Here is a 72,089-nt window from a genome sequence, read left to right on the forward strand (position 1 = left end):
GGCAAGTCGGTTAGGACATCTACTTTGTGCATGATACAAGTCATTTTTCCAACAACTATTTACAGACAGATTATTTCACTTATAATTCACTGTATTACAATTCCAGTGGGTCAGAAGTTTAAATACACTAAGTTGATTGTGCCATTAAACAGCTTGGAAAATTCCAGAAAATTATGTCATGGCTTTAGAAGCTTCCAATAGGCTAGTTGACATCATTTGGGTCAATTGGAGGTGTACCTGTGGATGTATTTCAAGGCCTACCTTCAAACTCAGTTCCTCTTTGCTTGACATCATGGGAAAATCAAAAGAAATCAGCCAAGACCTCAGAAAAAAAATTGTAGACCTCCACAAGTCTGGTTCTTTCTTGGGAGCAATTTCCAAATGCCTGAAGGTATCATGTTCATCTGTACAAACAATAGTATGCAAGTCTAAACACCATGGAACCACGCAGCGGTAATTCTGCTCAGGAAGAAGACGCGTTCTGTCTCCTAGAGATCAACGTACTTTGCTGTGGAAAGTGAAAATCAATCCCAGAACAACAGCAAAAGACCTTGTGAAGATGCTGGAGGAAACAGGTACAAAAGTATCTATATCCACAGTAAAATGAGTCGTATATCGACATAACCTGAACGGCCGCTCAGCAAGGAAGAAGCCACTGCTCCAAAACCGCCATAAAAAAGCCAGACTACGGTTTGCAACTGCACATGGGGACAAAGATCGTACTTTTTGGAGAAATGTCCTCTAGTCTGATGAAACAAAAATAGAACTGTTTGGCCATAACGATCATCGTTATGTTTGGAGGAAAAAGGGGTTTCTCTTGCAAACCGAAGAACACCATCCCAACTGTGAAGCACAGGGGTGGCAGCATCATGTTGTGGGGGTGCTTTGCTGCAGGAGGGACTGGTGCACTTCACAAAATAGATGGCATCATGAGGCGGGAAAATTATGTGGATATATTGAAGCAACATCTTAAGACATCAGTCAGGAAGTTAAAGCAAGCTTGGTCGCAAATGGGTCTTCCAAATGGACAATGACCCCAAGTATACTTCCAAAGTTGTGGCAAAATGGCTTAAAGACAACAAAGACCAGGTATTGGTGTGGCCTTCACAAAGCCCTGACCTCAATCCTATAGAACATTTGTGGGCAGAACTGAAAAAGCACTTGTGAGCAAGGAGGCCTACAAACCTGACTCAGTTACACTAGCTCTGTCAGGAGGAATGGGCCAAAATTCACCCAATGTATTGTGGGAAGCTTGTGGAAGGCTACCCGAAACGTTTGACCCAAGTTAAACAATTTAAAGGCAATGCTACCAAATACTAATTGATTGTATGTAAACTTCTGACCCACTGGGAACGTGATGAAAGAAATAAAAGCTGAAATAAATAATTCTCTCTACTATTATTCTGACATTTCACATTCTTAAAATAAAGTGGTGATCCTAACTGACCTAAGACAGGGAACTTTTACTAGAATGAAATGTCAGGAATTGAGAAAAAAATGAGTTTAAATGTATTTGGCTAAGTGTATGCAAACTTCCGACTTCAACTGTATCTAAATGTCGTCATTTTCGCGATGTTAAAAGTGAATGGAATACATTGCAAATGGACAAGGCTGTTTCTCGACCTGAGAACCTTTTAGAGCCACATAACTCACCGTGCACTACCGACTTAAACTCTAGAACAGGTTTATAAACTTTCAGAGCCTGGGACTGATGGTTTTTTGATTGTGCGAATGCCAGTAACTATTGCAGGCCCTGCTGTCTGTAAGCCCCACACTGTGTCACTCCTTCTTGGCTGTGTGTGTGTGTGTGTGTGTGAGTACAGAAAATCGCAGAAATCACATAGCCTCAACGGATTCGCTTTAACCCGCCTCAACTGGATCTATAACTTTAAAAAAACAAAAAAACATTTGCTTTAGCATCATGAAATGGATGTTGTACGATTTCTCGTAAACTACAATAGAGAAATGGCTGGTTCTATTTTTCCTTACAATGTAGATTTATGTACTTTGATGTGAAGAGGTCAAATTAGTACTGTATTACAGTTTTCTACCTTTAATCCCACAAAAAGTGTATTAATTCAAAGAGTGCTGTGGCCTAGACGCCATCTTGTTTCTGGACTAAAAGCACATTTGACCATCCCTGTGCTCACAGAGTTTCGTCTTTGAAGTCTGTTCCATTTACGAGAAACGGCCATGTCCATTTGGTTATGAAATGTCTATTTGCCATATACCGTCGGTCATCATCTGGAGTAATTTTCCGGTACAGCAGAAAAATGTAAATAAATATATATATATTATATCTCGGAAACCAAGTGTTCCATGTCCGTTGGTCTTGTGAGTACCTGTGCTCTGTTGAATCGACTTGCGTTTTAGTGTGCTCTTGTTATTATGGGTCTCGTCCCGTGTATTTATTAGAGGTTACACCTTGCTCTTTATTTGGGTTACAGCCCTGTGTTATATATATATTAAGTGTTTGTTTTGGGCTTTGCAAATCAATTTATAACATTTTTGACATGCGTTTTTCTGGATTTTTTTGTAGTTATTCTGTCTCTCACTGTTCAAATAAACCTACATTTTAAAATTATAGACGGATCATTTCTTTGTCAGTGGGCAAACGTACAAAATCAGCAGGGGATCAAATACTTTTTTGCCTCACTGTATATGTCACTCCCTTTGGTTCCTTCCCCAGACGTCATTGTTTCTGTTTCGTGTCTGTGTTCTGTTAGTGTTTTGTGTCTGTGTGCTGTTAGTGTTTAGTGTCTGTGTGCTGTTAGTATTTCTTGTCTGTGTGCTGTTAGTGTTTCGTGTCTGTGTGCTGTTAGTGTTTCTTGTCTGTGTGCTGTTAGTGTTTCGTGTCTATGTGCTGTTAGTGTTTCTTGTCTGTGTGCTGTTAATGTTTCTTGTCTGTGTGCTGTTAGTGTTTCTTGTTTTGTATTATGTTCTGTTTATTTTAGTAAAACACTCAATCCCTGAACTTGCTTCCCGACTCTCAGCGTTACAGAATGACGCCTCCCCTAAGGGAAGCATCGGGTAGTGTTTTTTGTTTGTTGTTTTTTTGGTGGGAATGATGTCGGGTCCGGGAGCCGCTATAGGCTCTCATGCCTGAGACAGATCGCCAGGCTCACCTGCCTCCGCCGGTTCGTCAAGCTCTCATGCCTCAGCCTGATCGCCAGGCTCCCCTGCTACAGCTAGCTTGACGGGTCTTTCATGCTTTCACCGGATCGCCATGCTCCCCTCCTTCCTCCAGCTCATCGGGCTCTCATGCCTCAGCCGGATTGCCAGGCTCTCCTGCCTCAGCTGGTCTGTGGGGTTCCCGTGCATCAGCAGGTTTGACCGGTACGCTCCTGATCCCCGGGATCGTCCCTTTGGTTGGCGTCCTGCGGCTGGAGCAGAACGCGCTGGAGAGGGGGTACCCTCACGTATCCTCTCTCCGGCGCTCTAGGTCGCCATGCTCCCGCATCTCAGCCAGACTGACACGTTTCCCGCACCTCAGCAGAGGTGACTGGTCCAATCCTGATCCCCGGGATCTTCATTTTGGTCGGAGTCGTGCAGCTGGAACACTGTCACGTGTGTTCCTTCTCCGGCCTCTAGGTCACCAGGCTGCTCGTTTTAGCGCACACCTGTCACCATCGTTACGCTCACCTGGACTCTATCACTTCCCTGATTACCTTCCCATATATGTCACTCCCTTTGGTTCCTTCCCCAGGCGTCATTGTTTCTGATTCTTGTTTGTGTGCTGTTAGTGTTTATTGTTTTGTTTTATGTTCTGTTTATTTTATTAGAACACTCACTCCCAACTCTCAGCGCACAGCGTTGCAGAAGTTCCATGTAATAAAGGCTCTATATAATACTGTACACTTTCTTGAATTTGTGGGGACTGTGAAAAGACCACTGGTGGCATGTCTGGTTGGATAAGTGTGTGTCTCAGAGCTGTGTGTAAATTTATTATGCAAACAATTTGGGCTTTTCAACACATTAATGTTTCTTATAAAATGAAGTGATGCAGTCAGTCCCTCCTCAACTCTTAGCCAAGAGAGACTGGCAAGCATAGTATTTATGTCAGCCCTCTGATTACAATGAAGAGCAGAAGTGCCGCTCTGTTCTGGGCCAGCTGCAGCTTAACTAGGTCTTTCTTTGCAGCACTGGACCACACGACTGGAGAATAATCAAGATTAGACAAAACTAGACCCTGCAGAACTTGCTTTTTGGAGTGTGGTGCATCTCTTTATTATGGCCAGACCTCTCCCCATCTTTACAACCATTGAATCTATACCATTGAATCTATATGTTTTGACCATGACAGTTTACAATCTAAGGTAACGCCAAGTACAGCCACACCATTCATTACCAGATTCAGCTGAGGTCTAGAACTTAAGGAATCATTTGTACCAAATACAATGCTCTTAGTTTTAGAGATGTTTTAGAGATGTTCAGGGCCAGTTTATTACTGGCCACCCATTCCAAAACAGACTGCAACTCTTTGTTAAGGGTTTCAGTGACCTCATTAGCTGTGGTTGCTGATGCACACGTGTATATGGTGGAATCATCAGCATACATGGACACACGTGCTGTGTTTAATGCCAGTGGCAGTGTAACGGTCGTCGTATGAAGAAGGTGTGGACCAAAGCGCAGCATGGTAAGTGTTCATGTTATTTTTATTTAAACTGAACACAAAACAAAACAACAAGAGAATGAGCGAAAACGAAACAGTCCTGTCAGGTGCAGAAACACAAAACAGAAAACAACTACCCACAACCCATAGTGGGAAAACAGACTGCCTAAGTATGGTTAGCTGCAAAATCTGGACCCCTACAAATCAGCCGTGCTAGACAATCTGGACCCTCTCTTTCTAAAATTATCTGCTGAAATTGTTGCAACCCCTATTACTAGCCTGTTCAACCTCTCTTTCGTATCGTCTGAGATTCCCAAAGATTGGAAAGCTGTCGCGGTCATCCCCCTCTTCAAAGGGGGTGACACTCTAGACCCAAACTGCTACAGACCTATATCTATCCTACCCTGTCTTTCTAAGGTCTTCGAAAGCCAAGTTAACAAACAGATTTAGAATCCCACCATACCTTCTCCGCTATGCAATCTGGTTTCAGAGCTGGTCATGGGTGCACCTCAGCCACGCTCAAGGTTCTAAACGACATCATAACCGCCATCGATAAGAGACATTACTGTGCAGCCGTATTCATCGACCTGGCCAAGGCTTTCAACTCTGTCAATCACAACATTCTTACTGACAGACTCGACAGCCTTGGTTTCTCAAATGATTGCCTCTCCTGGTTTACCAACTACTTCTCTGATAGAATTCAGTGTGTCAAATCGGAGGGCCTGTTGTCCGGACCTCTGACAGTCTCTATGGGTTCAATTCTCGGGCCGACTCTCTTTTCTGTATACATCAATTATGTTGCTCTTGCTGCTGATGATTCTCTGATCCACCTCTACGCAGACAACACCATTCTGTATACTTCTGGCCTCTCCTTGGACACTGTGTTAACTAACCTCCAGACGAACTTCAATGCCATACAACTCTCCTTCCGTGGCCTCCAACTGCTCTTAAACGCAAGTAAAACTAAATGCATGCTATTCAATCGATCACTGCCCGCACCTGCTCGCCCTTCCAGCATCACTACTCTAGACGGCTCTGACTTAGAATACGTGGACAACTACAAATACCTGGGTGTCTGGTTAGACTGTAAACTCTCCTTCCAGACTCACATTAAGCATCTCCAATCCAAAATTAAATCTAGAATTGGCTTCCTATATCGCAACAAAGCATCCTTCACTCATGCTGCCAAACATACCCTCGTAAAACTGACCACTCTACCGATCCTCGACTTCGGTGATGTCATCTATAAAATAGCCTCCAACACTCTACTCAACAAACTGGATGCAGCCTTCTTTCGGCGGCGGCTCGGGTGCGGGACGTGGACCCCGCTCCACCTCAGTCTTGGCCCACTTCGGTGGCGCCTTTGGAGCGGAGACCCTCGCCGCCGACCCCGGACTGGGGACCCTTTCAGCGGACCAAAAATCAGTTAACCACCTAACCAAGGATCTAAACTTAACCTTGTGTAATAACCTAGATGCAGTCTCACATCTAATAACAAAAAACAACTGTCACAAGAAATTAGATATTTTAAACTCTATCAAAACATAAATGCTATCTCTAGGTCCCATGAAAGAAAGATCTGCTGTTTGATCTGACAATTAATCTTGAATAAAAATGTGAAGGACCTCTGTGTTACTCTGGACCCTGATCTCTCTTTTTACAAGCACATAAAAAATATTTTCCATTTTCGTAATCACAAAGTCTTTGTCCAGAAATTCTGCAGAAAAGCTCATCCATGCTTTTGCCACTTCTAGATTAGAGTACAGCAATGCTCTACTCTTTGGCTACCCGGATAAAGCACTAAATACATTTCAGTTAATGCTAAATACGGCTTCTAGAATCTTGACTAGAACCCAAACCTTTGATCATATTACTCATATTCCAGTGCTTGCCTCTCTACAATGGTTTCCTGTCAAGGCTAGGACTGATTTGAAGATTTTACTGCTAACCTAAAAAGCATCACAAATCTCTCCGATTTGATTCTGCCGTACATACCTACATGTACACTATGGTTGCAAGACGCAAGCCTCCTTATTGTTCCTAGAATTTCAAAGCAAACAGCTGGAGGCAGGGCTTTCTCCTATAGAGCTACATTTTTATGGAATGGTCTGCCTATCCATGTGAGAGACACAGACTAGGTCTCGACCTTTAAGTCTTTACTGAAGACTCATCTCTTCAGTAGGTCCTATGTTTGAGTGTAGTCTGGCCCAGGGGTGTGAAGGTTAAAGGCAAGGCACTGGAGTATCAACCCGCCCTTGATGTCTCTGTCTGGCTGGCTCCCCTCTCTCCACTGAGATTCTTTGCATCTTACCCTATTACGGGTGTCACTGGCTTACTAGTCTGGCTGGCTCTCCCATGCCCTCCCTAGGAGCGGTGTTTCCCTTCCTGACAGGCTTTTTTCGCTACTCAATTTGAGTGAGTTTAGTCACTGACATGATCCTCCTGTCCGATTTTGCACCCCCTTGGGCTCTTGCTGTGGGGGAGATCTTCCTGGGCTATACTCAACCTTGTCATGGGGTAGTAGGTTAGTTGATATCCCTTCGATGGTGTGGGAGCGTTGCTTTGGGAAAGTGAGTGGGGTTATATCCTGCCTAGTTGGCCCTGTCCGGGGATATCGTCGTCGGACAGGGCCATAGTTACTATGTCTGTGATATGTGGTTGTCCCACCTAGCTATCTTAATTAAGATGAATGCACTAACTGTGCATTGCTCTGGATAAGATCATCTGCTAAATGACTAAAATGTCAATGTAAAATGGGTGTGTGAATACTTATGTAAATTAGATATTTATTTAATTTGCAAAAATTTTGCAAAAATGTCTATAAACATGCTTTCACTTTGTTATTATGCTGTATTTTGTGTAGATGGTGATTTAAAAAAAATGTTTTATTCCTTTTGAATTCACGCTGTAGGACAACAAAATGTGCAATAAGTCTAGGGGTATGAATACTTTTTGAAGGTACTGTAGGCCTAACCATACATAATAAACATCATTGCGTTACATTCCAGTCAAAAAGCTTGGCTGAGGCAGCAGCATCACGTGGTGGCTTCTCAATCTCTTCTGGCTCCCCCATTCCAATCTCATTCTCGTCTTCACTAAGTAGCACGTAAAACAAGGAACCATGACTAGAAGGGAATTGTGTAGCTATTGTGTAGTTATCAATCGGCTTTTCAATCTACATTTTGAGAAAACATGTAAAATTATTTCATATTTAATAAATAATTATCTCTACTTTGCTCAAATGTGTTTGTGTCTGCCTATTCGACACACGATGGCGGCATTTAGCAACTGCCCTGTGCCATTATGAAATTAGGGGAAAGAAGAAGCGAGGAAGGGAAAAGAAGGAAAGGGGGGAGTAAATTAGAAACTAAACGAGGCAGGGGTGTATGTGAAGGCTACATTTATATTGTCCCGAAATAAAGTGATTAATGTCAGCGCAGTGCCATGTTTGGTTGCCACCAGATCAACCCACCCCCTCTTCCATGCCCTACCTCCACATAGTGTCCCGAGTATCGAACGATCTTCCCAAATTTAACCCCTCCTTGGCGTAGGACGGAGTCACTGCCAAAGTTTTTTTTACGGAGAAAGGGAACTGTTAAGGAACGCGAATCCAGGCTGTCCCTCAAGAGATGGTACTTATGACCGAACAACCGGACAGAGATCTAACTCCGTTATCTACGCCAGAACAAGTTGTAAAGTCTGTCAAACCGGTCAGAAAAGATCCGAGGGGGATCCAATCGACGTAAGTTTGTATGTTTTCAGTTCTGCACAGCGCAGGGCCGGGGGCCTAGTAAGCTTGCAAGTTAGCTAGCTATGTAACCACTTTTGTTGTTGATGCATAGCTAGCTAACGTTAGCTAGTTAAGTCCTTGCTTTCCCAAGCTCTCTCGATAAAGTTTGCGTTTAATTTGGAAGCAACCTCACACGAAGTTATGATATGTTGTGCATTTTTTTATGCAGTTATTTCTATAACGCCAACGTTAGCAAGCGAATAGTGTTTTCAACTTTAAAGACATGGAATTGGAGAATTAAAGTTGACCTCGTCCCAATGGATTTTCCTTCATTGTTTGTCTACCTAGTTAGATAAGTTTTGCAAATGCACAATCAAGGTTATTTGTCGTCATTCTGATGGGATAACGTTATTTGACGCGTGGCACTGTTTGATCTTAAAAAACGTATAACACTCAGCCAGTTAAGTATGTCCAATCAGTTCATTGCGCCAATTCTGTTGCAAAACGTTTTTTAAACAAAAATAGTTCTACTCCAAATAGAAAACGTTTTGCAATGATAACGAGAGTTTCTATTGGACAAATTCAGGTAGTTCCCTCGCTGTTTTGTACTGTTTTCTCTGGGGTGTATTCATAACGGTTAAGAACTAAACCGAAGCGAACAGCGCAAACGAAACGGGGAGGGACCTACCTGAATTTGTCCAACAGAAACGCTTGTTTGTGTTTTCCATTTGCAATAAACGGTTTATGTTGCAAAACGTATTTGCAACCGAATCAACATAATGATTACACATCTGTTTGCTTCTATTTGATTCTTGAACAGTAAATGTTTCCATTGCAAGACGTGAGCGGGTTGCTGATGTCAACGTTGTGAACAGAGTGCCCCGTGGTGGTGTGGTTATGGTATGGGCAGGCGTAAGCTACTGACAACACAAACAATTGCATTTTATCGATGGCAATTTGAATGCACAGAGATACCATGAAGAGATCCTGAGGCCCAGCATGATAATGCACAGCCTTATGTCGCAAGGATCTGTACACAATTCCTGGAAGCTGAAAATGTCCCAGTTCTTCTATGGCCTGCATACTCATCAGACATGTCACCAATTGAGCATGTTTGGGATGCTCTGGATCGTCGTATATGACAGCGTGTTCCAGTTCCCGCCAATATCCAGCAACTTCGCACAGCCATTGAAGAGGAGTGGGGCTACAGTCCACAATCAACAGCCGGATCAACTCTATGAACTGTAAATCAGTACAGTCTTTGTAATTGATGCATGTTGCACTTTATATTTTTGTTCAGTGTAGCTTGCTAGCTAAGGTTGACCGCAGTGATAATGGTTGATTGCATTTTAATGTATGGTTTTCAAAGGTTAATAAAGATTGTATGACTTTAGTAACTAAAGTTGACTGCGATTTCCAAAAACTACAGGCTAAATTGGTAAATGTGCAATATCAATGCTCAGCCAGATTTGATCTTCTTTTTGAAAGAGTTTGAATGGGGATTTTGTTAAATGATTTCCCAATGATAGGTAGCTAGATGAATCAATGTCCATAAAGAAGGAAAACCTCTTGTACTGACTGTTGTCCCACATCAAAAGGTGCCGGATCTTTGTATTACTTCTGCCCTGCTGTTTTCAACCCCATCATTTGAGGCTAAACGTTTTAATAATATATCTCTACAGGTCTGAATGGAGAAACAACACGAGTTTAGCTAGCTACAACATATCATGTTTGACTGTCACACTACTGTGTCCAGGTCGGAGGCAGCGAATGGAGGAGAGGACAAGCCCAGGAGGAGTGCCAGTGGGAGGTCTGCTGGGGACACTCAGGTGCCAATGGACACTGAGTCAGACCTCTCAGAGAGCAGGAAGAAACCACCCCTCATGAAGTGAGACTTACAGATACCATAAATCATGTATTATGTGAATATGTGGTAAAATGGTCAACTGTCTGCTCTAGCACACAGGGTGCACATGTTTTGTTTTAGCCCAGCACTGACATATTTGATTAAACTAATCTCCAAGCCTCTTCTTAGTTTAGTGTCCGTAGATCAAGTGAGTTTGTGCTGGTCTAGAACAAAATGTGCACCACCTGTGGATCCCCTAGGGATGGAGAAACCATGCTTTAGCCATTGTTGTCATACCAATTTGTTGTGATACCATCCATGTGAGGTTTTGGAACATGGATATATCTACTTCTGTTTAAAAGTTTGGGGTGACTTAAGAAATTTCCTTGTTTTTGAAAGAAAAGCTATTTCTTTTTGTCCATTAAAATAACATCAAATTGATCAGAAATATAGACATTTAAATGGGAAATCTACGTAGGCGTACAGAGGCCCATTATCAGCAACCATCACTCCTGTGTTCCAATGGCACGTTGTGTTAGCTAATCCAAGTTTATAATTTTAAAAGGCTAATTGATCATTAGACAATGGGCGTCTGTACGCCTATATAGATATTCCATTAAATATCAGCCGTTTCCAGCTACAATAGTAATTTACAACATTAACAATGTCTATGCTGTATTTCTGATCAATTTGATGTTATTTTAATTGAAAAATGTGCTTTTCTTTCAAAAACAAGGGACATTTCTAAGTCACCCCAAACTTTTGAAAGGTAGTGTAGATTACCAACTAACTCTCTAATGCTTGACCACATTCGATAGCGCTAGAACACAGTTTTATGTTATTGATTAATACATCAGACTGCACTGTCTGGGGCTGTTATGTGATCCACACCTGGGTCGAGTTCATTAGGCGCAAATCAGGAGAAACTATTTTGAAACAGGAGGTTCTTCTTTTGCTTGACTAATAAGAAAAGCCCATTTGTTTTTCATTTCAAAACATTTTGGCCTATTTTGTGACCTACAAAGCTTGGCTGAGTATTGTGTTGACGAACCTTGATGTTGCTGTATAAACAACACACTTTACATAACCATGCTGCAAGGGATGTGGCTGGCTGTCCTCATGGGAGTTGCTCGTCTTTTTGACTGCTGTAGATCTAGGGAAAACAATATTTAATTTCAATAGGAGTCAAAGTGGATGTGTCATTGACAGTAAGAACTTAGCCAAGTCAACTTGTTTTGGACTATTCTATTGAAGTTGTCTGTCTACATTATTGTTTTTGTACCAATCACTTGCAATATTGGTTGCTACTGTGCTTGTGTGTTAATCTTGTCCCCTTTTTCAGATTTAAGGCTGTGGAGCTACCTTCCCCGATGCAAACTCCAAGTGACGGTGAAACTAAGTTTGAAGGAAGAAAGAAATCCCAGTCCAGTCAGGTGTGTTTATACTGTATATCAGGCTACCCACACAATCACATTTTCCATTGGTCTCCACAATGTGTGTATGTTTGTTTGGAATTAGCATAATGGCTGAGCAGTTGACTTGCAAAACTAGAGTTTTGTGAGTAAAGTATCTTGACAAAGTTAAAGGTGCAATATGCAGAACTCACTCTGCCATTTCCTGGTTGAAAACATTCTAATAGTTCGCCAAATTTCAGTTTGTGACAAAACAAGCAGTCATTGTGTAGAGAATCATTGTACCATCTAAACCGCTGTGAAATATATTTTCCAAAAGTAAAAGATCCAAAAAACTAAACTTAAAAAATGGGAAGCATAGAAATAGTGCACACAGCCTTGCTTTCAATAAGAATGACAGATCTCTAACTTAAATTTCTATGTGAATTTGGTCGAGTTGCCCAAAAAGTTAAATTGTAGCTTTAAGTCTACACAACCCTAATGATCTTTAAATGGATGCTTGTATTTGACATTACCTAGTTGCACATGCACCTCAATATCAATACGTTTGGTCATTTGGAAAGGGAGGTAAAGAAAGTAATACATTTCAAAAGGTCACATTTATCAACATTTGGATGTATTGTCTTCTCTTGCAGATATCCAAGACAAATGCCCAGTACCATAAAATATTCAAAGAAATCAGCAAGGATGAGTTACTGAAACAAAGTAAGTGGCGTAGTCTTCAATTTAAATGAAAGTTAAAAAAGGTGACTTTCTCCATTTTCCTCTTGTTTATAAAAATACACAAGATTTGCATTATTCTTTCACTTGAAAATAAGCCACAGAGTCTTGTCATTTGTGCAGAATAGATTTTGCCTGACATCCTCTGCTATTTCTCTTCTCAGGTTACACCTGTGCACTGCAGAAAGACATGCTGTATCAGGGCAAAATGTTTGTGTCTGATAACTGGATATGTTTCCACTCCAAAGTCTTCGGCAGAGATACTAAGGTACAGTATAACAATGGAATACTATAGTCATTAGATTTAGATTTAATTACATTGTTGTTCCTGATAACTGCAAGCCCCAGTTTAGTACACACACACTATCATTACAATTCTGAGTTGTTACATTTATCAGGAGTTGACTTTCCTACTAATGAACTGAAGGTTGTAGACCAGGAGTTGTTTCACTGACTTAATGTCAACAGATTTGCTATAAATGTTTTTAATAATACTTTTTATTGACTTTTTCTCCTTGGTAGTACTTTGCCTGGTCTCTCTAGGAAAAGAGGTTCAAACAAGACAATCACTGAAATATAGTTGAAGTGAAATAATGTTTGCTTTCCCTTTCCCAGATTGCTATTCCTGTACTCTCTGTGACTCTTATCAAGAAGACAAAAACTGCCATTTTGGTTCCAAATGCACTCGTTATCACATCCACAAACAAGCGGGTATGACCAGTTTTATTTGTAGATATTCAATTGTCAAGTTTGGTCTTAATTAAAAACACATATTTTTTATTATTGTCATTATAATTCATTATTTAAAATATGTTTTCCAGCACGTATTTGCATCATTCCTATCCCGAGATACAACCTATAAACTTCTGAAATCCGTCTGCGTTCATCTGGATGTAAGTTCTTCCTCCTTGTCCTCTTTTCTTTAATGCATTGTTGTGACATTTGACATAGTCTTATTTTGTGTTGTATTACAGATAACATTAGCACTGAGGTTAAACATGTTCTTTCTGTTGTCATAATACTGTGTTATACTGCAACAGGGACTTTTCCATAGGGCTGTGACGATACCAGTATCAAACTTTATTTTTGCCACGGAAAAAAATAAACACGAAGCAGACCAAACTCTTTGGTCCTTTAAAAACGTCCTCTATGTAAAATATTGTGTGCTATAGCTTGGGAAATAAATACATGTGACTGGATGATGTTTGTTTACAACATTAGGGCTGTTTTCCTAAAGAAATTGAATACGCTTTTTGTTTCCTTGCCACCGTACTACTGAGTATTGCGATACTGGTATCGTCCCGGCCTTACTTTTCAAGTCTTAACTCATTGAACACCATTGTAGGGGGACAATACAGGGAGCAGCCTCATTACTTCCTCTGCTGAGAATAGCTTCATAGCCGATTGTCCCTCCTCACTTCCTCTGGTCAGTATTAAGACAGTTGCCTTTTTCCCAATTCTTCTTCTTATATGACCATACAGTAAAGGGTGTGTGTGTAATGTAATGGTTCTACTGTACCCTCTGTGTCTGGACAAAGTTTCATTTATATTCAATAATGTTTTTATTTCAATGGGATCATCTGTATGGACAAAATTAACGTAAATATTATGTGTGTAGGATTTCTCTGGAGACTTCTCAGACCTGGATGGGGTTGTGTGCCAGAGGAGGCAAGACATGCTGGAGACCAGCAGCTCAGGCTCCCAGACCCCAGACTATGAGAAAATGACGGGTGGGTTCTCCCTTTATGATGGCAGGGGAGTCCAACCCCCCCTTGTGAAAAACAAGACAATCATCATACACAATATACAGACAGATGCAACATCATAGAGACAGAAATAAACTCTGAGAGATGGTGATTAGACGCTTTATACCCTTCCATGAGTGGAGAGAAAGGAATTGCCCCTGAGTATGGAGTCTTATCTATACAGCTTAGAAAAGAGCAGTACTCTCACAGCTTCTAATAACCTAATAGATTAGTTATTACTGAGTCATGAGTTGGACTGGGAGGTGCAATCAGAGGCTTTCAGTTAGTTCAGCTTCTCTGCCCAGACACAGCAGTCGCCAAACTTGTACTGTACAGGCTCACTTTTTATTGTAGTCCGTAGGCTTGAGTTCAGTTGTATTTGAACAGACATGGTTTACTTTTTACATGTTGATACAGTCATGATTTTATGGTTTGTTTAAGAAAATATTTTTTTTTTAAATAATTGGGATTAATTGGCTGTAGACATCGGTCTTAGTACATACATCAATGAGAGAGCTGTATATCCTTTCACCTGTTGACTGCATATGCTTATTGGAAGGCTGAGTATAACACAGATGGTTCGCTGAACCACGCGCACATGAAGAGTAATCTTGCCTGAGACCTGAAGACTCATCTTAGCTCCCCGAGCGAATGCCTTGGCTTTAGCTCAGTGGGCTAACATGGTTTAGTTTGCGCACAGGCGACCCGGCCTTGATACCAATTAACAAGACCACATCTGATAATGTTGGTAGTTAGGCATGTTGAATTGAAAGGAAATTAGTTCAAATATTTAACGACCAGTGGTGTTCAGAGAGCAATCTGTGTTTGTTTCTGCAGAGTTCCCCAGCATCCCAGACACGTTCCTGAGCGCGGTGAAGAACGTAGAGGTGGCGGTGCACGCAGACATCCACCTCCAGACCCCCAACCAAAAACACGGAGCCGCTCACCAGAACGGTGAGGCCTCCTTATGCATGAGCGTGGTGCAATGGAAACAGCAAGACTCTGTTAAATACTTCTGCATTCTCTCTCCCTGGTATCCTAAGGGTTGGCTTCTATCATTTTCCAGAGGGAATGGAATCTGAAAAGTAGAACAGATTGTAATATAAACATTAAGAGAAGGATAAGATCTTAAAGATGTAGTTCTGTAAGTGTTAATTAATATTTGTTTAGCTTCGTCTTTTTGGATTTAAGTCCGGCCCTCTGTGTTGCTGACCTGTGCACTAATCCTGTCTTATCTGTAGGGCCGACCAAGCCTGCCCAGGGTGTTGTACACAAAGTGAAATCGCTACAGCCAGTTTCGTTGAACACCCTTCTACTCGTCTATTTGTTCCTGTGAGTATCCTCTCATTATGAGTCATAAGGGGGTGTCGAGGCCATCTAACAAGTTTTGTAGCTAATCTAATAATTTCACTTGTCGCCAGGCATGTCAAAACAAGTTAAGTGAACTGGGTGTTTTGTCCTGCCTTGGGTGTTAACTTGGTTGTGGAATTGTGACTGTTTGTGTCATGTAGGAGATGATTCAACAATGGGAGTTTAATTGGAAATACTTGTTTCTTATTGAAAACCAATGGGTTCCTGTAGATTCCAGCCCTCATCGGGGTGCGTGACGTGTTTGTGTTGTCTTTGCAGAGTTAGTGTCCTTGTCTTGTCTTCGTGTTACATGGCCTTCAAGATTGTGGCTCTTGAGAAGCGGCTGAACTCGTTGAGTTCCGTGGGGGAGTATGCACACAACGAGTAAGAGCTGCCACTAAACACTCACAACAGCTTTGTCTGAGATAACCGCATCAATGGGAATTAGTTAACAGATTAACAATTGCAATGCAATGAGAATCCAGTCCTAGTATCTGTGGTATACAGTAGATAGTGTTATAATGAATGATAAACCTCAAACTGTTGGAAAACCCGAAGAATGACTGGGTCAGTCAAGAAACTGTAATTCTTTATCATGTTATAAATATGTGTAATATGCATGTTTTGATGTAATTTTTCAACATTTCCTGACATTTCCATAGAAAATTGTAAACCCACTTGTTAAAATCCATACAATTTAAATGTTAATTTCTTTAGGTGTTCAATTCAAAGGCTATTTTACAATACGTACATGTATTCTAACGATGGGATACAGTAAAATGGACCTTTTGCATTTGTGGTCTTTCATTTGCATCTTGCTATAGGAATGAGCTGAAACTGAATATACCTGAATTCTTACAACGGCTAATTCAGAGCATATTTTGTTTCAGAAACGTTGTGCATCACAGATCGCAGGTCGACTTCAATGCCGAAATCTATGGGGAGCTGTCTACAAACCTGTTCAAGCTAGAAAAGGTTTGTCGCCTTGCCAGCGAAGACAGTGTCAACATCTGCTCACTGTTTGCTACTCCCCAAAGTTGTTTAATCCGCTTCATTAAAGTTCACTTTTTGGGAGTAGCTACTAGTTACTAGTCTAGCTTGTCCGTCCGTGTGTGTGTGTGTGTGTGTGATACTCTTTCATTGTCACCTCGCCACTCTCCATGAAACAGCTCAAACATGCCATGCAGTCAGCTCTGTCACTGAGCTAACAACTACTCATTAAGTGGGACAATAGCTCTGCTTTCCCAATAACATATTTTGTATGAACCATTCCCCACTTGGTTACATAATGTGAGCTTGTTGGGGATTGTGAATAGGCCAATGTGGGAGTGTTCTCTGCTCATCAGCCTCTCATGCATGCTATTGTTTTGCGGTGTGTTTTTATTAATTCAGTGCATGTTTTAACCTGTCGTCAATCCTACCAAACCAGATTCAGAGAAATCTCCGTAAGCTACTTGAAGAGACCTGACTTAAGGACCCGTTGGTCGCCTCGCTGGACGGAAGTGGCACCTTCATAAAACGCTGGTGAAAACACTGCAGATCTGATCGGCAATCTGTTACCAAATAACAGACTGCCACTTTGGAAAAGAGACCATTTCTTAATTGTGCAATAGCAGTATCTTCCTTCTCTTTCTACTCAGGACAAAACCCATTATTTTGTGTCTGATAGCATGCCAGTGTAATCAAGACATTTCAGCAACTGTAGCTAGTTTGGGCTGAATCCTAACTTGAAACTCGCACGCTTAATAACGCAGAATTCTGCTTTTAGGGGCAATCTGCAGTTGCTACATTCATTTTTGGACTGAATTAATGATATTCCTCAAGAATCAATGGGTACATAACTTATAAGTGCTTCATGAGCTTAGTTCAACTGTCGTACCCCACTAGAACCCAAAATATAACCTGGTTTTACTCCAATATTTGAAAACAAACACTATATAGCCTAAAACATGGTTAATTATGACTGACATCATTGGTGGTCAGTCTTTGCATCCATAGCTTTGTCTATTAATTTGAGTGGTTACATTTCCCCAGCCCCATGTGTTTCTTTACCGAAGCCGGGGTGGGAAAATGCATTGTTTCAACTGCTGATTGCCGCATTAAATCATGCCTCGATGTCAATGGGAGATTTCTGTGGAAATTTGAGTTGTGTTCAGGTTTCAAGGTATAGGATACAAACCTTAGCAAAGAGAAGCCATAAGCTTTAGCCTATGTAGTACTGTACCTGAGAAGCTTTTCAATATTAATGGGATGTTTTCAGGTATGAGTAGGTCCCAAGGACCCACCTATTTCAATGTTTTTCTATTAACATTTCAAAAATGGTCAGTCTTGTAATGCCTACTGTTCATGTGCCCATTTTGTTACAGGTATGAATTGCCAATAAAATATTTATAGTTCTTGCTTCATTTTTTGTCTCAAACTGTCATCCAACATGCCTAAATGCTGTTTTCAACCACCATAGGCTCCATTTTCTCAATTTTCATTAAGCACTGAATGATTCACACAATGTATATCTGAAGTGAATGCCATCTAAAAGATGTGACAAGTCTATGGCTTCTACTGCATCATGGATGTGTATATAGTTAAAGGAACATGACTCTCTCTCACCTTGTCTGACAGTGCGGTCCAACACTGGTCCACTACTTTGAGTAAGATTTGCATTCAGGTAAAACAGAGCATGAATTTGAGTGCCCCATTCAGCCTCGTACCACAGAACAGACTGCTCTTTCGGTGCGTTTTGCCATTGTCAAGTGAATTAATCATTTGCATTCACTTTGAGTGTTCATCATACATAAAGATTACACTGTTGATATATTTGTCATGCTTTTCACATCTGAACATAATATCTGCATTTTATTCTAATGAATGAGAGAGGGAAGTTGTTATTTTGCTAATAGTGGCAGCTACTAGCCTATTATAGAGCCTCAATTGATGTCTTGTCAATCATTATAAACTCACCTATTCGGAGGTATGCTGTAAACATGAAAATTATGATAAAACTAAATGATGCACAACTAACCTATATAATTTGTCCAAGTGCCTATATTTTCATTATTTTAAATGTAGTCATATGAAACCATTAGCAATGGAATATCGTTAGGAGGCACCCCCTTTACATTTGGCCTGTCTGTCAACCCATGTTAAGGCTGCACATGACGTAACACCCACACTGCAAAGTGCAATGGCGAAATTGAACAATAACAGCCATCGCTTCTCGGTACCATATGTATTATGTCGTTAACATTAAAGAAAACAGAATCATTCTCCCGGAGAGTCACAACATGCAACATCTGTAAATTTAACGCGCGCGGGGCTGCGACTAGGGGTATTCTACTGTCTCTGCAAGCGATGACAGTTTAAAACGCGGGTAAGTTTCATGTAATTGCAATACCGTCCATTTTCAACGCCAAACCATTTTCGCAGCAAACTGGTTTGTGCGCCTGCTTTTAAAGGGGCGTGGCGGCTGGAATGCAGGGTACCCCATCTCCAGCTAAAGATGCTGATAGCTTAGCAACTACGATAGGGGAAAGCAGACGAGAGCGACAACAATGGATTTACCATTTGTAAGCATCTTTCGCAATGTCTGACTATGCACGGAGCAATTTTGTGTGATGACCCGACCATCAACTGTTCTGACACGACTGTAGCGCGAGCTACACGGTGCTATGACTGCTGACTCGAAATGTAAACAAAGGGAGACGGGCCTTTTGCTATTTCTCACAATGCCTGGCATTGAAGTTGTCGTTGTTAGTGTCAATAACTGTTTTTATTATGCACGATGCATGTATTAGTACAAGCAGACCGTAGATCCATGTGGTCGATGGTGTCTGCTAAACCATAATGTTTCAAACTATACAAAAAGACGTACCGAACAAAAATATAAACGCAACATGTAAAGTGTTGGTCCCATGTTTCATGAGCTGAAATAAACATTTCCCGAAATTAAGCACAAAAATATTATTTCTCTCAAATGTTGTGCAGACATTTTTTTTACATCCCTGTTCAGTGAGTATTTATCCTTTTCCAAGATAATCCATCCACCTGACAGTGGCATATCAAGAAGCTGATTAAACCGCACACAGGTGCACCTTGTGCTGAGGACAATACAAGGCCACTCTAAAATGTGCAGTTTTGTCACACAACACAATGCCCCAGATGTCTCAAGTTTTGAGGAAATGTGCAATTGGCATGCTGACTGTAGGAATGTCCACCAGAGTTGTTGCCAGATAATTTATGTTAATTTCTCTACCGTAAGTGGCCTCCAACGTTGTTTTAGAGAATTTGACAGTACGTCCAACCATCCTCACAACCGCAGACCATGTGTAACCACGCCAGCCCAGGACCTCCACTTCTGGCTTCTTCATCTGTGGGATTATCTGAGACCAGCCATGACATTGAGGAATATTTCTGTCTGTAATAAAGCCCTTTTGTGGGGAAAACTAATTATGTTTGGCTGGGCCTGGCTCTTCAATTTCAAATCCATTACCTTTACAAAAATATAAAAATTAAACAAACAGAAATAACCATGGTTTTCAAGTGCCCCTGCCCAGTCGTGTGAAATCCATAGATTAGGGCCAAATACATTTATTTCAATTGACTGATTTCCTTATATCAAATCAAATAAAATGTTATTTGTCACATACACATGGTTAGCAGATGTTAATGCGAGTGTAGCGAAATGCTTGTGCTTTTAGTTTCGACAATGCAGTAATAACCAACAAGTAATCTAGCTAACAATTCCAAAACTACTACCTTTACTTATAGACACAAGTGTAACGGGATAAAGAATATGTACATAAAGATATATGAATGAGTGATGGTACAGAACGGCATAGGCAAGATACAGTAGATGGTATTGAGTGCAGTATATACATATGAGATGAGTATGTAAACAAAGTGGCATAGTTAAAGTGGCTAGTGATACATGTATTACATAAAGATGCAGTAGATGATATAGAGTACAGTATATACCTATACATATGAGATGAATAATGTAGGGTATGTAAACATTATATTAGGTAGCATTGTTTAAAGTGGCTAGTGATATATTTTACATCATTTACCATCAATTCCCATTATTAAAGTGGCTAGAGTTGAGTCAGTGTGTTGGCAGCAGCCACTCAATGTTAGTGGTGGCTGTTTAACAGTCTGATGGCCTTGAGATAGAAGCTGTTTTTCAGTCTCTCGGTCCCAGCTTTGATGCACCTGTACTGACCTTGTGAGGTTATTTTCCTGACACCACACTCCGAGGGCCCTCACCTCCTCCCTGTAGGCCGTCTCGTCGTTGTTGGTAATCAAGCCTACCACTGTTGTGTCGTCCGCAAACTTGATGATTGAGTTGGAGGCGTGCGTGGCCACACAGTCGTGGGTGAACAGGGAGTACAGGAGAGGGCTCAGAACGCACCCTTGTGGGGCCCCAGTGTTGAGGATCAGCGGGGTGGAGATGTTGTTGCCTACCCTCACCACCTGGGGGAGGCCCGTCAGGAAGTCCAGTACCCAGTTGCACAGGGCAGGGTCGAGACCCAGGGTCTCGAGCTTGATGACGAGCTTGGAGGGCACTATGGTGTTAAATGCCGAGCTGTAGTCGATGAACAGCATTCTCACATAGGTATTCCTCTTGTCCAGATGGGTTAGGGCAGTGTGCAGTGTGGTTGAGATTGCATCGTCTGTGGACCTATTTGGGCGGTAAGCAAATTGGAGTGGGTCTAGGGTGTCAGGTAGGGTGGAGGTGATATGGTCCTTGACTAGTCTCTCAAAGCACTTCATGATGACGGAAGTGAGTGCTACGGGGCGGTAGTCGTTTAGCTCAGTTACCTTAGCTTTCTTGGGAACAGGAACAATGGTGGCCCTCTTGAAGCATGTGGGAACAACAGACTGGGATAGGGATTGATTGAATATGTCCGTAAACACACCAGCCAGCTGGTCTGCGCATGCTCTGAGGGCGCGGCTGGGGATGCCGTCTGGGTCTGCAGCCTTGCGAGGGTTAACACTTTTAAATGTTTTCCTCACGTCGGCTGCAGTGAAGGAGAGTCCGCATGTTTTGGTTGCGGGCCGTGTCAGTGGCACTGTATTGTCCTCAAAGCGGGCAAAAAAGTTATTTAGTCTGCCTGGGAGCAAGACATCCTGGTCCGTGACGGGGCTGGTTTTCTTTTTGTAATCCGTGATTGACTGTAGACCCTGCCACATACCTCTTGTGTCTGAGCCGTTGAATTGAGATTCTACTATACTATACTGACGCTTAGCTTGTTTGATTGCCTTGCGGAGGGAATAGCTACACTGTTTGTATTCGGTCATGTTTCCAGTCACCTTGCCCTGATTAAAAGCAGTGGTTCGCGCTTTCAGTTTCACGCGAATGCTGCCATCAATCCACGGTTTCTGGTTTGGGAATGTTTTAATCGTTGCTATGGGAACGACATCTTCAACGCACGTTCTAATGAACTCACACACCGAATCAGCGTATTCGTCAATGTTGTTGTTTGTCGCTATACGAAACATATCCCAGTTATATGAACTGCAACTCAGTAAAATCGTTGAAATTGTCAAATGTTGCGTTCTTATTTTTGTTCAGTATAATTGTTTTCTCTTCTAATACAATGACAAGCTTTTTTGAATGCAAAATGATCAGGCTAGATACCATACCATGCCAATTGTTTATTATGGGCATTGGGCTATAATGCCACCACCTAAACAATAAATACATACTGGAAAATACATCAGATCTGCCAAATTGTCTATCTCTCTGACCTGACTGACGTAGTATTGTATTAGTGTCATATCCAGAAAAAGCAGTGGCCTACTGTCTGCAGTACCTTTCTCTCAGTCTTTATTAAATAGTAGTATAGTTTGGTTTCCAAAAGATATTCAGATGGAGACCTGCACTCACTGATAATCTAACTTTACCATGTCATCAACACATCAGAAAAATATGCCTTCATAGTAAACTTTTCAAGTTAATTTGGACTCTGACGTTGTTGTTGCCAGGTCTTAGGCGTACTGAGGGAATCATGGCCACGGAAGAACCATCCCCTCCGTCGTCCATGGAGAGCAACAAACCCGGCTTCCCCAAACAGATCCTGGCCAACAAGCTGGAAGATAAACACCTGTGTAACTGCTGTCAGAAGCTGCTGCGGAGGCCCTTCCAAGCCCAGTGTGGACACCGCTTCTGTTCCTACTGCTTCAATAGGACTGTCAGGTGGGAGTTCAAAGACTGTATCTCAACTGTATACAATCATCTGTATTTTCTCCTTTACCTGTAATGTGTAAGTACTGGTCTGGTAAAACCTAAGGAAGAAACTTTATACTATTGAAATGCACCCCAGGTTATGATGCCTGATGAATATATTACACATTTGACAATATGACACACTGTCCTGTTATTTTGTACTGTTTGTTGACATAATATTCCCATTACAGAGATGGACCTCAGAAATGCAGTGCTTGTATCAAAGAGGACATTTTTGAAGAGCCCACGTCGATTCTAAAACAAGGCTGTGTAAGTTTCTACAAAATGCGTCTTTCATTACAGTGTCACTTTATCCTCTCAAAGAACAAGTAAGATCAAAATGTACCCTTCAAATAATATGTGTCCATGTTATTTGGAGCGTGCGCACACACACACACACACACACACACACACACACACACACACACACACACACACACCTCTCAATCATAAATGGAGCATTCGGAAACAGTACAGACTCTGTAAAGGAAAAAGCCTTGGCAAAATGTTTGTTTGCTCTCACTTCTGCAGGCTTTTCCTGACAACGCAGCTCGACGAGAGGTCGAAAACCTCTCTGTTGTCTGCATCAACGAAGGCTGTACCTGGAAAGGCAATATTAAAGAATATGAGGTTAGTTGCGCGTGGTTTTAGACTGATTATAAACCTTTTCATCATTCAAACGAAGCATTTAGACGGACATTTTTGTTGAAAAAATAAATGGTGCCACAGATGGTTATAAGCAATGCACCTCAATACTGTATTTGCTTTGCTGTGTTCTTGCTTCATGATCAGTTTGACCGAAGATCCTTGTTTAGGCTGTTCTGAACATATACTAAAGCCAAATGAATCCTAACTTTATTTTCTGTCACTTACAGTTGAGCCACGAGGGGAAGTGTGACTACATGATCATCCCCTGCCCCTCCTGTAAAGAGCAGATCCGCTTCAACGAACAGGAACGCCACAATGAGCGAGAGTGCCCTGAGAGAACTCTCAACTGCAAGTTCTGCAAGGAACCATTCCATTTCAAAAACATCAAGGTGAGAAATAATGCATGCTCCGAGAGAGAACGTCCATCCATCTGTTTATTTGTGAAATCTTTCAAATGGCTGGCTTACGATCGTATCAATTTTGCAAGGAACATTAGGGTCAATATTTGTAAGAAGCTATACAAGAACACGTCCTTTATTTAGGCCCACGACGAGATCTGCCCCAAGTACCCCATGATCTGTGAAGGCTGTGCCAAGAAGAAAATACCCAGGGAGAAGGTGAGTTCTTAAAGTTTCAACATACACAATATAGCCAATTATAGCCAAACGTGACTGAATGCGTTTGGAAAATGCATAACGGAAAAGGAAGCTCAATATTGAGAGAAAATAATCCACTCTCTTTTAAGAAGGTTGTTGTTCGAAATAGCTGTAGAACTTGTCAAATCATTGTGTATTGTTTCGTCTTTGGCTCTTTCCCTAGTACGTGGACCACATTAAGTTCTGCAGCAAATTCAGAACTCCATGCAGATTCCATGTTGTTGGGTGTGATATGTCAGTAAGTAGCTTTCTTATCTCTTCAGAGCTATGGTTTTAATGAATCCTAATTAAACAAACGAGGTTGTTACTGTGTAATTACTATTTACCATGTTATTTCTTAAATAATACCTGGTAATAACTCAGTGCTACTGTTAGAACAGCTCTCCTCTCCCCCTCTCTCTGTACAGGTGGAGAAGGAGAGGATCCATGACCACGAGAGGGCCTGCGCCTATGAGCACCTCAACTTGCTGCTGCACTACATTATGGGGATGAAGGTGAGGATGAGTATGGATGTAGTGGAGCGTAAGTGCCCATTACACACACTAAAGCAGTGGTATTCAAAGTCGGGGTTGCAGGGGAACTGCAATGGGGTCGCCCAAAAAAGTATAAAAGTACAAGATATTATATGGGACTATATAAAAAAGTAGTTGAGAAAGATAATGAAATACAATTGTATTTTGTAGATGTATTTATTGGTTTCCTTTTGTTTTGTTAAGAGATGAAAACATAATGAATTGAAGGTTATGTGCTGATGTAAAAATCGAAACGTACCTATTTTATGGTTGGTTTGGGATGAGTTGGATTTGGGGTGGGGTCGTGAGAAATGAATGCTAAAAAAATGGGGTCCCCAGAAATTCTGGTGGAAAAAATGGGGTCCCTGCTGAAAAAGTTTGAATAAAAGATGGTTGTTTGCATTAGCATTTACTTACTCTGTGTTTACTTTACTTACCTTATTTTCTTCCTCTCCATCCATTAAGGTGAGCATGGAGGGCCTGCAGCCGCAAGGCCTGGAGCTGGCTGGACACAAGCTCCTGGAGCTCCACCATTCCCTCAGGGAGCTGGAGGCACGCGTCTCCCAGCTCAGCACTACCTCCACCGGGCCTCCCGTGCAGGGGGCCACCAACTCTTCTTCCTCCCCGGGCCTCTCTGGGCCTCCCGCCCTAGCTCTTCCCCTGCCTCCACCTCCCGCCCTGGCCCCCACCCTGACTGTGTCCACCTCCTTCACCCCCTTGCCCAGCTCGGTGGGGGCGGCCCTGGAGCTACAGCTCCACAGTGAGAAGACCAAGGTGGCGGAGCTGGGACGCAGGTGCACCGACCTGGAGGTGAAGGCGGGGATGTTTGAGAATGTGGTTTGCGTGTTGAACCGAGAGGTGGAGCGCTTTGCCACAACCATGGAGGCCAGTAACAGACAGCATCGCCTAGACCAGGATAAGATTGAGGCCCTGAGCAACAAGGTAATAAGGCCCTGAAGCAGAAATGAAATTCAGTCATTTAATTTATACATCCCTATCCAACATTTTAATTTAATGGCATGACTTACTGGGGTATAAAGCTGGAGGTTCTGAGGCTTGTGGTGGCATTTTTCTGCTTTACCAAATTACCAGAGTTACAAACTACACACCAGTCAGAGTTACACTTAAACTACATATATTTTATTAAGAGCTTTGCAATAGCCTTTTTTGACTTTCAATGATGCGCTATCTCTAATGAACCATTGAAAAGTACCACCAGAAAAGTACAAAGATCTTTTATAGCCAAGATACACCCCTCTCAACTTACATGACGAACCACAGATCTTAGGAACAGTTCACAATGGTTAAGATTTGTATGAAAGATATCTATAAAACATAGCAGACAGTTACTGCTGTGTCAACAGTTCTCATTGTAAAGACCAGTGTCTGGCCCCCTCCTACACCAAACTGGAACCCGTCTCACCCTGGTACGGTATAGCACAAAAACATTACCTTTACTATCTGGAATGCTCTTTAGGCTTTATTACCCAAAGACATGGTCAATCTCCTCTGTCAGTGTTATCTCATAGAGGCCCATCCTCAGTGGAACACACACACAATACTCTATTCTGTCTAATTTAACAACTATTCTTATAACAATCTTACAAGCATTAAAACATAATCTTGCAATTTTCCACGACAGGTTATTGACTTCATAGAAGCTAACACATATTTGTGTGTGTGTGTGTCTCAGGTGCGGCAGCTGGAGAGGACGGTGGGGCTGAAGGACCTGACGGTAGCAGAGATGGAAGGCAGGCTGAGGGAGATATCGGGCACCACATTCGACGGCGTCTTCATCTGGAGGATCTCTGACTTTACCAAAAAAAGACAGGATGCCATCGCTGGCCGAGCTCCTGCCATGTTCTCACCAGGTAAACCAGAACTATTGCAGTCCGTGTTAAGACTGAGACCAAAGGGGCTTCGAGACTGAGTCAAGGCCGAAACCAGAACAACCATATCGAGACTATATTATATCGTAGTAGTGCAAGTCATAATGACAGTGCAAAACGTAGGCTATTGTGTTTCCATAATAATATTTAAATCACAGTTTTTCAGCCTTCTACACCAGTAAATATGGCTATAAAATATGTCTGTTTTTCCCCAACAGCCTTCTACACCAGTAAATACGGCTATAAGATGTGTCTGCGGATCTACCTGAACGGGGACGGGACAGGGCGTGGCAGCCACCTGTCTCTGTTCTTTGTGGTGATGAGGGGACTGAGTGATGCTCTGCTCAAATGGCCCTTCAACCAGAAGGTAAGGACCAGGGGACTCATTTAGAAAATGCATAGAAAATGCATTAGAAAGTCATACATTTTACATGCTGTATATTGAAATCCACACGAATCCTGTAATTTATGCAGTACCAGTCAAACGTTTGGACACACATACTCATTCAAGGGTTTTTCTTTATTTTTATTATTTTCTACATTGTAGAATAATAGTGATGACACCAACACTATGAAATAACACATATGGAATTATGTAGTAACCAAACAAGTGTTAAACAAATCAAAATATATTTATATTATATATTATTATTATTATTATATATTTGAGATTCTTCAAAGTAGCCACCCTTTGCCTTGATGACAGCTTTGCACACGCTTGGCATTCTCTCAACCAGCTTCACCTGGAATGCTTTTCCAACAGTCTTGAACGAGTTCCCACATATGCTGAGCACTTGTTGGTTGTTTTTCCTTTACGCTGCAGTCCAACTCATCCCAAACCATCTCAATTGGGTTGAGGTTGGGTGATTGTGGAGGCCAGGTCATCTGATACAGCTCTCCATCACTTTCCTTCTTGGTCAAATAGCCCTTACATAGCCTGGAAGTTTGTTGGGTCATCGTCCTGTTGAAAAACAAATTGTAGTCCCACTAAGCGCAAACCAGATGAGATGGCGTATCGCTGCAGAATTCTGTGGTAGCCATGCTGTTTAAGTGTGCCTTAAATTCTAAATAAATCACAGAGTGTCACTAGCAAAGCACCCCCACACCATCACACCTCCTCTGTCATGCTTCACGGTGGGAACCACACATACGGAGATCATCCATTCACCTACTCTGTTTCTCACAAAAACACGGTGGTTGGAAAAAATCTCAAATTTGGACTCATCAGACCAAAGGACAGATTTCCACCGGTCTAATGTCCATTGCTTGTGTTTCTTGGCCCAAGCAAGTCTCCTTCTTCTTATTGGTGTCCTTTAGTAGTGGTTTCATTGCAGCAATTCGACCATAAAGGCCTGATTCACTGAGTGGCCTCTGAACAGTTGATGTTGAGATGTGTCTGTTACTTGAACTCTGTGAAGCATTTATTTGGGCTTAAATTTTTGAGGCTGGTAACTCTAATGAACTTATCCTCTTCAGCAGAGGTAACTCTTGAGTCTTCCTTTCCTGTGGCGATCCTCATGAGAGCCAGTTTCATCATAGCGCTTGATGGTTTTTGCAACTACACTTGAAGAAACTTTCACATTTCTTGAAATTTTTCGAATAGACTGACCTTCATGTCTTAAGTAATGATGGACTGTAATTTCTCTTTGCTTATTTGAGCTGTTCTTGCCTTAATATGGACTTGGTATTTTAGCAAATAGGGCTATCTTCTGTATACCACCCCTACCTTGTCACAACACAACTGATTGTCTCAAACGCATTAAGAAGGAAAGAAATTCCACAAATGAACTTTTAACAAGGCACACCTGTTAATTGAAATGCGTTCCAGGTGACTACCTCATTAAGCTGGTTGAGAGAATACCAAGAGTGTGCAAAGCTGTCATCAAGGCTACTTTGAAGAATCACAAATATAAAATATATTTTGATTTGTTTAACACTTTTTTGGTTACTACATGATTCCATATGTGTTATTTCATAGTTTTTATGTCTTCAATATTATTCTACAATGAAGAAAATAGCAAAAATAAGGAAAAACCCTTGAATGAGTAGGTGTGTCCAAACTTTTGACTGGTACTGTATATCTTCAAATTTATGTTAAAATGTGCAACACAATTTTGATTTTGCATGACACGTGTGGTGTATAAATCAGACATGCTTTTGTGGAATTCTCTCTCTCGTTGTCCTGGCAGGAAACATGTCTGCAATGGAGATTATAAATATCTAATTCTATGATTTATTACGTTTTCTATATCAGACATTGTTTTGTTCGTACTCTTTTTATTTGTAAATAATCATTAATCAACAAAGAGGTGAAAAGAGGGAAACCCAGTCAAGTGTCAGACAGACTGCTGTTCTCATCTTATGTCAGACAGAGTTGTTGTTCTCATTTTATGTCAGACAGAGTTGTTGTTCTCATCTTATGTCAGACAGAGTTGTTGTTCTCATTTTATGTCAGACAGAGTTGTTGTTCTCATCTTATGTCAGTTGTTGTTCTCATCTTATGTCAGAGTTGTTGTTCTCATCTTATGTCAGTTGTTGTTCTCATCTTATGTCAGAGTTTTTGTTCTCATCTTATGTCAGTTGTTGTTCTCATCTTATGTCAGAGTTGTTGTTCTCATCTTATGTCAGACAGAGTTGTTGTTCTCATCTTATGTCAGACAGAGTTGTTGTTCTCATCTTATGTCAGACAGAGTTGTTGTTCTCATCTTATGTCAGAGTTGTTGTTCTCATCTTATGTCAGTTGTTGTTCTCATCTTATGTCAGAGTTGTTGTTCTCATCTTATGTCAGACAGAGTTGTTGTTCTCATCTTATGTCAGACAGAGTTGTTGTTCTCATCTTATGTCAGACAGAGTTGTTGTTCTCATCTTATGTCAGACAGAGTTGTTGTTCTCATTTTATGTCAGACAGAGTTGTTGTTCTCATTTTATGTCAGACAGAGTCGTTGTTCTCATCTTATGTCAGACAGGGTTGTTGAGGTAAAGTCAGAATGGCAGCTGGCAGGTTTGTGAAGTAATCTGTTTGCACTCATGAGGTCTATCCCTCACACTTTCTGTATCTCTCTCAATTCAATTCAATTTGCTTTATTGGCATGACGTAACAATGTACATATTGCCAAAACTTACTTTGGAGATTTACAATATTAACATAATTAAAATAATAATAATCAGTAACACCAATAATCAAGGGTCAAAATAACCATACATTGAGCAACAACAATACAATAAGCATAGAGGACAGGTTGGTTGGTCTGTCAGACACTGTCTCTCATCTTATGGCAGGCAGCAATGTACATAGTGAGCTGCCAACCCACAGCTGTCTGCGTCCTCCCCCAACAGGACGGGTTGCCTATTCTCATCAGAGAGGTCTTTGAAACCTTGAATAAGGGTTTCAATTCTGGGGAAATGACATTCTTGTTTTATATTTTTGACATTTTGTCAGAAAATGCAGCTCTGTCTCCGGTTCTGCTGTGGTACAGTGGTTGCACAGCCTTTCCTCTACAGGGAGCCATGTTTTCCTGTGTTTAACCTTCTTAATGGCAAGGCTGTGCTCACTGAGCCTGTACTTTTTCAAGGTGTTTCTAAGGTTTTGATCAGTAAAAATTGTAAAATAGTTAGCCACAGTGTACTGTCGATTTAGGACCAGATAGTAATGCATATTGCTTTGTGCTTGTGTTTCCCAATTGGTAATATAGTTTTGTTTTGATTGTGTTGTAATTTGGTTTATTCTGATTGATTGGATGTTTTGGTCCTGAGGCTTCAGTGTGTTAGTAGAACAGGTTTGTGAATTCAGCCCCAGGACCAGCTGGATGAGGGGACTCTTTTCTTTGCTCAGCTCTTGGCATTGCAGGGCTTGGTATTGATATGAGAGGGGGTCACTGTATTTTAGATGTTTCCAAAACGTAATTGCTCTTTTGTTATTATTATTTTTTATTATTAGTGGATATTGGCCTAATTCTGCCCTGCATGCAATGTTTGTAGTTTTCATCTGGACACGTAGGAGGATCTTACAGAACTCTGCATGCAGGGTTTCAATTGGGTGTTTGTCCTATTGGGTGATGTCTTGTTTTACAAGTGTACCCCATACCTGCTGCCATAAAGTGCAATTGGTTCAATGACACATTCAATTAGTTTTAGCCAAATTGTTATAGGTATTTCAATTTGAATTTGTTTTTTAATGGCGTAGAATGCCCTGCATGCTTTCTCTGTCAGTTTATTCACTGCCTCATTAAGGTGTCCAGTTGAGCTTATTTTTCAATCTACGTAATTGTAGTGTGTGCAGTACTCTATATATTTTGTACCAATTGAGAACTCACTCTCTCTCTCTGAATGCTGGGAATTGTATGAGTGAGTGCGAGTGTTGTGTAGAGTTAGATATCCTGGTTTTTCTTTTACTTTTCCTTTTGTTGGAGGTATCTTTTTTTCTTCCTATGATTACGGTTATCATTATTTTTATTTAGTTGTTGTGGTAGAATTAAGTATATTGTTGTTCGTGTCGAAATTACCCTGGCTTTGGCGGGGATGGCGACCCACATTGGGACGCCGTCTCTGTAACTTCGGCACGGCTTTAGGTGTGTTACTGAAGCTACTGTCACTGGAGGAGTTTTTGGTCGTGGAGGAGTTTTTGGTCGAGAGAAGGCATGCTATGAGAATGTTGCTTATGCGTCATGGATGAATAAAGCGGTGGTGGTTTTTCTTAAAGAAGAGCGTCTTGCTGATCGTATGGTTGAGCATGGCGTACCTCTTAAAGAAGAGCGTCTTGTTGATCGTATGGTTGAGCATGGCGTACTTCTTAAAGAAGAGCGTCTTGTTGATCGTATGGTTGAGCATGGTGTACTTCTTAAAGAAGAGCGTCTTGTTGATCGTATGGTTGAGCATGGTGTACTTCTTAAAGAAGAGCGTCTTGTTGATCGTATGGTTGAGCATGGCGTACTTCTTAAAGAAGAGCGTCTTGTTGATCGTATGGTTGAGCATGGCGTACTTCTTAAAGAAGAGCGTCTTGTTGATCGTATGGTTGAGCATGGCGTACTTCTTAAAGAAGAGCATCTTGTTGATCGTATGGTTGAGCATGGCGTACTTCTTAAAGAAGAGCGTCTTGTTGATCGTATGGTTGAGAATGGCCTACTTCTTAAAGAAGAGCGTCTTGTTGATCGTATGGTTGAGCATGGTGTACTTCTTAAAGAAGAGCGTCTTGTTGATCGTATGGTTGAGCATGGTGTACTTCTTAAAGAAGAGCGTCTTGTTGATCGTATGGTTGAGCATGGCGTACTTCTTAAAGAAGAGCGTCTTGTTGATCGTATGGTTGAGCATGGCGTACTTCTTAAAGAAGAGCGTCTTGTTGATCGTATGGTTGAGCATGGTGTACTTCTTAAAGAAGAGCGTCTTGTTGATCGTATGGTTGAGCATGGCGTACTTCTTAAAGAAGAGCGTCTTGTTGATCGTATGGTTGAGCATGGCGTACTTCTTAAAGGTATGTTTATGCTAGTTACGCCGCTTTTTTTCTCTGTCAACAACGGTAACGATTTTGAATATACCGCCATTTATTCCCATTGAGCTATTGCCATAAGCGATATGCTTGCCCGAAAAGGGAGAAGGCGGAGGGAGGGGCGCAGGAGGTCCTCGTAACGCCTGAGCCCAGTGATGTAGGGAGAAGTGGGTCGACAGTGGTTGAGCAGCCACACGCACCTGTTTCTGAGGAACAAGTTGTCAGTGTTGAGGGCACGGAGTTGCAACTTGTACCAGAGGAGAATGCTATGCAGCAGAAAAATATTGTTGTAGAACAGGGGTGTCAAAGTCAAATGGACGGAGGGCCAAATAAAAAAATCAGCTACAAGACGAGGGCCGGACTGTTCGAATGTTCATTGAAAAATTTTTAAATGACGCATATAGTCTAGTGAACCTAATTGAACCTACTGAAAACCTAACAAATATATTACAATATGATCAGATAAATAAAGCAATATTTTCTTATGGCTCTGTCAGTAATCTTTAATTTTCAACAGACACAAAAGACAAATTTCCTTTATATAAATATCCCCATAACATGAACATTAAATGAAAGAAACCGGTATTCAAGGCACCATCAGTAGACTATATTTTCTATTTTAGCAAAAGTGGGCTAAATTTACTTCAAAGAAAAAACAATAATAGCAATTTTCTATCATCCACTCAACTGAAATATTTTAAAAATATAATTGGATTGAAATACAAAAAAATAAAGTGCAAAAATCTATTAATCAAAAACAACACTTTGTTTAAGGAGAAGTAACATGCAGTGAAAACAAATATTAAATTTTAACTTTTAAACTTGAACTGAGTAAAAACTCTAAATATGTGATTGCACAGTAATGTTCACTTGTTTGAGGTTGAGGGTGATACTTGGTGGTGTCCCATCTTTTCCACAAGTTCATCAATGTTCGGGGTAAGGCTCTGAGCTGAAGAAATCCTCAGAATTGAGTGGAGGTGTTCAGCAGTAAGTCGACTTCTGTGTGATGTTTTGTTCAGGTTCATCAAAGAAAACAGTTGTTCACACAGGTATGTGCTGCCAAACATAGACAACGTTTGAGCAGCCTGGATGCGCAGCTGGGGCATTGTGCCGGGGAGGAAACGGGCGAACTCCGCAGCACCCACTGCCGCATATTTTGCCCTCAGTGCATCATTGCATTGGAGGTCAATCAACTCCATTTGGAGGTTTGGTGGTGAGCTTTCCACGTCAACAGCAAATGGGTTACCGAGCAGTTCCAACCTGCTTTTTTGTGCTTCAAAGTCAGCAAATCGGCGTCGAAAGTCAGCGGCAAGCATACCTATTTTATCAGCCAACTGTGTGCTCGGGAACGCACTGGTAGAGAGCTTCTCTTTCATGGTCTGGCAGCTGGGAAAGTGGCTCAAATTTTCTTTCCGCATCTGCGTCTCCCACAGAGTCAGTTTGGTTTTAAATGCCTTCACTGTACTGTACATATCAGAGATGACACGATCCCGACCCTGCAGCTGCAAGTTTATTGCATTCAGATGACTCGTAATGTCACACAGAAAAGCCATTTCACACAGAAACATTTCGTCTCGGAGTTGTGTTGTGTCTTTCCCTTTGCTGTCCAAGAACAGACAAATCTCCTCACGAAGCTCGAAACATCTTTGAAGCACCTTTCCCTGGCTTAGCCATCGCACCTCTGTGTGATAAGGCAAATCACCATGCTCCGTTTCTAACTCCGTCAGAAATGCCTTGAACTGGCGGTGATTCAAACCTTTGGCTCTGATAAAGTTAACTGTGCGCGTGATGATGCTCATTACATGCTCCATTTTCAAGGCTTTACCGCACAACGCTTCCTGGTGTATGATACAATGATAAGCTGTCAGCTCACCTGTCGCGTTTTCCTCTTGCATCTTTTCCCGTATCTTCGCCACCAGTCCGCTCCTGTGTCCACACATCGCAGGTGCTCCGTCGGTTGTCAAACCCACGAGTTTTTCCCAAGGCAGCTCCATCTCATTTACACATCTTGACACCTCTTCATACAAATCATGCCCCGTAGTTGTGCCATGCATAGGACGTAAAGCCAAAAACTCCTCTGTCACGCTTAGGTTGGAGTCCACTCCGCGGATGAAAATTGACAACTGGGCAATGTCAGAAATGTCGGTGCTCTCATCCACAGCCAAGGAATATGCAATAAAATCTTTTCCCTTTTTCACAAGCTGCTCTTTTAGATTGATGGACAACTGGTCTACTCTCTCGGCAATGGTGTTTCTGCTCAGACTCACATTTAAAAAGAGTTGCCTTTTTTCTGGGCAAACTTCGTCACAAACTTTAATCATGCAGTTTTTGATGAAATCCCCCTCCGTAAATGGCCGGGCTGATTTAGCGATCTCTTCTGCCAAAATAAAACTGGCCTTGACAGCAGCCTGGCCTTGTGATTTGGCTTTTTTGAACAGAGCCTGTCGAGATTTGAGGCCTCGTTTTAATTCCTCTGCCTTTTGTAGCCTTTGTTCCATGTCCATATTCTTGTTTTTGTCCGCGTGTTTCGTTTCATAATGTCGTCTCAGATTATACTCTTTCAGTACCGCCACACTTTCTCCACACAGAAGACACACAGGTTTTCCAGCTACCTTCGTGAACATATACTCCGACTCCCACCTTGTTTGAAACCCCCGGTTCTCAGTATCCACCTTCCGTTTTGCCATTTTTGATGGGTATCTGAAAGTTAATTTTACTGTGATGCTGACGACTGCTGTGCCAATAAATATTGAAATGAAGCAGCCTACTGCTCGGTGCGTCACCTTTGCATTGTGGGAAATGTAGTATTGGTGCGTGTAAAAGATCTGCGGGCTGCCGGCTTGCTGCGGGCCGGTTCTAATAATAAATCAAGATCATCCCAGGGGCCGTAAAAAACCTTCTTGCGGGCCGGATGTGGCCCGCGGGCCTTGACTCTGACATATGTGTTGTAGAAGGTAAGGACAGATCTGAAGAATCATTTCCAGACTGGAGTTGCCCAGTACGAGTGCTGGGGTACAGGAGGGGGGTCATGTGGAGCTAGGCTCCCAGGTAGTGGAGGAGATGCCCACTACGAGTAATGGGGTACAGGAGGGGGCTCAGGTGGGGGCTCAGGTGGGGCTAGTCTCCAAGGTAGTGGAGGAGATGCCTGGTACGAGTGATGGGTTGCAAGTGGGGAGTGTTGAGAGGGATGTGGTAGAGGGGAGTCAGTGGTCTGTGGGCTCAGTTGAGGAGGATAAGGATATGGATATCTCTCCTGATACGATAGCATCTGATGAAGACTCAATTTACAGTCTAGAGGAGGTAAATGGGTTCCTGGATCAGACTTTTGGGAAATCTGTGAAATTGGCAGATTTTTTTGATGTTGATAAGTTTGTGAGGTCAGCTGTGGTGTTACAGAAGACAGTGGGGTTAGACAAGCTGAGTGAGGAGAAGCGTTTTCGCTTGAGGACATTTACTACTGCTGTCACTGCAGCAAAAGGTAGTTGGAAACGTGGTCAGCTTCTTAGGGCTGCAACAACAGAAATCTCATTATTAAAATTCCTCAAACATACATGTATCTTATACCATTTTAAAGGTAATTTTGTTATTAATCCCACCAACGTGTCCAATTTCAAATAGGCTTTACAGCGAAAGCACCACAAACGATTATGTTAGGTCACCGCCAAGTCACAGAAAAAAATCTAAAAAGCACAAATAGAGATAAAATTAATCACTAACCTTCGATAATCTTCATCAGATGACACTCATAGGACTTCATGTTACACAATACATATATGTTTTGTTCGATAAAGTGCATATTTATATAAAACAATCTCACTATATATTGGTGCGTTATGTTCACTTGTTCCAAAAACATCCGGTGATATTGCAGAGAGCCACATCATTTTACAGAAATACTCATTATAAATGTTGATGAAAATACAATTGTTAGACATGGAAATATAGATACACTTCTCCTTAATGCAACCGCTGTGTCAGATTTCAAAACAGATTTACGGAAAAAGCAAACCATGCAATAATCTGAGTACAGCTTTCAGACAACAAAGCAGCCAAAAAAGATATCCGCCATATTGGGTAGTCAACATTAGTCATAAATAGAATTATAAATATTCACTTACCTTTGTTGATCTTCATCAGAATGCACTCCCAGGAATCCCAGTTCCACATTAAATGTTTGATTTAGTTTGATAATGTCCATCATTTATGTCCAAGAGCTACTTTTGTTAGCACGTTTGGTAAACAAATCCAAAGTCATGAAGCGCGTTCCCAAGTTGCAGACGAAATGTCAAAAAGTTCCGTAACTGTCTGTAGAAACATGTCAAACGATGTATGGAATCAATCTTTAGGATGTTTTTAACATTAAACTTCAATAATATTCCAACAGGAGAATTCCTTTGTCTTCAGAAAAGCAAAGGAACTGGAGATACCTCTCATGTGAAATGTGCATGACCAGCGGATGACTGCTGGCAGACCTCTGACTCATTCCTCTCTCATTCGGTCCCACTTCACAGTAGAATCCTCAAACAAGTTTCTAAAGACGGTTGACATCTAGTGGAAGCCTTAGGAAGTGCAACATAACCAATATCCCACTGTGTATTCAATAGGGGCTGGGTTGAAAATCGACCAACCTCAGATATCCCACTTCTTGTTTGGATTTCTTCTCAGGTTTATGCCTGCCATATGAGTTCTGTTATACTCACAGACATCATTCAAACAGTTTTAGAAACTTCAGAGTGATAATAATAATATGCATATATTAGCAACTTGGACTGAGGAGCAGGCAGTTTACTCTGGGCACCTTTCATCCAAGCTACTCAATACTGCCCATGCAGCCATAAGAAGTTAAGAGAAAAATAAAACAATGATGATGATCATGCCTCAAATGGTGTATTTTTCTCCTTGTCTGGTTTCTCTGTGGTGTTTTCTGCTTTTCCTTTCTTTTTTCTATATGGAGGTACTAAGTATAGGTTGACCGATTAATCGGAATGGCTGATTAATTAGGGCCGATTTCAAGTTTTCATAACAATCGGAAATTGGTATTTTTGTGCGCCGATTTTTTTATTTTTTTATTTTTTACAATGTATTTTATATACCTTTATGTAACTAGGCAAGTCAGTTAAGTACACATTCTTATTTTCAATGAAGGCCTAGGAACGGTGGGTTAATTGCCTCGTTCAGGGGCAGAACGACAGATTTTCACCTTGTCAGCTCGGGGGATCCAATCTTGCAACCTTACAGTTAACTTGTCCAACGCAATAACGACCTGCCTCTCTCTCGTTGCACTCCACGAGGAGACTGCCTGTTACGCGAATGCAGTAAGCCAAGGTAAGTTGCTAGCTAGCATTAAACGTATCTTATAAAAAACAATCAATCATAATCACTAGTTAACTACACATGGTTGATGATATTACTAGATATTATCTAGCGTGTCCTACGTTGCATATAATCTGACTGAGCATACAAGTATCTAAGTATCTGACTGAGCGGTGGTAGGCAGAAGCAGGCGCGTAAACATTAATTCAAACAGCACTTTCGTGCGTTTTGCCAGCAGCTCTTCGTTGTGCGTCAAGCATTGCGCTGTTTATGACTTCAAGCCTATCAACTCCCGAGATGAGGCTGGTGTAACCGAAGTGAAATTGCTAGCTAGTTAGCGAGCGCTAATAGCGTTTCAAATGTCACTCACTCTGAGCCTTCTAGTAGTTGTTCCCCTTGCTCTGCATAGGTAACGCTGCTTCGATGGTGGCTGTTGTTGTTGTGTTGCTGGTTCGAGCCCAGGGAGGAGCGAGGAGAGGGACGGAAGCTATACTGTTACACTGGCAATACTAAAGTGCCTATAAGAACATCCAATAGTCAAAGGTTAATGAAATACAAATTGTATAGAGGGAAATAGTCCTATAATTCCAATAATAACTACAACCTAAAACTTCTTACCTGGGAATATTGAAGACTCATGTTAAAAGGAACCACCAGCTTTCATATGTTCTCATGTTCTGAGCAAGGAACTGAAACGTTAGCTTTCTTACATAGCACATATTGCACTTTTACTTTCTTCTCCAACACTTTGTTTTTATTTAAACCAAATTGAGCATGTTTCATTATTTACTTGAGGCTAAATTGATTTTATTGATGTATTATATTAAGTTAAAATAAAAGTGTTCATTGTTCATTCAGTATTGTTGTAATTGTCATTATTACAAATATATACAGTGCCTTGCGAAAGTTTTCGGCCCCCTTAAACTTTGCGACCTTTTGCCACATTTCAGGCTTCAAACATAAAGATATAAAACTGTATTTTTTTGTGAAGAATTAACAACAAGTGGGACACAATCATGAAGTGGAACGACATTTATTGGATATTTCAAACTTTTTTAACAAATCAAAAACTGAAAAATTGGGCGTGCAAAATGATTCAGCCCCCTTAAGTTAATACTTTGTAGCGCCACCTTTTGCTGCGATTACAGCTGTAAGTCGCTTGGGGTATGTCTCTATCAGTTTTGCACATCGAGAGACTGACATTTTTTCCCATTCCTCCTTGCAAAACAGCTCGAGCTCAGTGAGGTTGGATGGAGAGCATTTGTGAACAGCAGTTTTCAGTTCTTTCCACAGATTCTCGATTGGATTCAGGTCTGGACTTTGACTTGGCCATTCTAACACCTGGATATGTTTATTTTTGAACCATTCCATTGTAGATTTTGCTTTATGTTTTGGATCATTGTCTTGTTGGAAGACAAATCTCCGTCCCAGTCTCAGGTCTTTTGCAGACTCCATCAGGTTTTCTTCCAGAATGGTCCTGTATTTGGCTCCATCCATCTTCCCATCAATTTTAACCATCTTCCCTGTCCCTGCTGAAGAAAAGCAGGCCCAAACCATGATGCTGCCACCACCATGTTTGACAGTGGGGATGGTGTGTTCAGGGTGAGCTGTGTTGCTTTTACGCCAAACAACGTTTTGCATTGTTGCCAAAAGGTTCATTTTTGGTTTCGTCTGACCAGAGCACCTTCTTCCACATGTTTGGTGTGTCTCCCAGGTGGCTTGTGGCAAACTTTAAACTACACTTTTTATGGATATCTTTAAGAAATGGCTTTCTTCTTGCCACTCTTCCATAAAGGCCAGATTTGTGCAATATACAACTGATTGTTGTCCTATGAACAGAGTCTCCCACCTCAGCTGTAGATCTCTGCAGTTCATCCAGAGTGATCATGGGCCTCTTGGCTGCATCTCTGATCAGTCTTCTCCTTGTATGAGCTGAAAGTTTAGAGGGACGGCCAGGTCTTGGTAGATTTGCAGTGGTCTGATACTCCTTCCATTTCAATATTATCGCTTGCACAGTGCTCCTTGGGATGTTTAAAGCTTGGGAAATCTTTTTGTATCCAAATCCGTCTTTAAACTTCTTCACAACAGTATCTCGGACCTGCCTGGTGTGTTCCTTGTTCTTCATGATGCTCTCTGCGCTTTTAACGGACCTCTGAGACTATCACAGTGCAGGTGCATTTATACGGAGACTTGATTACACACAGGTGGATTGTATTTATCATCATTAGTCATTTAGGTCAACATTGGATCATTCAGAGATCCTCACTGAACTTCTGGGGAGAGTTTGCTGCACTGAAAGTAAAGGGGCTGAATAATTTTGCACGCCCAATTTTTCAGTTTTTGATTTGTTAAAAAAGTTTGAAATATCCAATAAATGTCGTTCCACTTCATGATTGTGTCCCACTTGTTGTTGATTCTTCACAAAAAAATACAGTTTTATATCTTTATGTTTGAAGCCTGAAATGTGGCAAAAGGTCGCAAAGTTCAAGGGGGCCGAATACTTTCGCAAGGCACTGTATTTATAAAGATCGGCCGATTAATCGGTATCGGCGTTGAAAAATCAGAATCGGTCGACCTCTAGCTCAGATACATACAACCTGTCTAACCTTACTTCTGTGTATTGACATTGCAACGTAAACAGATGGTCTGCCTTTGTCTCCCTGATGGGAAGGTGACCATGGATGAAATGTGCCAACATGCCGTGGATTTCTACTCTGCCCTCTATAAGGCGGAGGATTGTGATTCTCTGAGTACTGATCAGTTGTTACAAGGTCTTCCTCAATTGGGCCCTGAGCAGAGAGTTGCTTTGGATTCTGACATTAGTCTGCAGGAGCTGTCCACAGCAGTTATGCAGCTCTCATCAGGCCGAGCCCCTGGCATCGATGGTTTACCATCTGAGTTCTATAAGCACTTTTGGGGGTTTATTGGGGAAGAATTTTAAGATGTGGTGTGTGAATCTTTTCCTGAGGGTTGTCTTCCTGTATCTTGTCAACTTGCTGTGCTTTCATTGTTGCCAAAAAAGGGGGATTTGGCTCTTATAGAAAATTGGCGACCTGTTGCGTTACTGTGTGCAGAATATAAAATTGTATCTAAATGTCTCTCAAACAGGTTGAATATCTGGGGCTGTTGGTCCACAAGGACCAGTCTTACTGTGTACCTGACCGCTCTATTATTGATCATTTGTTTCTAATAAGAGATGTGTTAGATATTAGTAAACTGTCTGATGTGAATGTGGGTTTACTTTCATTGGATCAGGAGAAGGCTTTTCACCATATGGACCACCAGTACTTGTTCAAAACAATGAAAGCCTTTGGGTTTGGGGTTGGCGTATGCAGATGATGTGACAGTTTTTATTACAGCGGATGAGGATGTTAAGGTTCTCTCAAATGCTTTAAAGGTGTATGAGAGGGCCTCCTCAGCTAGAGTCAATTGGGAAAAGAGTGAATCGCTGTGGGCAGGTCAGCTTCATATAGGGTCCACTCCACGGTTACCAGAGGAGCTTCAGTGGGGAAGAGATGGGATGAAGACTGGGGTTTCTTCTAGGCTCTGATGTAATTTCAGAAAAATAACTGTGAGGGTGTAGTGCAGAAAGTGTGTGCCAGACTGTCAAGGTGGAAGTGGGTGCTACCCCAGCTGTCTTATAGGGGAAGGGTATTGGTAGCTAATAATCTTGCTGCCTCTACCCTGTGGCATAGACTAATGATTTTACAGCCACTGTGGGTCTGATACAAGAGCTTCAGAGGACCCTTATCAATTTATTTTGGTCAGGACAACATTGGATTAAAGCTACAGCCCTGTACCTGCAACTGCATTAGGGTGGGTAAGGTCTGGTGGACATTTCTTCCAGGATCATGGCTTTTGGGCTTCAAAAAAGCAGCCCAGAGACTGTTGCACAGTGACGGTTTTAGCTGGGTTGACACAGTCTACACATTGATGAGGAGAGCGGGCTGTTTGGGCTTAGACAAGCATCTTTTCCTCTTAAAGTTAGAGGGAGGTGATTTGTCTGATCGGACTCCATTTTATGAGTCTGTTATGCAGGCTTGGAGAGTTTTTGTCATGTCCCGTAAGGCTGTCACGCCACCAGGGATGTGGCTTTTTGAAGAGCCTCTTTTTTTATAACACTGCCATCCAGTCCCGTGCTATGGGTTCAGCCAGCCTACGTTCATGCCTGTTAGGTGTGGGGTGTACTAAGCTGGGTCATCTGATGCGGAGCAGGAGCAGATCGTTGGAGGAGCTGGGAGAAAGAGCAGGGATCCGATCATCTCTTCTACTGAGGAAGGTCGTAGATGAGGTCTGTAATTCTTTGCCAGTACTTCATCGACAATATGTGACTGACACTTCCAATTCTGATCGGTGGAAGGACGGTCTGGATTATGTGTTCCCTGCACTGATTGTAAGTGCTGCGGCGGGGGATTTCGAGGGGTGTACTTACTTTGCTTAATTTTGTGTCAGGGGCAGCCAAATTAGCAATATGGAAGACCCGAACGAACAGTATTCGGGGACAGAGGTCTGTGGATGGGTGGGAATGCTGGAGGGAATGTTGGCAGCGAGACAGAGTTGAGTTTGCCTATTACAAACTGGTTAACAATATTGAACTGTTTGAGTATATGGGGTATTTAGAGGCTGTTATGTTTAGTTACTGTGGATGAGAATTTGCTGTTGTTTTTAATTGATGTGTAACTATGGTTTTGTATGAGTGTATATAGTGTTGTGAGCTCCCAGACCCAATAAAGATGATTTAAAATTCAAACTCTCTCTCTCTCACCAGGTGACTCTGATGCTGCTGGACCAGAGTAACAGGGAGCACATCATCGATGCCTTCCGGCCCGACGTCACTTCCTCCTCCTTCCAGAGGCCTGTAAGTGAGATGAACATCGCCAGCGGCTGCCCGCTCTTCTGCCCGCTCTCCAAGCTCGACGCCAAGAACTCCTACATCCGCGACGACACCATTTTCATTAAGGCCATCGTGGATCTCACAGGCCTCTAGGATGCACCCTTTGAAGTGGAAGTGCAAGACAACCGAGCAGCAATGTGGCCATTCAGGCTTAATTTTGGCTGCTTTTGAGTACCATTTCGGCTCCATTTTGGTTCCGTTCGGGCCTATTTCAGTCCCCTTCATTAGTAGGGAGACTGACATGCTTGCTACCGTGTGCAGCACGTGGCTCCAGTTTGCCCAGCACAGGAGGCCCTTGCACTGTTGTAGCTCTACCATCTCTTAATGCCACAATACTGGTTCCTCATGGTGCTTGAACCCCAGTTGGTGTGTAGCTTTATTATTTGTTTCCATGGAAATAACTCCAGAATATAGTCTCAATATTTAGTAGGACAGAACCTGTGGTATTTAAATGGGGATATGTGCCAATTGAATTGATTTGGAGGGCATCTTTTTCTCTTTGTTTTTCATAAGACTTCATTAGGTCTCAGAGAGAGTGAATTGTAGCCGTTAGAGAATAGCAAAAAGAGGGATATGAACCTTTTCCTTGTCAGTGTAGAAAACTGCCCCACTGCTTATCGCAGAAGTAGAGCTTATTGTGGCTTGGTGCAGCAGGGTATTCACTTTATCTCTTGTTTCCGATCTCAACCGAGTCATTTTGATTGTGGATATCGTGAGCTTCTCAATGCCATTGTTGAGTACATTTGCATAGACAAACGTGGAGTTATGTTATGAATAAGAATATGGGCATTTGTTTGCCTTTTTGCGCAAATTGCATGCGGGCTATCTTTTATTGGTCTTGGTGTTGAAGTGCTCGCTCTTTTCATTGGGCTGCTGAAGGGATCCTTCCTTGTTCGTTATTACACCTGTTAGTGAGTTAAACCATCTGTGATGGTGGACATTGCCTGCATGTCTTGGATCCAGGCATATACTTTTACATATACTTGTTGGTGTTGCGTTTCTTGTTCCTCTTTAGGGGTTGAGGCTTATGGGATTGGTGGTTCGGTACATCTGTGGAAGATACAGTGGAGTTATCAGGGTGTTATAAGGCAGCTTGCCAATCAAAGCCTGAGGCATACAAGTGTATTTCTATCACTGGTAAATACATCAAGCTGGAAGAGCTTTCCCCTCCAGGATATGCTCATTACAGTAGCTCATATATCAACACATAGTACTGTGCCCCACCACAGATGTTAATACAGGTTCCATGAACTGAAGGAATGGTGTGTTCCTTGTTTTCTGTTCATATTACAGTGTGGTACATTTGTATGTAGTTTTGCTGCTATGTCAGATATGTTGGTGATGTAAAACAAATGTGTTGCGATCAATGCGAAATTTAGCACAGACAGTTGAAGGTGTAAAGTGGAAGGATAAAGAGAGATGTAACCACGAAGTGAAAACAAGTGAATGTGATGGGATGCTTTGCCATTGGACCATAGTGGTTGATCATCGTTAATTGATGTTTGATGTAACTCTAGATAAATCCCATTAACCTGTGGGTGACAGTGAAACCTCTTAGCCTAGGTGGTAGTATTATGATTCATGAAGCCCCACAAATGACACTGACCAAAATGCTAAATCTGAGGAAATCCTTTAGATCTGAAATATGTAGGTTGTATGCTTGTCCATTAGGGGGTGCTGTTTTACTTGGTATGCCTGTGTGCGTCCCCAATAGTCTTCCCCCTCTGGACTTGTGTAGGGGTTTTCACCTGCCTGTTTTGAAACCAGTCTTGACCTGTTTTGAAACCTCTCTGTGCATGGGAGGGTTCAATTCATATTCAGTATCGCAGTTCGTGGTTGGCTTACCTCGTAGACCAATGGCGAATGCATTTATTTGCATTTATTTGGAGGAGTATAAATAAAGATGTTAGAGTTATTATTATGCCATATCTCGCACAGCTTCTGTTCAACACAAGCAGATGCCTATATATATATATATTCATAAGAATTTATAAATATAATATCATAATGTTGAACAATTCAATATATTGATGTTACTATACCCATATTGTTATTAATACATATAGTATAGTATATTATTAATTATATAAATAATACCTACTTTTTGTTTGTCGAGGTGGTTTAAGACAAGTCTGGAAAACCCCTTAAAGTAACCCAAATACATCAAATGCTGTGCCACATAATACCAACCATGGCACCCCATTCTCCTGGGTTAACTGAGGGTTAAAAACCAAAATATGAAGTGGTTGTGTTTACATTCCCCAAAATGACCCTTTAAAGGTTCCCACAGTAATTCTGTGTCATATAACTGTGCTTCTCAACCTTTTCTGTACCACTGGGGCCGAAAAACAATGGTCCCTCTTGTACCAAGAACCGTCAAGTTGCTATGGTCCTTCCTCCTCGAAGGACTCCTTAGGCCTATATCAAAACAGCACTTGAGATCTGGCTACATTATTGTCAGCTAACCATCTGATGGACCAGTCAGCAGCATCCCTGGGACTGGGGCCAATCCACAGGCCAGAGGTTGAGGACCACTGATTTTTTGTCTTCTGAGAAAGGGTGAGTTGGTTGTTATTATAGGTAGTATTTGCGCTCTGAACATCATATTTGTGCAGTCAGTGAATATGGTGTTTGGTCCTTTGATGGTTATAGACAGGGTTTGGTTCTGCAGGAGTTGATTCTGACTATGTTCATTATAGGGCAGAGGTAGCTTTTTTAGCATCAAACTGGAGAAGTTGTTCAGTCAGTTTACAGCCCTCAACGAAAAGGAATTCATATATATTCTTTCCTTTCCATAAATACTTATTCTTGTGTTGTGCCAGAATGTTATATTACCTCCAAATTATTGCAAAAGCTGTGTTATACATTGTACTTGTATTCTATGCTAAAAAATGGTGCCAAATATGCTTAGAGAAATAGATATTATGTACATATGAAGGTTTATGGTTTGTATTTTTGTTTCATTCCAATGTAATGCATGGGTCACTTTTGGAACCACCTAGACTGATGGAGTACTTTCAGCAAAATATCTCCTCATAATCCAATAATATACCTTTCTTTAGGTCTCTGAATGTAAAGCTTTAATGCAGTGGTCCTTTACTCTTTCTGGGAGAGAAAACCAGTTCTGTTTTAACAGTTGTTGATGCAGTTGAATTTAATAAACTTTAATTGTGCACTTTGTATTATTTAAATGTTAAACAGGGTACTACTTTGTTCTGTGATTTGTATACTGTGAAGTCAGAGCTATATACATTCTGATTTGTTGATCATGTATGTTCTCTATACGCTGTAAAGGCTGTAACAGGACATGTAGTATGCAATAAATTTGTCATTGGATTCCTGGGTTTTGTTTGTCTCATACCAAGTCTGTTTGTGTCGCAAATTGCACCCTATTCCCTATATTGTGCACTACTTTTGACCAGGACCCATGGAATATGGTGGACATTTGGGACACTGCCTCTGACTTCCATCTCTTTCCTGCTGGCTAGAGTGAGGGAGTCATTGGTTTTGTTGTTCCTGTATTCACCCAGAAGATGGTGCTGCTCACCATTGTTTTACACTGGTTGCCATCAGTACATTTACCATGTATGATCTTCAAACAGGGATTATTCCACTCCTTTTAATGAGATTTGGCCATCTGCCAGAGATAAAGATCTAATACAGATTCTGGTTTCTGAGAATCTCGGATTTACTCTCTGAGTCAAATAACCCCTTGACCGTATTCTGCGCCTTTTAAGGAGGGACGAGTCATAGGCGAAGCAACTGAACCACGGACAGATTTATGTAATGGGCTCTTCATCGAGAAGAATAAAACGGACACGAATCATTGGAATATAGCAAATGGAAATAATAAATTATTCTATGTGGAGTAGATGTTATAGTGTGATTTGGCTCCTTGAATAGTTTCTATGTGTCTTTCAAAGGCATGATTGAGCCCTAGACTGATACCCACAATCCTTCTGTCAAGGATTCCATAATTTTATGTTTTGTGTGTACAAGAAATAGCCAAGGACCCACGTTTCAGCAATCTACTGGCAAGTCTGCTTGGCAAACTTGTACTTTTGTCATGCTACAATACAAAAAATTCAACTGCACAATTGCAGTCAAACAAATGATTTCCCTGACAGTGTTGGGACAATGAATAAAAACCTAATGACCCACATTTCACCATTGCATCTTGTGCTTAACATTACAATACAATATCCACCTCACACAAATTCCAGTGAAACAAATTCCTTCCCAGACAGTCTTAGAGTGTCGGGACTAACTGGAAATTTCACTCTAACATATTCCAGAGAGGGGTACTCTAGTATAGTAGTGGTTGGGTGAGTCATGATTCATGATGGGACAGTGGAACTGAATTGGCAGTACCAAGGCTTTTCTGCAGGAAGTGGTGGGAAGGGAAGACGACTGGCCCACACAGCCGTTGAGGCTCCTGTAGCTAGGGTTGCCAACCCTGCCCATTGGGCCTGGACTGGAAGCTCCTGGAGGATGGAGAAATCAGCCTTTGAATCCCAGGGAGCAGTACATTTCTTACATGTCTAATTGAAATGAATGACTTAGTGTTAAAACTGCCAAAGGATTTCTACAATCTCCCAGAATGAGTTTGTTCTGACTTGGCAACCGACTTGGCTGCAGTTGTCACTAGCGGGATATGCTAGAAAGTATGACTGTCTATTAAGCACAAATGTGGTGTTCATGGTCTTGTTGATTAGGTCTAACAATGTTCAATTGTGCCACTTCTGTACATTATAGCATGGTCTGTCTGTTTGGCCTGAACCGAAACCCCTGGATAGGAGGAGAGTCCTCTGACATGGTGATGATTGGTAGGATAACACAGACCTAATACAGTGTTGCCAGTCTGCCCTCCAAAAAGAGATTAGAGGTTGCTGATGATAATTGATTAACTCTGGAAGAGATGTGGATGGACAGGACAATTAACTCTGACCTGGCATCTGTCTGTAGTGGGCTTACAGCACCAACCAGTGAGTGAAATGTAATTTAGACATACAGAATGTGACTCTATGCTAATGACAATAAGCATATCTAGTTTCCCTACTCTGGTCAGAGGGCATTCTACCAGCATATACACCCTCTGTGGGCAGAGGCCATATGCCATTATGCCATGATATCGTTCAGGTTTATGTCTGTGTGTGAGTGTCAGAGGAGGCTGGTGGGAGGAGCTATAGGAGGATGGGCTCATTGTAATGACTGGAATGGATTTAATGGAATGGAGTCAAACATGTGGTTTCCAAATGTTTGATATATTTGATACAGTTCCATTTATTACATTCCAGTCATTACAATGAGCCCATCCTCCTATTGCTCATCCCACCAGCCTCCTCTGGTGTGTGTGTATGTGTGTGCTTGCACACGTTTTTTATGTGCGTGCGTGTGTGTGTGTGAGCGTGTGTGTGTGATTGTGTGTGTGTGAGAGCCATTATGACGTGATTTCATTTGGGTCCTTGCTTACACTCACAATGTGGTGTTTTCAGTAACAGGCTACCAGTGAGTCACTTCCTCTGTGCAGCCTGGAACCTCTTCATCACATGCTAGTGGAACATTATACTGGTCCAGTATGGCTGGGGAATGGAGCTTTCATTTCCATAGAGATGTAACTGGAGATGATTCTCCTTGTGCATTGTGGTGGCTATTGTTTGTGAAATTGTTCCATTCCATTACTTATTGTCCATATTCAGATCTACACATATTCATCTTTCGATTAACATCGGGCCAAAACAATATACTGAAACTTACCGTAAGTCACCAACCCTGTCTTCCTGCCATAGGAAATGAACCTGGGTTATATCAAGGTGTGTTCAGATATCTTGAGGAGACCTAATGTTGCAATGCTGCAGTTGCCAGCCAACAGCTTTTACTGTTTGTTTCTGGGCAAACATGAAAGGAGTTAGTCTGACCATCTGTCATGTTCACTTTTATATGACAGCGTTTTATTCAAGACCACGAGAAGAAGCTGGGGTTCTTAATCATACTTGGAGAGGCTGGAATCAGAAGGATACATCTTTGTGCTGTTTGGATAGAGGATTGGAATGGTGGAACCTTTTCAGCTAGTTGTGCCTGTTATAAAGATCATGGGAAAAGTGTGTGTGTGTGTGTGTGTGTGTGTGTGTGTGTGTGTGTGTGTGTGTGTGTGTGTGTGTGTGTGTGTGTGTGTGTGTGTGTGTGTGTGTGTGTGTGTGTGTGTGTGGAAAGGCAGATGAATAAGTGTGGAATTGATGTGTCTGGTTTAAATATTTGATGTGAACCATGCATTGTAAAGTTCAAATAAGTTCATAATGCCTGCAGTAACTCTTCAAGACTATCTTCCTCTTAAAAAGTGACATTTTAAATCAGACACGAAGACAGGAAGGTGAGGGAGAGAGAGAGAGAGAAAGAGAATGAGAGCGAGAAAACGACGAAAGAGAGTTCACCCACATAGAGTACACACAATAAGAGACTGTATTGAAGAGGCAACAACTACACTGCTAATGGGATAATGACACTAACATGTAATCACACTGAAGACAGTTGCTTCAAGTTGTCTAAGAAAATAAGGCTCCGCACAAAATGTTCAGTTTCAAATCCCCTCATTATGCAACACCCTCAGTTGCCATGTCCCCCGCTAGCTTTATTAGGGCAATAACCAGCCCCAGGCATGCCAATTAACAGGGAGCGGCTCCCTCTGACAAGCACATTTATTGGCGTTCAGAGAAGATGTGATGTCACAGACGGCCCTCTATATTCTGGGTCACAGGTCCGCCATGAAAATGGGGTCCAGTACGTACAACTGAGTTTTCAGTTTAAAAGAGGTATTTGTTTCAGGAGTTCCCCTGGAGTTGAGAGACTTTGGTTTTGGGGTTAGGAAAGCTACCTAGTTGTTTTAGAGGACCAGTCTTTTAAGAGAGGGAGACGAATGGGAAATTGGGGAGAATACATTGGCTATCAAAATACTGTAGATCTAGCGGCTACTACCTTTGATCAGGCAAGTTTGAATGGTTGTGTTCACTGGGGACCAAATGGAAGAAAAAATACTGAAACAGGGAGGGACTACTGAATTTTTCCAATTAGAAACACACATTTTTTATTTCTGTTGCAAAATGTTTTAAAAATGTTCCGTTGCATGCCCCAATGAACACGACCATGGTGAAGGCTTGTTGGGTTTCCCTCTCTGTTCACTCAAGAGAAACCAACTTGATCCACAGCTTTCAGGAGCCAAGTCTTTGAATGACACGTTGCATAGGGAAAACTCTTTCAAAGCCACATTTTTCATGAAATCTATATGGAAACGATTAGCAGATAAATCAAAATGAGGGATATCTGTAAAGTTTGCCATATGTCATCATAGTGAGCCAGTAGGGAAATGGAAAAACGAAGAGTATGCAAGTCCCCAGTTTGATAATGATCCCATGGTACCTACAGTACCAGTCAAAAGTTTGGACACACCTACTTTTTCTTTATTTTTACTATTTTCTACATTGTAGAATAATAGTGAAGACATCGAAACTATGAAATAACACATATGGAATCATGTAGTAACCAAAAATATATATATTTTATGTTTTAGATTCTTCAAAGTAGCCACCCTTTGCCTTGATGACAGCTTTCCACACTCTAAAATGTATTTTGATTTGTTTAACCCTTTTTTGGTTACTACATGATTCCATATGTTTTATTTCATAGTTTTGATGTCTTCACTATTATTCTACAATGTAGAAAATAGTAAAAATAAAGAAAAATCCTAGAATGAGTAGGTGTGTCCAAACTTTTGACTGGTACTGTATATGGTTCCACAATGCAGGGGCTGGGTGAGAAACCCCAGTTTCCACCCTGCATACTAGGCCTACAGGCCGTCCTCAAATGATTGAGTTGACCACTGGGGTAATAGGCCCTGACACACTCCCCCATCTCCCCTGAAATAAACACAAGGCTACCCACAGGAGCCACTTTTACAAGCCCCCGTCCCAAACCAAGGGTCAATCACTCATATCAGAGGATCCTGGACCAACACGTCACAGTCGATAAAGCATGAGTGCCCCACTGGGATAATAGGGTACTTCAGATTCAGGCACCATATGTAGTATACTGAGGTGAGGACAGCTATAGATGGTACATTGCTGATCTATTTCCCAGCATTTCTAAATTGGTTTCACTGTATATTAATGATACGTGGCTATGTTCATGTCGGTGTAGGTGATTATTTGAGAAATAGTCATTGTTTCTGCCTGAATTTTCAATAAAAGTAGCTATGGTTTTTGTTGATGCCTGAATTTCCCCACTCAGCAGGGACTTATTCAATTATTATAGTGCTTCAAGGGTCACAGTATACAGCTCATTGAAACAATCACCCTAAATTGCTTACTCCATAAGGGCCCGTGCTCTGATGCTCATTTGAAAATGTGAAAAGATGAGGTGGTATGACCCTCACAGAGATTGTGTTGCAGTGTGGTTTTGCCAAACAACAGTGGAAAAATAGCAGTCACTTAGTTTGCATCAATACTCAAGTACAGTCCATCCATAGAATCAATATCGTGCCATTTCTGGAATTAAAAGCAAAAATTCTGGAGAGTACTGAAGCTGTCTCCCTCTGGGCACAGACGTCAATTCTATATTCAAATCAAATCAAATTTATTTATATAGCCCTTCGTACATCAGCTGATATCTCAAAGTGCTGTACAGAAACCCAGCCTAAAACCCCAAACAGCAAGCAATGCAGGTGTTGAAGCATGTTGGCTAGGAAAAACTCCCTAGAAAGGCCAAAACCTAGGAAGAAACCTAGAGAGGAACCAGGCTATGTGGGGTGGCCAGTCCTCTTCTGGCTGTGCCGGGTGGAGATTATAACAGAACATGGCCAAGATGTTGAAATGTTCATAAATGACCAGCATGGTCGAATAATAATAAGGCAGAACAGTTGAAACTGGGGCAGCAGCACGGTCAGGTGGACTGGGGACAGCAAGGAGTCATCATGTCAGGTAGTCCTGGGGCATGGTCCTAGGGCTCAGGTCCTCCGAGAGAGAGAAAGAAAGAAAGATATTGGTCCCACGTCATTTCAGACGTGGAAACAACGTTGATTCAACCGGTGTGCCCAGTGGGCTTTGTATGACCACTGACTCATGAATCATTTATGAGAAGATAAGGAATGACTCTTATTGACTGAGGGATATAATGACTTAAGTTACACTGTGGCTGATTTGATAGAAATTTCCCTCTTAAGAGAGTTTTCCGATGCTGATTCAAAGTATTTCACTCTCGAGGTACTCAAACCAATAAATACAACACACTGAGTGGAAATCTGCATTGTTGAGGAACTATGTCTATCCAACTGTCGTAGGCTTGAGCTATTAGCTTCCCCCAGTGTGCTTTTACACAGTTGGGTGCGATAGGTGAATAACATAGCAAAGAAACAGGGCTTCAGCAGATGGAACATTTATGAAATACTGACATAATAGTACTCCACTTGTCTCTGTTTTCCCCTGTTGCAGAGGAAAGGCTGTGGAAATTGGTTATGGGGGTGAAAGTGATGGTGGGGGGATGTGAGGGTTGTCTTACCAGACCAGCGGTTTGGCCCTGGTGGTGACAAGGCTGGGGCTGACAGCCAACAGTCATTTCGTGGGATCCTTTTGAATTAGAGCTTGTGGGTATAAAGCCCTGAGTGTCTGTGTATTCCTTTTTGACTTCCACATACTGTAATTATGTTTTCCTACGAGAGCTTCTCAATCCAGATATACTGATATGGTCCTCCAATAAAGATCAGGCTCCAGTAATGAAGAAGTGTCCTGCGGAAAAGAGGGAGAAGGGTGTGTTTTATATACTGTAACTGCAAACCTGTAAAAGGGACTTGATTAAGCTATGTTGAAGGAGGGCCTGTTGCTCTATGTCAGGGTTGTCAAACTCATTTTGCCCCCAGAGGGCTGCACTCGGTCTTCAACGAGGTCTGGAGGGCCGCACTCGATCTTCAACGAGGTCCGGATGGCCGCACTCGATCTTCAACGAGGTCCGGAGGGCCGCACTCAATCTTCAACGAGGTCCGGAGGGCCGCACACAATCTTCAACGAGGTCCGGAGGGCCGCACTCGATCTTCAACTAGGTCCGGAGGGACGCAATTGGTCTTCAACAAGGTCAGGAGGGCCGCACTCGATCTTCAACGAGGTCCGGAGGGACGCAATTGGTCTTCAACAAGGTCAGGAGGGCCGCACTCGATCTTCAACGAGGTTCGGAGGGACGCAATTGGTCTTCAACAAGATCAGGAGGGCCGAACTCGATCTTCAACGAGGTCCGGAGGGACGCAATTGGTCTTTAACGAGGTCCGGAGGGAAGCACTGAAAATATGTTATATTTCCTTGCCGTGGAAATTTGAAAAAAATATAGTCCTCTATCCATTGTTTGGGGAATTTTTTATACTCCCTGACTGTCTGGCTTTAATTTAGGTGATTATTAATGAGCTGGACACATTCAATAAACTGTATAAATGTAGGTCCATGATCATTTCTACACAGTTTTCAGTTTTCAGTTGGTTTTAGTCATTTTCAAGTATATTAAGTTTGTTTCCCCTCCCAGAGCGTCTGCTAAATGACTTTAAATCTGACCAGACTAATCACAGCATTACCTATTGCCCATGCGGCTCCTTTTGCTCCATGCATGAAGAGTAATGGCGCTTCAGTCTTATTCTGTAGATGGCCATAAAAACCAGGAGAGAGAGCTGGATATTCCTTAGTCATGACTGGATGGAAAGATCTATAAGATCTGAGACGATATTATCTAGGGTCTCCCCACACTGCCAGATGAAGGTGAGACAAGAGTGATGTCATGAGCAGTGGTAGGTCTACTAGAGCGCTAGAGTACCATTAAAGTTGAATTATTTAAAATCCAGTCCTCTATTTTGATTTAAAAACTATGTGTGTGTGTGTGTGTGTGTGTGTGTGTGTGTGTGTGTGTGTGTGTGTGTGTGTGTGTGTGTGTGTGTGTGTATGTTTGCGTGCATTTGTCTGTGTGTGTGTGTGTGTATGTATGCTTGCGTGTGTGTACTGTAAGTGTGTTTGTTCCTCCTGACCTAAATGACCAACCAAATTAAATTGTTAGGCCTATCCATGCTTTGTTCACATGAACACCAGGTTTTCACAGGTTATTAGACACCTGGATCTGTCCTGCGGTTTATGAGTAGAGCCTGTAAAATGGCAGCAATGGCACCGCTTACCATTCAAATTCACCACTGTGCCTTTGACTTGTCAACAGTATAATTCAAATAACGTGGTCCAGAGGTGCTCAACTATACAGACAGCTGTATGTCATGTTTTAGGTTCCCAAAACGTATTTCTGATGGACAAAGGCGTCAGATGGCAGTGAAGTAAGGGGATTGTCACGGTTTTGTGGGTGGTTTGGACTGGAGCCTGTGAAAACTACATACCAAGTGCAACAGGACTCAGGAGACACACTATATGTGTGTGATCTGGACTCCTAGCAAAAGTTTTGATGAGAGAGAGAGAGTAGTACGCCTGCATAGTATTCAGTTCTGTTCACTTTTCCTCACCTCTTACTCACTGTCTTTCTGTGTGTGCACTGTGTGTGTATGTGTTTGTGTGACCTATATTCACTCAGAGGCCGATTCCAACCCGAGTTAAGAGTGTGTAAATGGAATGTAATTCCCTTTTTATGCACTTTTCTCTCTATGTGTGTTCAGACCTGAACTTAATAGCATGCTATTCACCCGCTATTCGTTTGTGGTGGAGATCAAAAAATGAAGGTTGTGGCGGAGGTGTGTCTACAACTGTTTTCTGACCTTGAAAGAATTCCTTCATAATTCCGCCACCTTTATGAGCGATGAAAAGATGAATTAGGTCGAGAAACCTGTCGGTTCCAAGTGGAACAACATCTACTTTTTTTATCACAACACCATTCTCCATGCACTGTAATTTACTAATTGAAACGAGCTATTGATAAGAGCTAAGTAAATGAGTAAGCCATTTGGATAAGGGGATTGTAAATATAAATTACACATGTTTTAGATATATTTTAGGCCTTATGATCGCTGGAGACAAATGTGAAAACAGTCATATGGCAACAAACTGAAGCATATCAACATATCACCTTTTCCATAGTGAAGTTTATGAAATGCTGGCCTTATAACTTGCAGGGATGACATTTGGAGACCCAAGCTATAGGCTTCTCTAGCAATGACAGTATAGCGCAAAACCTACCAAGTTGATATATGATTTTTAGGTTTTAATTATATGGCTGGACTTTTCACTTAAAAACGATCGGTAGCTACCGTCAGCTATACCCACATACATTTATAATTGTCACCTTAGTGTTTGTTTCCTTACATTTTGCATCATTCCATTCCATTCTTAGTTTACCTTTTTTTTTCTCTGCGTTTGTTTGGTTGTTCCTGAGGATCGCTAGGAATAGTGGATGCTATTAGGCTAACGTATTAGAAGCTGTGCAATAATTTGGGACAGTTCACAACGACTGGACCGTTGTCATCACAGTTCCATGATTAGTGAGAAATATTAAGGTTGATTTAAAGAACTACTGTTCAACCCCTATTGTACACTTTTCTCATCTTCCAATATTTCATGGATTGAAAAATTGAATATGGCAACTTTAAGGAGGAATCAAACCACTGTATCTTTGATTCACCAATATATTTTGTGCGTAAAGGCTCTCCAAACCGTTTTTTTCTTCATAAATACCTTCCTAACCTTAATTAATATACAAAATCAGAGTATTTTTTAATATACCAATTGTTGCAGAAAAGGAGATGAATATGCATGAATTTACATGGCCCAGCCCTAATATTCTGCACCTTTAACTTGAGAAAATTAAAGGTACACCAAATTTAAAGAAATGGCTTTAGATAAATGTACTGAAAACTCTATTGAATGAAAACTTGACGAGAAAATCCGTTTACCAGCAAGTGGGAGGGTTTTCAGTGGTTGAATTAATTGTATTCAAAGGCAAGGGAACCACGCCTGCAAAGTCCGTTACGCACTAGCATAAGGTAAATCTGAATACCAACTACTGAGACGTGTGTAGAAAAGACGTACATTTCCTATGTCTGAATCGGGCCCTCAGACCTTTATTTACCCACATGAACATTAACAGTCCCTTGACTTATGTCCTGTCCAACCCTGTCTAAGTCCTAAATTCAATACCGGCTCAGTTTAATGGTTGGTATGCTACTTCATGCCCAAGGCTATATCATATGTACTATTTTAAGCACATATTCCCTTTAAAGCACAAGACTTCTGATATGTCACACAAACACACTCATTATGGCAGACTAGTATGTACAGTAGTGAAGGCTGCAACTGAGAGAAAAGCCTGATGTGTGTGTGTGATGGACACCCCTGACTCACTAGTCCCAGCCTCTGTTTCTAGCTGAGGCTAGGAAAGGACAGCCGGAGATGACAGGGCAGCACGTGACCCCGTCCTCCCCAAGGCCCACAGACCGAAAATGAGATCACTGTCTTCTATTGTCTGCGCTCCACCACCTTTGTGCTCTGCATTCTAAATCATCATCCCTATTCACTGATGCCAACAGTTTCCATTCAGACAAAACAGATAGCATAATGGTTGCGTTATTTTGTCTAGACCTCTGCTCTGACCCCGTAAATAGGGATATACAGTATGTAATGCACTTAGTACCAGCTTCAGACTCTGGTTGAATGCGTTTACACGGAACTCCCCAATCAGTCATTCAAAGGTGATTACGGCAGAGCACTTACTGTAGTGACTGATGTCGATGTTCGTCGGCACTTCGGTTTTAAGGACACTTGATATCCAACAAACCAGTGAAAGTGTCTTGGTAAGTTGGGAGGCACATGGATATAGGACACATGTACTATATCATACAATCATCTTTGGAACATGGTTGTTAAAGTTGTTAAATGTTGTGTGACACATGATGCTACTTTATTAGATTGTCTAGCTAAGCATCTACTGTGGACTGCATCTATATAATGCCCCAACAGTGAAACCATAGCCTCAGATAATAACTCGAATGCTCTTATTTAGAACAAGCAGCTTTGTGGTAGAATGTCACCTTCCCATATGGTAAATATCAGAGAAAGACATTTTCAAAATCAATGTACACCTTTGAACCCTTGATTGCCGTCACCAGCGTCTTGGACTATTTATTTAATTGCCTATGCTCTAAGAGTTGCAAAAAAACTCTTTACATTATATGCTGGGTTGTGACCCACACAGTAGCAGCAGTAGTAGGTGTACTGTAGACTACGTGTCTCTTTACTGTTCCCCTAACAAGATACGTCAACATGTTAATGGTCTCAGTGCTTGTTTTGACAGCTAGGGGCTGAATACTAACGATGATGTCAAGTTTTTCCAGGATTCCCGAGCTCTGTGTAATAGGACTTACTTTGAACAGGCACGAGGATGGAGGATTAGAGTGTTTCGGCTCTCTTCCCAGACGTTTCCCGGGTGTTTGAAAGATTGTGGCTGGTGAGGAATCGTAACATTGATTTTAAAGTGCCTTTAATGAAAATAAAATGGGGATTTGTCAGAATGACCCACAGCCTGTCTAGCTGGTAAGGAATGTTGATGAGCAAAACTTTTCCGATAAATAGACAAGGGGTTGCAGTTGTTCATTCACAACCCTCCATGTCAATGTCTTACAATGGCAACGTCTTTGTTAACTGCTGCTCATTCGGAAAGTATTCAGACCCCTTGACTTTTTCCACATTTTGTTAAGTTACAGCCTTATTCTAAAATGTATTAAATAGATTTTCCCTCATCAATCTACACACTATACCCCATAATGACAAAGCAATTTTTTTTTTTTTATACATTTTTGCAAATTTATAATACCCCCCCCGGAAATATCACATTTCCATAAGTATTCAGACCCTTTACTCAGTACTTTTTTGAAGCACCTTTGGCAGTGATTACAGCCTTGATCTTCTTGGGTATGACTATACAAGCTTGGCACACCTGTATTTGGCGAGTTTCTCTCATCCTTCTCCGCAGATTCTCTCAAGCTTTGTCAGGTTGGTTGGGGAGCGTCTCTGCACATCTAGAAGCCACTCCTGCGTTGTCTTGGCTGAGTGCTTAGGGTCATTGTCCTGTTGGAAGGTGAACCTTCACCCGAGTCTGAGGTCCTGAGCGCTCTGGAGCAGGTTTTCATCAAGGATCTCTCTGTACTTTTCCCCGTTCATCTTACCCTTGATCCTGACTAATCTCCCAGTCCCTGCCGCTGAAAAACATCCCCACAGCATGATGCTGCCACCACCATGGTTCACCATAGGGATGGTGCCAGGTTGCCTCCAGACGTGACGCTTGGCATTCAGGCCAAAGAGTTCAATCTTGGTTTCATCAGCCCAGAGAATCTTGTTTCTCATGGTTTGAGTCCTTTAGGTGCCTTTTGGCAAACTCCAAGCTGGCTGTCATGTGCATTTTACTGAAGAGTGGCTTCCGTCTGGCTACTCTACCATAATAGCCTGAGTGGTGGAGTACTGCAGAGATGGTTGTCCTTCTGGAAGGTTCTCCTATCTCCACAGAGGAACTCTGGAGCTCTGTCAGAGTGACCATCGGGTTCTTGGTCACCTCCCTGACCAAGGCCCCTTCTCCCCGATTGCTCTAGGAAGTGTCTTGGTGGTTACAAACTTCTTCCATTTAAGAATGATGGAGGCCACTGTGTTCTTGGGGACCCTTAAATGCTGCAGAAATGTTATGGTACTCTTCCCCAGATCTGTGCCTCGACACAATCCTGTCTCGGAACGCTACAGACAATTCCTTCGACCTCATGGCTTGGTTTTTGCTCTGACATACACTGTCAACTGTGAGAACTTTTACAGACAGGTGTGTGCCTTTCCAAATCATGTCCAATCAATTGAATTTCCCACAGGTGGACTCCAATCAAGTTGTAGAAATATCTCAAGGATGATCAATGGAAACAGGATGCACCTGAGCTCAATTTTGAGTCTCATAGCAAAGTGTCTGAATATTTATGTAAATAAGGTATTTATGTTTTCGCTTTGTCATTATGAGGGTATTGATGATGATTTGTTTGTATTTAAACCATTTTAGAATAAGGCTGTAATGTAACAAAATGTGGAAAAAGTCAAGGGTTCTGAATACTTTCTAAATGCACTGTATATCATTCTGAAAAACTTAAATAATTTACCTGTGAGAGGAGTCTAGAGTAGTAGTAGTAGGAGAAGTGTTTCTTCATTCGAACTATACAAAACTGCATGATGTTTAGTTGCTAGTGGTACTAGTTAAAGTAGGTTTTTACAGTACACTCTTAGAAAAAAGGTGCCATCTAGAACCCAAAAGGGTTATTTGGCTGTCTCCATAGGATAACCTTTTTGAAGAACCTCTCTTGGTTCCAGGTAGATCTCTTTTGGGTTCCATGTAAAACCATATCCACAGAGGGTTCTACATGGAACCTAAAAGGGTATCATATGGGGACAACCGAAAACCCCTTTTGGGTGAATTTACTTTATCTTTGAGAGCTAGGCTGTTCTATTGAGTCCTATGATTATCTTTACCTACTGTATGAAAAAACTCCCACGGTTAGTTTCCAAGAAAACTATGGTTACTCCAAAACTATGTGTGGAAATCTTGAAAATGTATTGGCAGATGTCACAAAAGACAAGAGAAGTCATATTCCATTTGTAAAATTGCTGTCTATCAGCTAATAAATGACTTAGATCATATTAAATAGTTGTTTTCCCAATATGTACATGGTTTATTGTCACGCTCTGATCTGTTCCACCTGTCTTTGTTATTATCTCCACCCCCCTCCAGGTGCCGCCCATCTTCCCCATTATCCCCTGTGTATTTATACCTGTGTTCTCTGTTCGTCTGTGCCAGTTTGTTTTGTTCGTAGAACTTACCAGTGTTTGTTTCCCTGCTCCTGCCTGTTTATTGCTCCTGTTTTCCAGACTTTCCCAGTTTTGACCCCTGCCTTCTCTGACCCTGAGACTGCCTGCCATTCTAGACCATTACACTCTTTCTGCATTACTGACCCCTGCCTGCCTTGACCTGTCAATTGCCTGCCCCTGTGGTTGTAATAAACTCTTGTTACTTCTACACCTTCTGCATCTGGGTCATACCTTTAAATGTGAAAGTTTATGGCACATAGTAAACTGCAATCCATGGGGTGTCTACTCCAAGAATGTTGAGTTGACTCCAGTCAGCACTTATACAAATATGTAATCATTCTGTCATATATTTACTTGAGATGTCGTAGCCGAATGCTCAGCTTTTTAAACAGAGTGATTGAGGTGCGTGTATTGCTTGACTCTCGCCATGACGTTCCTGTTTTCTGAGGTTTTTTGGTATCAATCATGTCACAGACTGGAATGAACACTCACGTAGACCCTGACTGCAGCCTGATTTCACACTCCTCCTGTTCAGTGGGAACTCTGATCCAGTAACCATGCAGAACTGGGACAGGAAGTTGTGTGCATATTGAGGGGAATGCAGTTCATGGGCATATCTCAAATCAATCAACCCATCAATCCATCCATCAATCCCTCAATCAAATAAAACCAATTCTATAAATCTGAATATGATCAAATAACTTTTGTTGCTAAGAAATTGAGATGGGAAGACAGTGGGTTTGTAGCTAAAGTCGCTGGGTGAGATTCGTACCTTAGCTCAGAGTTGGCTTCCCTACCCAGGACCAGACTCTGGCTCATTGGCAGTTTCACAATATTGACTTCGGCTCATTGGCAATTTCATGATATTTGTTGTGTACCAACAGTCATTATCCATCATTTATTCACAGTCACACCGGCAGGATTTTAGAGCAGAAATGAACACTGTTTTGTCTTTTCTCTTTGTAGAGGAGCATTGGGGTTTGGACAGGGCTTCTGGTTTCCCAGCCAAATTCCCATGCTTCATTTCAGAATATTATCGTTCACATCTAAGAGTTGCCAGGTCTTCTGCACCCAATCGCCATAAAACACTGGCTTTCCTGTACGGAGTACATGTACACTAAGCACGACTAGCGGAGAAGCAGTATGTCACATTAAGGAGAAGTACACAGTTATGAAACTTCACTCAGGGGGTAGAAACAGGGCTACGAGGTGACTTCATGGTAAATGGGAAAAAGCAGTAAACAGCGTCACACTTCCAATGTAGTGATGCTTCAACACTAGGAATTTTACAGGAGCTGTGATTTCCCAGGGCTGAATGAATGTAAAAGGCCCCTGGTTTATTTCCAGCCGCGGGGCCTTGCGAGCCCGTTTTACCGCCAGTGGAATGGCAAAACAAGGGATTAGTTGCTAGGCATATCATGAAAGATGTTATTGTTCTGATCAGGGCAGTGAAATGCCTGGACTGAGATGATGCCAGTTTGAAATGAAGGGTAGCATTTCTCTTCTACCGTCTCTCAGGACCGCTGTTGAGTACAAGTTCAGGGATGACATATAGTATATTATACCTTTATGTCCTTTTACCTGTTTGTTATTTAATGATATGGTTTCTACCCTAAGGGTATTATTCAATTTGATGTGTGACAGGATGTAGTCAGGGTTGGATAGGTTACTTTCTAAATGTAATCTGTTACAGTTACCAGTTACCTGTCCAAAATTGTAATCAGTAACATCACTTTTGGATTACCCAAACACTGATTACATTCCGTTACTTTTAGATTACTTTCTTTTTAAGAGGCATTAGATGAAGACAACAGTTTATGTTACCAATTGAATGACATCTATTGCAGGATAAATCAATGTTAAAGTTGACATAGCTGGCCATATATGGATGCTACATTTTACTTAATGGGTTGGTTATGTAGGCTTCTTCTAACTCATCGCTTTCTACTACATATAATAATACAATTCAATTATATGTTTACATTAAAAACCAAAGTCTACCAAAGTCTATCATTCCAGTCATTCCAATAAATGTTATACCCCTTGATCTTCAAGAATAGGACTTGGAAGTATGGACGTATAAATTAGTCACGTTGTGTTACTTGAGCATGACCCCAAAACGAAGGACTTATTAGCCAGCCCTACTCTGTTCTTTATTATTTTGTTGTAATGTAGGACTTGATTTGATTCGAGTTGAAAAATAAGTGCTGCGCTCGTGGAATGGCATGCTTTGAGTACTACTAAAAAGTGCTATTTACATGTGAAAAATGAATGCCATATGCTGCATTTGCTATAGGTCTATTGTTTACCTTTTTGTTGGTGACACGTTGACATCTTGATAATGTGCAGCTGTTTAAAGGGCAAGTCCACAGATGAAACAATAACAAAACGGTCGCCCCACCTCTGTTTTGGAGTAAAACTGAGGGATTGGGCCTGGAGAAATGTAACCAGTCTCAGATTACTAGACAGAGCTATGGATGCAATACAATTATTGTTTTAACTATGTTATGAGGCTGTACAGTAAAACAAGCTTATATTTTGGGTTGTCATGGAGTGTGACAGTTTATGCTCATGACTCATTTATAAGGTATATTCTTCAAGAATCAATGGATATACAGTATCAGTCAAAAGTTTGGACACACCTACTCGTTCAAGGGTTTTTCTTTAGTTTGACTATGTTCTATATTGTAGAATAATAGTGAAGACATCAAAACTACAAAATAACACAAATAATCATGTAGTAACCAAAAAAGTGTTAACAAACAAATGTAAAAATATTTTATGTTTTAGATTCTTCAAAGTAGCCACTCTTTGCCTTGATGACAGCTTTGCACAGTCTTGGCATTCTCTCAACCTGCTTCACCTGGAATGCTTTTCCAACAGTCTTGAAGGAGTTCCCACATATGCTGAGCACTTGTTGGCTGCTTTTCATTCATTCTGCGGTGCAACTCATCCCAAACCATCTCAATTGGGTTGAGGCGGGTGATTGTGGAGGCCAGGTCATCTGATGCAGCATTCCATCACTTTCCTTCTAGGTCAAATAGCCCTTACACAATCTGGAGGTGTGTTGGGTCATTGTCCTGTTGAAAAACAAATGATAGTCCCACTAAGAGCAAACCAGATGGGATGGCGTATCGCTGCAGAATGCTGTGGTAGCCATGCTGGTTAAGTGCGTCTTAAATTCTAAATACATCACAGAGAGTGTCACCAGCAAAGCACCCCCACACCATCACACCTCCTCCTCCATGCTTCACGGTGGGAACTACACATACGGAGATATATCCGTTCACCTACTCAGTCTCACAAAGACACACGGTTGGAACCAAAAATCTCAAATTTGGACTCATCAGACCAAAGGACAGATTTCCACTGTCCATTGCTTGTGTTTCTTGGCCCAAGCAAGTCTCTTCTTATTGGTGTCCTTTAGTAGTGGTTTCTTTGCAGCAATTTGACCATGAAGGCCTGATTAACGCAGTCTCCTCTGAACAGTTGATGTTGAGATGTGTCTGCGAAGCATCTATTTGGGCTGCAATTTCTAAATGAACTTATCCTCTGCAGCAGAGGTAACTCTTGAGTCTTCCTTTCCTGTGGCGATCCTCATGAGAGACAGTTTCATCATAGCGCTTGATGGTTTTTGCAACTACACTTGAAGAAACTTGAAAAGTTCTTGAAATGTTCCATATTGACTGACCTTCATGTCTTAAAGTAATGATGGACTGTCGTTTCTCTTTGCTTATTTGAACTGTTCTTGCCATAATATGGACTTGGTCTTTTACCATTTAGGGCTATCTTCTGTACACCAACCCCTACCTTGTCACAACACAACTGATTGGCGCAAACACATTAAGAAGGAAAGAAATTCCACAAATGAACTTTTAAGAAGGCACACCTGTTCATTGAATTGCATTCCTGTGTGCAAAGCTGTCATCAAGGCAAAGGGTGGCTACTTTGAAGAATCACAAATATAACATATATTTTGATTTGTTTAACATGTTTTTGCTTTCTACATCATTCCATATGTGTTATTTCATAGTTTTGATGTCTTCAGTATTATTCTACAATGTAGAAAAGAGCAAAAATGAAGAAAAACCCTTGAATGAGTAGGTGTGTCCAAACTTTTGAATGGTACTGTATATGTAGCAACTAAAGATATATATATATACACACACTGTAAATGGACACATCTTCGAAAAGGGATGTAGCAACTAAAGATTGCCCCTTTAAGTCTATCAAAAGTTTGCATGTTCGAAGATATGTCCATTAGGCCTATGGATTTTCTTTTTTATCAACATTAATTAGATTGAGCAATAAAAGCCCCAATTTTATTCCGTAGGCTTGGATCAACACTATACAGCTGTTGCAAAAGCATATTTTTCACTGGCTGCACACTGGTTTCAAAAACAATGATTAATAGGCAGCTTAAACTTCTTGAATTCAACCATTATTGGGTTCAAATACACACTTAGACTTGTGAACAGCCATCCATAGCAACCACAATCCGTAAGGCATAAATAGCTAAATGAGAGAGCAGCAGTGTGATCCACATCAATGCGCTATGTAGATATCAATAAGTGATATCTGTATGGCCGTAGACTACACCACTACTGTCATCCTTACCTCCAAGCGTTTATTCAAGTTGGATAATCTTTGGATGCCGACTGCAGTCACACCATTGGAAGACATAGCTTGGTCTGTAGCCTACAAAAGCCTAATCCTGCTCTTTTCCCTCAATCCATCAAACACATTTGGTGTGTCATCATAGTGGTCTCTGACTTGTGGTCAGACTCGCTCAGGTGGAACAAACTTAAACTTGCAACCTTTTTTCAATGCTGATTTGAATGTCATTGAGAAAACAGAGAAGTCTCAAAGATGTTTTTTCTCGCAAACATCCTTTCTGAATTTAAAAGTAATCCTTTAACTAATCATGTTGTTTTTAAAAGTATCTGTAATCTGATTACAATATTTTTGCTGGTAATGTAACGGATTACAGTTACCGTTTTTTGTAACCCTTTACATGTAATTGATTAAATGTAATCGGTTACTCCCCAACCCTGGATGCGGTGATACACCAAGAGAAAAACAGAAGTATGAAATTATCACAATTGATTGAGGTCAGTTAATAATGAGGCAACATGACAAATCCAAATATGCAGTATCAGAGGAAATAGTATCTATTTTGTGATATCTAACATAAAACTGTACATATGAAACTCCCATCTTACTGTTCAATAAAATATTTTGGCCCAAATCAAATTGAAAATAGTTCATGACAGAATTCCTCCAAAACCTGAATTCCTCATTACATTTCACATTAATACTGCCATAGTTTATCCTGCTTTATTCCATTGTGTTTTTCTACAATGCCACCTTGAAATGTCAGGACATTTGCTAAACAGCAGAATCAAGTCATTCCCTGAGGCCCTGTCAATACATGATTAAACAGACAGGATACAGATACACCCCTTGTTTGCCCTCTCCCTTCTGCTTCTTAATGAACCACAGTCCCTAAACATTAAGCTACAGTGTTAACTGGTAACACTATTTACACTGAACAAAATATAATCCCAACATGTAAAGTATTGGTCTCATGTTTCATGAGCTGAAATAAAAGATCCCAGAAATTTTCCATACACACAAAAATATTATTTATCTCAAATTTTGAGCACATATTTGTTAGTATATCTTTGTTAGTAAGCATTTCTCCTTTGCCAAGATAATCCATCCACTTGACAGGTGTGGCATATCAAGAAGCTTGTGCTGGGGACAATAAAAGGCCACTCTAAAATGTGCAGTTTTGTCACACAACATAATGCCACAGATGTCTCAATTTCTGAGGGAGCATGCAACCAGAGCTGTTGCCAGAGAATTTCATGTTAATTTCTCTATCATAAGCCGCCAATGATGTTTTAGAGGATTTGTCAGTACGCCCAACCGGCCTCACAACCGCAGACCACAAGTAACCACGCCAGCACAGGACCTCCACATCCAGCTTCCTCACCTGAGGGATAATCTGAGACCAGTTATCCAGACAGCTGATGAAACTGTGGGTTTGCACAACTGAAGAATTTCTGCACAAACCATCTCAGGGAAGCTCATCTACGTGCTTGTCGTCCTCACCGGGGTCTTGACCTTTCTGCAGTTCGGCTTTGTAACCAACTTTAGTGGGAAAATGCTCACCTTTGATGGCCATTGGTACGCTGGAGAAGTTAGCTCTTCATGGATGAATCCCTCAGTTCATCCCACAGCGCCAGTTCTGCTTACCAACAGTGGCTCACTAGGGTGAGTGGTTTGCTGATGTCAATGTTGTGAACAGAGTGCCCAATGGTGGCGGTGGGGTTGTGGGATGGGCAGGCATAAACTACGGACAATGAACACAATTGTATTTTATTGATGGCAATTTCAATGCCCAGAGATACCGTGACCAGATCCTGAGGACCCCTGTCGTGCCATTCATCCACCAACCATCACCCCATGTTTCAGCATGATAATGCACAGCCTCATGTTGCAAGGATCTGTACACAATTCCTGGAAGCTGTCACAGTTATTCCATGGCCTGCATACTCACCAGGCATGTCACCCACATTGATCATAATTGGGATAGAGACCTTTTCCATAATACGAGGACTGACAACATGACACATCAAAACTGATTGTTCTAAAACTGATTGTTCTATCCTGCTCTTGTGAGCTTTTCATCACAACGATATCTCTCTAGAAGAACATTCTAGACTTGCCTGAAAAATGTTTAGATTCTTTGTATGACCCTTGAGTATATACACAACCAGCAAATTTCAATGGAAACGTCTTCTCGGATCAGATGAAGATTATCCCTTCTGTTCAGAGAGTCAAAAAAGATACACTCAATGATCCAGAACATTCCCAGTAATCCCGTACCATTAATCCACTTTTTACCCAGGAAGAATGGACACATTCAAGATGGTAATCCTTCAAATCTTTAGAATTATGTCTCAATATTGCACAATCGAGAGCAATCCTTTGGTGCACACTTTGAGAGGTACAGTACTGCACAAAACCGCGGAGGCTTCAACAGTCATGTCATTAGCTGATACCTAAAACAGCATAATAATAATTTTGCACGCCCAATTTTTCAGTTTTTGATTTGTTAAAAAAGTTTGAAATATCCAATAAATGTCGTTCCACTTCATGATTGTGTCCCACTTGTTGTTGATTCTTCACAAAAAAATACAGTTTTATATCTTTATGTTTGAAGCCTGAAATGTGGCAAAAGGTCGCAAAGTTCAAGGGGGCCGAATACTTTCGCAAGGCACTGTAGGTTGGAGTCATTAAAACTAGTTTTTCAACCACTCCACAAATTTCTTGTTAAACAAACTATAGCTTTGGCAAGTCGGTTAGGACATCAACTTTGTGCATGACAAGTAATTTTTCCAGCAATTGTTTACAGACAGATTATTTCACTTATGATTCACTGTATCACATTCCCAGTGGGTCAGAAGTTTACATACACTAAATTGACTGTGCCTTTAAACAGCTTGGAAAATTCCAGAAAATGATGTCATGGCTTTAGAAGCTTCCAATAGGCTAATTGACATCATTTGAGTCAATTGGACGTGTGCCTGTGGATGTATTTCAAGGCCTACCTTCAAACTCAGTGCCTCTTTGCTTGACATCATGGGAAAATAAAACAAAATCAGCCAAGACCTCAGGAAGAAAATTGTAGACCTCCACAAGGTTGGTTCATCCTTGGGAGCAATTTCCAAACATCTGAAGGTACCACGTTCATCTGTACAAACAATAGCACGCAGGTATTAACACCATGGGACCACGCAGCCGTCATACCACTCAGGACAGAGACGTGTTCTGTCTCCTAGAGATGAACGTGCTTTGGTGCGAAAAGTGCAAATCAATCCCAGAACAACAGCAAAGGACTTTGTGAAGATGCTGGAGGAAGCAGGTACAAACGTATCTATGTCCACGGTAAAACGAGTCCTATATCAACATAACCTGAAAGGCCACTCAGCAATGAAGAAGCCACTGCTCCAAAGCCACCATAAAAAAGCCAGACTATGGTTTGCAACTGCACATGGGGACAAAGATTGTACTTTTTGGAGAAATGTCCTCTGGTCTGTTGAAACAAAATATAACTGTTTGGCCATAATGACCAAAGGTGAGGCTTGCAAGCCGAAGAACACCATCCCAACCGTGAAGCACGGGGGTGGCAGCATCATGTTGTGGGGATGCTTTGCTGCAGGATGGACTGGTGCACTTCACAAAACAGATGGCATCATGAGGTGGGAAAATTATGTGGATATATCAAGACATCAGTCAGGAAGTTAAAGCTTGGTCACAAATGGGTCTTCCAAATGGACAATGATCCCAAGCATACTTCCAAAGTTGTGGCAAAATGGCTTAAGGACAACAAAGTCAAGGTATTGGAGTGGCCATCACAAAGCCCAGACCTCAATCCCATAGAAAATTTGTGGGCAGAACTGAAAAAGCTTGTGCGTACAAACCTGCCTGAGTTACACTAGCTCTGTCAAGAAGAATGGGCCAAAATTCACCCAATTTATTGTGGGAAGCTTGTGGAAGGCTACCCAAAACGTTTGATCCAAGTTAAGTAATTTAAAGGCAATGCTACCAAATACTAATTGAGTGTATGTAAACTTCTGACCCACTGGGAATGAGATGAAAGAAATAAAAGCTGAAATAAATAATTCTCTCTACTATTATTCTGACATTTAACATTCTTAAAAGAAAGTGGTGATCCTAACTGACCTAAGACATGGAATTTATACTAGGATTAAATGTCAGGAAAAACTGAGATTAAATGTATTTGGCTAAGGTGTATGTAAACTTTCGACTAAGGTGTATGCAAACTTTCGACTAAGGTGTATGGAAACTTTCGATACAACTTTCAGCTGTATCCTGTCTCACATCTCCTATACATTGCTAGGTGCTTTCAGTGTTGACAGTATTAAAATACAACAACTCATGTACAAAAACACTGTAATACAAACAAGCTACAACGTGAAATCTCATTTATCCCATTCAGACCCTAGAAAGCTAAAACTACATCGCCCACAATGCAACGCTAGCATACGTTGGCAGCTCAGCTAACTATCTGCAACTTAATATTAAGAAGGTGTTCTTAATGTTTTGTACACTCAGTGTAGATCAAATGTGTTCTATAATTCATCTGGCAGGTATAGTATATAATAGATCAGCAGTCTTTTCACTGCCAAGACAACCCTGTCCTTATAAGGCTTTACTGCCCTTTAAGTATGCTGCTTCAGATAGAGCGTTGTGTGTTTTATGGGGGACCTTGGACCAGGGAGCCATGTTCAACAACTTCCTGACAGGAAATGGGGACATCCAGGGTCCCCTTGGAAGACCTCACTTCCTCCCGAAGTTGTTCTTGGAATAAGAACTGAGACAGAGGACTGTTTTTACTCTGAGGTTTTATATCAGCTGTGCTATTTGTGAGATTACCATCTGATATCAGGAGTGCGAGATGGTTTAGGCATGATAAGAGGATGTAAGTTCAGAATAGCTATTATCTTTAATTGAGAATTGGGATCAATGAATGAAATCAAAGTGGAAAGCCTGCAGGCCTGAATCCTACCTTGACAGTAAGTCAAATATCCCATGCAAACCACCCATTGGCTTCAAGATTTACGCAAAAGTTGGAAAGTACATACATTAAACTCAAGTCAGGATTCAACCTGTATAGCGTAATGTACAAAATAAACTAAATGTTGTTTGAAAAAAGAACTACTGTGTGTGCACCATGATTCCACCTTCAGCCCAGCCAGTGTATGTCACAGACATACTAAAGATGCAACATTCACACTGTGACCATGGGATCATATTTATGTTGGGGAGCTGGTTTGAAGGCTGTGGTATTTTGTGATAACTGTAGATAGAGGCTTCCATCAAATCATGCATGGCTGATGATCGCTTTAATCTCAGCAATCACTGTTTACATCAAGATGAAGCAAAGAGGAATTCCCAAAAGATGTCTACAAATGTGGTAGTACATGTAATAAAACCATTTGTTATGTTGATACTATATAATTCAAATGCTTACATGTAGGCTATTGCAAATGTAAGCACTACCATCTTCATGTGCTTAGTATTATTTAGATGCTTTGTACTCAGTCTGGACAGTCTTTGACCACTGCTGTGATACATTGTCTTCCTCCCAGTGGGACAGAGTTCTACAACAGGACACCCTGACTCCTACTCCTTATTATCTTGCCTATCCATCATGGTGGTCCTCCAGTTGGCCCAGACCGATGTCAATGAGCCCATTTCAGCTCGCTCTCGGTAGATAGCGATGATATCATAGCTTCCAGACTGGTGTGCTGATTCATTAACATGAGACGGAGGTTTGTTTTGGTCTAGTTCCACTGGGCTGATTACACACTGGTCTGGCCTTGTTTGGGGTTGTCCCTCTGGGGTCTTTTGGGTTCACATCGGACGGAACATGTCATCTTTGTAGCCTGACATTATGCCTAATTCCCAATCAAACACCTACCCTCTCAGTTTGTGTCTTTTGGATAAATGTCAAAGGTCAGTGAGTTTGTGAGATCATGTTGCGCCCCTATCCATACTGACACATCTTAGAAGTCGGGGGAGATATTAGCAACACAGGGCTATGCTAGGTGGGCTTTTGCAATATTGGTAACAACATCCAAATGCTGGGCACAATGTTATCTCCTCCCAACGTCTTAACAACGTCTTCATCTCCTGTGCATCTCATCCTAATGTCTTCAGCTCCTCTGGAACAGATGGCACTGTCACCACTGAGGGTTAAAGTAGTTTTGCGATTTGCCAAGGAATGCTGTTTTGGAGAACCCCTGGAGAACTTTGTCTGCCTCTCCAGTGACCTCCCCACCTTGGAGAACGGATGCCGTGTGGACGGGTTCCCCTGGTAACCAAATATTGAAATCAGCAGTGCTAAAACATGGACATTTGCCTGGAATCCCCTAGGAGCCATACTTCATGCGTTTCGGATGGACAAAGTCAAAAAACGTCTATGGACCAGTGGTGTCTCAACAAGGGAGGCAGAGAAATAACTTCTGATAGGATTTGCTGAATCAGGGAATACACTTAATCTAGGTATCTATGGTCTTAAAAACACACTGGGACTTTGTTTTATGATAAACACAGCTTAGATGGATAGCTACCATTATGCACACTTATGCACAATAATTATGCATTGCTCCATCAACATTCTAAATGCGTGTGATAAGCAATAAATACTGTTCAGGAATTTGAATATTGGGATTCTGATCAAAATACCAAAGGCACTGGTTTCATTATGGGACATGGTCTGTCAGATGTTGATGTTCTGCATGGTGTGAAACAGGAAGCATGTGAGCCAGGTTGTACAGGATAAATGAGACCCAAAAGTCTTGAATGAAGTACCTCTTCTACAGTTTACATCAATGGCAGAAGGAGCAGTTGATGACAAGTCTTAATATATATTTTATTTCAATCATTCCCTACAGACTTATTCGTTATCAAAAGCCCTGAGGAGAGTCTGTTAGGCACGGACTAAGTCTCAGACATGAAACAGTTTTATATATAGAAAGGGAAATCCTGTTTTTCATTTCAGGCTTGGATACATGTTGGTATTGGCACTAGTTGAGGATTGCCCAATCGCTTTCCTCTTTCATGCGGTCGTAAATCAGCGAGCCAATGATTAGCTTTCCCTGGATGCCTCCGAGGCAGCCCTGTTAGAAACAGGATCAAAGAACCCCAAGAAGCTGTCCATTTCAGTCTCTGACCTGGGAACCATTAAGAAAACCACCAATATTTACGACAAGTTTTACACTGGCCATTATTGACATATATTTCAAACTCTCTTCTTCCTATCATAAAGATGAAAGTCTTTCTTCATTTTTGTTGCATTAGGGTTTTGATTGGACTGTTGTGCAGCCTTGAAGTAACCTTGGGGGCTGGACGATGTAAAAACTCTAAATAATTTTGAGAGCTGTGGTCTGTGTTTGAGCGGGTGACGACTCCCACACTGTGATAATCGCTTTAGACGCATTTTAATACATGAAAGGATTCAGCCTGGCAATGTGGGAAAAGAGGTTTAAAATACTTTTGTATGGTTATTCAAACTCTAAAAATGTCTTCCTGCAAATAGAAATGAGTAGTAGTGAGCCAAAACGATCCAATGTGTCTTTCTCTGGACAGGTCAAGGAGAATTTGTGTGACTTCTGGTTAATTGGTTCCAGGCCTTTTGAGGATATGCTCTACTGTACTCAATTGACCCTTCACTAAGCCCCGCCCCAGCCATCTGGGAAACCAATCGGAGCACTCCAATGGATAGCAACACGGTCGTAACTAGTTACTACAACCACAAAGTCATAAATCCTACTTATTTCTACAATTTCTCTTTTTAAAATCTAATTTTAAACCTAACCCTAATATTAACCACACTGCTAACCCTACGCTTAATTGAAGATCAAAAATCTAATTTTTGTTTTCATGAATTTGTACACTATAGCTAAGTTTTACTTTGTGGCTGTGGTAACTAGTGGAATCTAGTGGAACAGAGTGGATCCAGGAATGTCACAAGTTAATTAACATGAAAAAACTCTATAATGAATGGCTAAATTATTTCCGAAACGATCTTTCTCATCACTCTGTTCCACCACCATATTTGGTAGTGAGTGGAAACGGCAAATAGATGCTTCATATTTATACATCCGGTGAAATATCTGTCTCGTACATTTTACCAGGTTCCCGTGAAGCAATTGTAATGACAGTCCACCACAACATAACCCAGAGTATCCTGATCAGCAAGGGGTATTCTGTGTTTAATTTCATTGTGTATTAAAAACACAGGTTGAGATCGTTGTGAATGCATTTCCCCAGTGGTTAAAAGGGGAAGTGGGTTTGCCGGGAAAATGTTGTCCGAGGTTGCAACAGTAACCAAGGGGGCGGGGCTTAGCGAAGGGTCAATTGTACAGACATGTATTGTAGCAAATGAACTGTACATGTGCTGTATTTTCCTTTGACATAAAAAACGTTTCCTGATCGTTTTCTTTTTCAGGTTAGAACACAACTCTTTCCAAGGACACAGGGGAGAAGCTGAGTTCATACTACATCATCCAAGTTACAAGAACAAGCTCCTCTTTATAACAGTAGAACCTATTTGTTACTGTTCACAGTCCACATCCTTATCCTATTCTTCAGAGAGGGTAGCTTCACCATGTTGTCAGTCA

General features: G+C 41.4%; 1 protein-coding gene across 1 annotated transcript; it reads left to right on the top strand.

The window, feature by feature from the left end:
• The first annotated feature begins 8,029 nt into the window (after positions 1–8,029).
• LOC139409660 (TNF receptor-associated factor 3-like) lies at positions 8,030–43,697 on the top strand. The gene is made up of 25 exons (XM_071155078.1): positions 8,030–8,354; positions 10,099–10,230; positions 11,531–11,621; positions 12,236–12,305; positions 12,485–12,588; positions 12,936–13,031; positions 13,142–13,213; positions 13,666–13,746; positions 13,939–14,050; positions 14,903–15,019; positions 15,307–15,397; positions 15,695–15,799; positions 16,306–16,390; positions 16,845–16,881; positions 22,397–22,607; positions 22,829–22,907; positions 23,169–23,267; positions 23,513–23,674; positions 23,828–23,902; positions 24,105–24,179; positions 24,349–24,435; positions 24,919–25,395; positions 26,147–26,324; positions 26,561–26,709; positions 41,906–43,697. Exons 1-25 carry the CDS (start codon positions 8,242–8,244, stop codon positions 42,122–42,124), a joined length of 3,117 nt encoding a protein of 1,038 aa, XP_071011179.1. The 5' UTR covers positions 8,030–8,241; the 3' UTR covers positions 42,125–43,697.
• The last annotated feature ends 28,392 nt before the right edge of the window (positions 43,698–72,089 follow it).

This window comes from Oncorhynchus clarkii, chromosome 5 (genome assembly GCF_045791955.1).
Source record: "Oncorhynchus clarkii lewisi isolate Uvic-CL-2024 chromosome 5, UVic_Ocla_1.0, whole genome shotgun sequence".
Classification (NCBI taxonomy): domain Eukaryota; kingdom Metazoa; phylum Chordata; class Actinopteri; order Salmoniformes; family Salmonidae; genus Oncorhynchus; species Oncorhynchus clarkii.

Excerpts from the sequence above, each read along its gene's own strand:
- LOC139409660 (XM_071155078.1), top strand. The coding sequence starts at position 8,242 with ATGGTACTTATGACCGAACAACCGGACAGAGATCTAACTCCGTTATCT. Across the intron at positions 10,231-11,530 it reads AAGAAACCACCCCTCATGAA|ATTTAAGGCTGTGGAGCTAC; the intron begins GTGAGACTTACA and ends CCCCTTTTTCAG. Across the intron at positions 23,675-23,827 it reads TCCATTTCAAAAACATCAAG|GCCCACGACGAGATCTGCCC; the intron begins GTGAGAAATAAT and ends TCCTTTATTTAG.